Below are 72089 nucleotides of genomic sequence, written 5' to 3'. Positions count from 1 at the left end.
TCCTTTTATGTTCATATACTCGATTGGTAGTCTAACATACAAGATCTAGCTTAAAATTCTCACCGAGAGTAAGACAATAAACTATAAAATAAATTTAGTAATGATCAAATAAAAATAACACTAAACGCTTACATGCTAAAAAGTACCTAATCAAATTTAATGTACACAATTAAATCCATAGTCAATCTATATCTAAATTAAAAGCCCTAGAATTACAAGAAATTAGCCAATCATGGCTTTCATTGACATAACTATAATAGCAATATAGAGATTCAGAGAAAAACTAAAGACAAAGAAAAGGAAAGGAAATGAAGAGTTATCTGTCGATCCACTATGTCTCCAGTATGGTATTGGCCCTTGATCACTTTCTAATCATCTTCAGCTCCAAAACTCTTTGGAATCTGCTTGTATTTCTTTCTCTTGGCCAAAAACAAACCCAAGGACAATTCGCTAATCAAATGACCAAACAAAGCAATATTTAACACTAGAATTGTCGATAATGTTGCAACGTTGCTCATTTGTTCTACCGCATTGTAACGTTGGACCACCTTGATCACTAATTGTCTTTGGAGCGTCGCGATGCCCCTACCTTTGACTGCTCTCGTATTTTGAGCACCGAGTAATGCTCATTAAAGCATTGCAATGCCCCAAGCACACCTTTTTCAGCTCATTTTCTTCTCTCTTCATGCCTTAGGTCCATTTTAACCACATCCTAAGACTATTTTTTCATCAAAATTTTAATTCCCATCCATTTGTTTTATTCCTACAAAACAACAATAAATGGGTATTAAAGCATACATTTAATGTATGGAAAAAAGAAACTCAATTATAAATCTTAGAAAGCACTTTTTGAGTGCTTTTCAAATGTATCCACCATTGAAAGGGGAGTATGAAAGATTTCATCTACAACATACATGAGGGAAGCTTATGTTTGAAAATATTTAGTTGAAACAGGAGTCAATCACCTATTGCGACATGATTTAAGACATGATTTAAGAGAAGTTATCATTACAATAATTTTTACTTGTTCCAATATTTTTTTTGTTGACGTATTCATTTTCGTTGGCATAGGCATATTTATCTCGACGAAAATTTAATGTGTCGACCAAAATAGAGTAACGTACATATTTTTTAAAAAAAATTATGCCGACGAAAATTGAAACTTTTCCCGACAAAAATATGTGTGAGGAACTTCAAAAAACTCATATTCTCTTTTCCCCCAATTTTCCTTTCCCCCCAATTTTTTCCTTTCTTTTTCTTTTTCCTTTCTTTTTCTATTTTTCCCCTTCTCCTTTCTCTTCTCTTTTAATTTTCCGGCCGAACCACACTCATCTTTTCTCTTTTTTTTCCGTCTTTCTTCTCTTTTCTCCCCTCCGGCCGACAACCCACTCCCTTCCTTCTTTCTCTTCTCCTTTTCCGGCCAACCCCAGTCCTCTTTATTTTTTTTCCATTATCCTTCTTTTTTCCCCTCTAGCGACCCCCTCCGCTCTGTCCCTTCCTTTCTTTCCCCTAGTCGAGCCCATTCTCTCTCCGCCCGACCTCCCCTCCCATCCCTTTCTCCCCCAATCGACCCCCTCTCCCCTCTCGTTCCCTAGTTTTCTTTTTCTTTTTTTCTTCGATTTTCAGTCATTTACCCTCCCAAATGCCAACCCATACTATCGCCACCGCACACACTGGTTGGTTCTTTTTCTCTTTGCTTTTTTCTAATAAATATTATTAGTAGATTGTGTCTGTGTTATTATTCTAATAAATGGTTTTGTTTCAGATTCAAAATAGGATATAGATTTGTTTATTTATGAAATTGTTATTCTATTTTTGGTTTGTATATGGATGGATATAATTAAGGATGAATTATTTGTGTATTTTGGTTTTAATTTTGTACATAAGATTCATTTGTTAAGATTGAAGTTTAATCTTTCCTTTTTATGGATATAATATGCTTTAAGTTTTATGAAATTGCTAAGGATGTTTAAAGAAAATTAACTAAATTTCACACGTTTTACTTGCTAGTGTTAAATCATCGATTGACCCAAAAAACTTAAGTTGATAGATAAATGTAAATTTGATATCATATAATTTTAAAAAAACTCTAGTAAATAGTCGTTTTAAAAAAAAAACTCTAGTAAAATTAGAATATGGAAATATTTGACCATTTGTTCTTACTAATGTTCTCGTCACATGCTTGATGCAGACCGACCCTTTTGTAAAGTAAGAAGGAATACTAGAAATGTAGTGATTTCTCTCTTGTTCTCATCATAAAGACCTAAACTTAGAGATGATAGAAAATCTCCTTCATATAGCCAAAATTTAGACATGTTTTATTCATTTGGTTCAACGATGAATAAGGATTGGATTAAGCTTAGAGATAGATTCTCAAGAGAGTACATTGACGGAGTTGCAAAATTCATGGAAGTGGCAAAGTGTCATGTAAATGGAGAGGGGAAAACGAGGTGCCCATGTAAAAATTGTTAGAATTCAATGTCTCAAATATTAGATGGGGTAGAATGACATTTATTTGCTAATTGAATATCTTCTTCATATAGTCAATGGATTTATCATGGAGAACCGGTAAATTTAGCTCAATTTCAAAGAGTCACGACTCCTTTAGCTTCTTCAATAGATGATGGATTAAGGAAAGAATCTACTGCACACAATGATGATGATAAGTTGTTCAATCTTTTAAATGATTTGCAAGGACCGATGAGAGAAGAGGCATATGATGAAGATGTGAAGAAGAATTTGGAGATGAAATGCCTAAGAATATCAACAAAGGGATACTTCAAACATTTTTTAGGAGTTGATGGATGAAGCACGTAACCCGTTGTATCCTAGTTGTACAAAATTTTCCTCATTGAATTTCTTGATGAGATTGATGCATATTAAGGTTCTCAATAATTGGAGTAACAAATCCTTTGATATGTTACAAGATTTGTTGAAAGATGTCTTTCCAATTGGTGCATGCATACCTAGTTCTTTTTATGAAGCCAAGAGGAAATTACATAACCTAGGACTAGGATATGATTCTATTCATGCTTGCAAGTACGATTGCATTTTATTTTGGAAAAGATATTCTAATTATCAAAGTTGTCCAGTGTGCAGTGAGTATCGATACAAAATAAAGGATGGCAAGAATAAAAAGATCCCAAACAAAATTTTACGTCATTTTCCATTAACGTCGAGGTTGAAATGATTGTTTTCATTAAAACACATTTCTTCTGAGATGCGATGGCATAAGGATAAACGAGTTGAAACCGATAGTTTATTGCGACATCCAGCTAATGTTGAAGGGTGAAAATATTTTGATAGAGAGTTTCCTGAATTTGCTTCAGACCCAAGGAATGTTCAGTTAGCCTTAGCTTTCGATGGATTTAATCCATTTGGGAATATAAGTACTACATATTGTTGGATCAATATGGCAACCCTAGGGGGGTGAATAGGGTTTAATTAAACTTGTTTTTTTTTTAATTAACCCAATTAAACTAATTAATACACTTTTTATAAATAATAAGAAAATTTCAATTTATGCAACAAATAAGATGACAAAAATGTGATAATTTAATTCTATCAAATTTTAGCAAATAAATAAGAACAAACTAAAACATACAATAAATTGCTTAAATTAATTGCAAAAATAAAAAGAAAAGAGTTAGACATCGTAATTTTTATAGTGGTTTGGTTAAACTCGACCTACTCCACTCCCCAAGCGCCTCTTGAGAATTTAAATAAAATCTTTCTGACTCTTTCTACGGATTAGAGCCCAATCATTACACCACCGCTTCTTTTACAGGTTCAAGAGCAAACTTGATTCTTTCCACGGTTTAGGATCAAACCGTTACAAATGTTGGAATTTTTTAAGAACACAATACAACTCTCACTAGAGTGGATTTACAAGTTTAAGCACTCAACAAGTTTATCCTCACAATACAATAACACTCTCTCAAGAATAAGATGAAAAGAAAAAAAAAATGGGAACTTAGAGAGAGCAACAATAGAACTTTTGAGTTTTTGAGGATTATGAAATGTAAAATTTGTTTGTTTAAAATTTGGAGAAGAAGATGTTTATATAGGGATGGAAAAATTTTTAGAAACCACAATTAATTTGGACCATTGGATTTTGGAAAAGAAAAATCAATGGTGGAGGTTTTAAACTAAACTAGTCGTTAGAAACAAACAAAATATAATATTAAATTCCTTTTCTTTTGAAATTCATTTTCTTTTTAAAATTAATTCAAAAAATAAAAAAACATACCATGTATCAAAAACTAGCCATTAGACACAAATATAAACTAATTTTAAATTCATTTTCCTTTTAATTCATTTTCTTTTTAAATTCATTCTTTTTAAAGTCAATCCAAATAAAAAACATATCATGTGTAAAAAACTAGTCGTTAGACACAAACATAAAATAATATTAAATTTATTTTCCTTTTAAATTTCTTTTTAATTTCAATTTTTTTATTTTATATCAATCCAAAAATCAAAAGTCCATCATATGTTAATCTCTTAATGATACACCACTCAACCAATATGTTACCACGTGTCTACATGCAAATGGTCTAGTTATGTCACGTCATCCACCACGGTATTTTCTCTATAGACTTGTTTCGGTCATATCGTCTTCGTTTTAGCTCCGATTTGAGTGATTCCAGAGGTGTTGGAATCGTTGTTCCGAGCTCTACGCTTAAAACATTATGATTTTTAGTAATTAAAAATTGAGTTTGTTATCATCAAAATATTGATTAATTAATTAATTAAAATTAATTAATTTGAGATTAAGGGTCAAAAAGCCAACATATATAGCATGTGGCCCGTGATGCTTGTTTCTTATAATTTGCCATCATAGAAGTGCATGAAGGAATCTAATTTTATCATGTCTTTACTTATACCAGGACCAAAGTCTCCTGGAAAAGAAATTGACGTCTATTTACAACCACTGATTGAAGAGTTGAAAGAGTTATGGAACAATGGTGTGCGTACTTACGAATGCATGAGTGGGGTGTATTTTAAGTTACGTGCATGTTTGTTGTGGACCATTAATGAGAAATTGAGAAATCTATTGAGAAAGTTATTGGGTAATAAGTATGAAAAGCTACATCTTCCTCACAAATTGAGAAAGCTATTGGGAATAAGTATGAAAAGCTTGAGGTGGAGGATACAAGTTTAAAGGAGGAAAATGTCATGTTGAAGTCAATAATTTCGGATTTTCAAGATCAATTGACTGAAATCACAAGACAGTTAGGTGCGCAACAAAAGCAAGGAGATGGATCTTCGAACAACTAGGTACGTTATGACAACTTTTAGTTCTTGGTTAGTAGATTTAAAAACTTAATTTGGTTGTTGTGTGGCTATCCTGCGGTTATGGTAGCCACTTCACATACGAGTGTTGTAGTGGATTTAGGAACTTCATTTGTTTGTTTTGTGGCTATCCTGCAGTTATGGTAGCCTAAACTTAGAGATGATGGAATATGTGTGTTTTAGTGTACTTATTGTCACTTTGTGGTTTAACTGACATTTAGGTGGAACTAGGATGCCTTCGTAGCTTGGGAGGAGAGGGATTTATATGTTGTAATTGTTGTTTAGATTATCTAGAAGCCTAATTATGCACTTTAAATGAACTTTATTCTTGGATTTATTTGTAGGGATCCGAGAGTTAAGTTATATGCTTTTAGGACTATCTAATGACGGGTTTAGCCTTGAAAGAAATTTAGGTGGATTTAGAGGGAAAAGATTCACTTCGACGCTTTCTATGTATTTGTTGCTACTTTGTGGTTTAAATGGTGTTTAGGTGGAACTAGAACATGTTCGTAGCTTGGGAGGGGAGAGAGGATGTATATGTTGCTCGTAATGTGGGGAGAGGTTCACGTCTTAATTATAACCATTTTAATCACTTTTTAGATAGTAAAATCGTTGTTTGTGGTGTTCATGTTTTAATTATGAACATTGACAACTTGTTTGTAGCTTGAGAGAGGGATCATTCCTCATAACCATTTTAAACATTTTGTTTGTCCTATTTCAGGAAGATCATTTTTTTGGAGACTGCAAGAAGATTTTGTTATATGACTACTTAGTTTGGTTTAGTATCTCACTTATTTTGGCTTTTGGTATTTTAGCTTAGGGAAGATTAAACTTTTTCTGGTATAAGGGATTTGTAAGAAGTTAGAAAAGCTCAAATATAATTGTATATACAGTTTTTGTTCGTAAAATTTTATAGCTTGTGTATTGAATATTAGTCTTATTTTTAAATACATAAGCTTACTTTTATTATATTCATTCTCATTGATTTGTTTGAAGATTAATTTTTATTTGTGCACGATTAGGTATTAAGGAAATAAAAATTTGGTTATTTAATTGTTACAAAAAATATATAAAATTAGAACAACTTATGCCGACGCAAATAAACGTGGACAGAAATCTACATATTGAATTGAAATTTTGTTGTTTAGGACTATGCTTTTTCTGATGCAAATTGTATTTTGTTGGGAAAAAACATATGCCGATGCAAGCAGTTGTGTTGCCAAAAATGGTATTTATGCCGACAAAATCGTTTTCATCAGGAAGAACTTCTCTCGCTATGGATACGACGACGATTCTACCGACGCAAAAATTTGCGTCACCTATCTTGACTTTTTTTGCATGAAAAAATGTGAAAATTCTTGTAGTGTATTGTAGGAAGTCCAACAATGATGGTAAATTGTAATAACCTTTGATTGATTAGAATTTAACTTAATAAATAAACATTTTACACTCTATCAATAAGTTAAAATGCTTTATATTTTATTCACATCAGTAACATTTTGCATTTTTTTTTTCTTATGTTTCATCGAATTTTTTTTTACAATATAATGAAATTTTCAATTCATAGACATGTAAAAATAACGATAAAAAAGTTGACATGTCAATAAAAATTTAACAAGAGAGAGAGAAAGGCCGAAAAACTTATATTTCAACCTAGTTGAAGGTTTGTCCTCTCAAATTTGTTCAACTTAGAAAAAATACTATAGGACTAAAAAGTTATTTATCTCGTAATTCTTTCAAAATACATTATAGTCTTAACTATATTCCATAGTTACAGCAATAAGGACTTTATTTCTTTTGTTTCTATTTGAAGGGGTAGCTTTCAAACAACATTTTTTTTATGCATTATTGTTGTTTATTATTTTGAAATAGAAGACATGAACTTAAATAGTATAATTGGCTTTATTGAGACATAGTACAAAATAATATATACTAGAAAGCTATATTCTTATATCTTTTCAACCAAAAAACCTAGTTGAAGGCTACCATAACAAAGAGTTATCTAAAACTAGACTCAACTAGTTCAATCAAACAAATGAATCTTCATTGTTTATGATGTAGATTGGTTGGTTGGAATACTCATTTCTTTGCCTAAATTTTCTCATCCAAAACTATGGCTTATAATTGACCTTGAAAAATGTTGATTAATGTTAATTTTATTCATATATATATATTGCCAAATTTGTTTCCTATCTCTTTACATATTTTCAATTCCCCAAGTTGCTTAATCCCAACGTTATTCAACCACCAAATGCCGTCTTCAATGCGTATAAGCATTGAAAAAATGGCCTAATGTCAATTTTTGTGAACTATATATCTCTGTGTGTTGTCTTCATTATATTTTTAAAAGTCAAACATAAGGATATAATTAATGATTGAAGGTTTTAAAAGATATGATTTTTGGTAGAACAAATTTCTGAATCAATAATCTTATTTTAAAATCCACTTGATGTTTGGAATACCATGACTGATTTAAGTGGTTTAAGATCATTATTTTTTTTCCCTTCAAAATATGATTTAATAAGAAATTATTTGTTGTGTGTTGAGATTATTTTGGACCAAATAACATCATCGATATTTGACGAAGTCCAAAAATAATTAGATCAGAAAAGGGTAAAACCCGAGTAAAACAGAAATGCCAATGTATGTCCTAGCATTAGAGCAAACACCCAAATTTTCCCTCACTATAAGAAAATTCACTTTTAGTGATAACTTTTTAGTAACACAACCCCAACATGTTGCAAAATGCTAATCTATAGTAACATATCAGAAAATGTGTCACAAAAAACAACTATTAGTGGCAAAATCTAAATCAATGTACTAAAAATTTCTACGACGAATTCATTACAAAAAATTAGGAAGACACTTGAGTTCAAGTTGGGTGTGGTGATGCTGACGACTTCATTAGAAAAATGCTAGGCGCGGTGAAACTGACGATGGGACTTCAAGAAGTATTTAAGCTAAAAAAGACAATTATTTAGGGTCAACAAGTAAGTTTAAGGTTTTAGAGTCTTGTACTTATTAAAGTTACCAATTTCGTTTATCTTTGTAAGTTGAATATAGCTTTTGGAGAGGGACGAATAACTATATTACTTTTGTTGAAGTGAATTAGTTAATTGTTATGTTTGTTAAAAGTTAAGTTGTATATACAAATATTATATTACTTTTATTATATCCATATAAATATTTGTAGTGCATTCTTCAATGTCGGTTAGTATCCCTATAATGTCGATTTTCAACTGGCATTATAACCTAGTTTTGTACTAGTGATAATAGATTTATATATTAAATTGAATATTGTTTTTTTAATTAATGAAATATTTTTACCGATACTTACATATGTTGTAAAAGATACTTGCAATTATCATTGATCCACATTTAGTAACAATTTTATATGTTGCTAAAACTTAACTTTCAGAGACGAATTTTCAACGTCACTATATTAGATAAATAGTGACAAATAATGTGTTGCTAAAAGTAGTATTTAGTAACACGTATGCATCAATAAAAGTTTTTAGCAGCGCTCGGTAAATACGTCACTAAAACCTTTAGCTACTCGACTACAGTAGTTGCCTTGTTTACCTTTAGTAACGTGTTTTACGCGTCACTAAAAGGTGATTTTCTTATAGTGCCTGTTCGACCTTGGCGAAGGTCAAGGTGAAGGCTTCCTTTCTGGAAAATGGTGAATGTCCTGGCCCAAGTGATTCGACATTCAGTCCAATCCTATTTCGAAACTCTAATATGACTATCTTAGATCAAATTTTTTCTATAAATACATCATTAATTATGACTCTAAAGGAAGTAAGTCAATTCACACTCTCAAACCCTAAAGTTTCCACACTTTTTCATTCTCTCACCTAAGCATCAGTATATGGGGCAAATATCACGCCAGTGTACAAGTTTTCCTTTCATTTTGTAGGTCACATTTTTCCCTCTAAATAAATTTATTGTTGTTGTTAGGTGAATGTCCAAACTCTTTTCCTTATCTAAATTTTTGGCATGAACAAGTTGAGATTTTCTAAAATGAATTTAGTTATAGGAAAGAAATTATATGCAGTGTTTCCTCTTAAAACTTTAGTTAAAGTATATATTTCATATAGGTAAGATGTCTACATATATAGTTAAACTTAAAAAAAAGTTTAAATTACATTCATATAAACTTTGAGTTATAATTAGTATTTTCCAAATGCATATGTGTGTAACCCTCCCATTTTCAATGTTTTGATAAAGGCATAATTAACTAAAATGAACTTAGTTCAATTGAGTTTGTATTATCGTTTTCAAAATTAGAGATTCAATTATCCACTATTTGTAAAATTTAAAATATATATATATATATAGATAGAGTCCATTAATTTGACGATTAGATAGACAACTTAGACACAACATCCCATTTCTTGAAGTTTGAACAATGTATTTTCTTCTCATGTATTGATTAATCAACCGATATATCAACCAAATATAATATCTATCCATTTATTTTTAGTTCGTCCAATTGACTAGCTACCAATTAAATATATGATCTCATCTAAATTTCAAAAAATAGAATAATATCAACTCTATATTTCTTTAATTGATGCTAATGGTAGGAAATCAAAAGTAATAATATTTTTAAAGTCATCAAAGAGAGGACTAAACACAATATAAGCAATTTAACTTAAAATAATTACACATATAATTTATTGGGATTTAGGTTATTTTGGAAAAAGGAATAGAAAATTAGGGTTTTGAATGAAAGTTTCTTGATTTTCTCATTTTGAATGGAAGCTTCTTGATCTTCCCAATGGCTTGAAAATTTTAGTAAAATGTGTGTGCCCATTTGATTTGATCAAAGAGATAATAGAAGGATATGGTTGGGGTGTCTATTTTCAAATTGTCTTTGGTTTTGTTCTCCAAAACTTATAAAATAAAATTAATAAATTAAATAGTTTTTAGAAAAGTTAAGATATGATTAGTCAATTATGAAAATGAGAGTAAAGAAAAGAAAAGAAAATACTAGAGTCGAATCATTTTTTTAAAAAAAAAAATTGTGAAATTTGGGATTGAATATGTGCTATATATATATATATATATATATATATATATATATATAAGAATTTGATAATTGCTAGTCAACTTATGAGACATAAAAAAAAAAAAAAAAAAAAAAAAAAAAAAAAAAAGTTTTCCAGCTTTATTCTGTCACTTTAGGAAATTTCTAAGTAATCATTCAGTTAATTGGCCATTTTCCACCCACACACGAAGAAAAAAAAAAAAAAAAAAAAAAAAAAGGCCAATTCTTTGTTAGGAATAAAACTAGGGTCTAATTTCCCAGTTGAAAATAAAACTATATTTTACTAAAGCAATTAATGTGCAAAAGGGAATAGCAACAACCAAGCGAGAGATTTGAACCACAGATCAGAACATATAGATATCGATTGAGCTAAGTTCTTATTTATCATATTTATAAATAATTAATAAAAAATAGTATGTACTAAAAGATATAATTAAATATAATATACAATGTTTTTGGAAAGGATCATAATTTGTTTAAAGTTTGGTTCAAGTGTTGTTTGATAAAGAATTTATTTTTAAAATAAATAAATATAATACTAAAATGAAATAGGCTAACAAAGAAGAATTCTAATATTAGGTTCTACTTATTAGGAATATTAAAACGATAAAGAATCAGAATAATTCCATTTGAATATAACTATAGAAATGAAATGTTATTATTTTGATGTGTTAGTTGTCTACTAGAATTTGTCTATAATTAAAATAAAAATAATTTTTTAAAAAAACGTATTGATGATATTTATTAGAAACTATTTGGAATGGAATCATGTAAAAAGTACTAAAATTCTTTTTTCATGGGTTTTCTTTTTAAAAAGAAAATACTATTTTCATATTTCTTGTGAATGTTCTATTTTGTGTTTTAAAAAATATAGTGTGGCCTAAATCTCTTCAAAATATATTTATCTTTTCTATATTTTGGAATTTGTATTGATTAAACTTGAATTAACTTCTAGAATTTGTTAATTATTTATAGCTATTTTTGTTAAGTTGCTAAAATAAAAATTATTTCTCTCAAAAAAATCATAGAAAATAAGAAAAAAATGAAAATTTACTTTAAATGACAAAACTGATACAAATATTTTTAAATATAGCAAAATGTCACCGACTATCAATAGACACGTCTATCAGTGTCTATTGGTGATAAATGATAGTAGTTTACAGTGTCTATCACTGATAGAAAGTGATATTTTGCTATATTTGTAAATATTTTAGTTCTACCCGTGTTTATCTGATAGTAATCTATCAGCGTTAATTAGTGGTTATCATTAATAGACAATGATATTTTGCTATATTTGTAAATAGTTTGATTCATTTTTCTATATTTGAAAACAGTCTCATAAATCTTTCCATAAATAAGTAAAGAGAAAAATTGATCAAGAAGAAGACAAGCATATGAATAACAGATTTAATTAAAAACTTCTATTATCTGATTTATTCTTGTATTCCTATTTAATTTATACAAATGTTTGCATTCAAAAAAGTCTTATACACTTATTTTAAAATTAAAGTGTAACAATTAAATTGGTACCGTTTAGAATTTCAATTCATAGAACATAAATTAGAGATGATGGTAAATTTTTTGCTAAATACTAAAATAATAAAGCTATAAAGGAAATATTGTGATAGGGAACATGAACACATGAAGGACAATTTTTATTTATCAATTCTTGTGTTTCATATATAGATATATAGTTAATATATATCTAATAATGGTTTCTTATTCTTGTAATTGAAAAAGAGATAGAAAGTATATACTTAGTAATGATTTAATTTCTTATTTCATATTTTCTTCAATTTTCATTTTTTTTAAAAAAAACTACATTTAATTTTTTTATTTTACATATTATAAAGAAATTGCATTCAAATTTCTTAGACATTTGAAAACCATATACAATAATATGAAAACAAGAAACATGAAGATCAAAGACAACTCAAGCATTCCACTTTATTAATTAATTGTGAGCTATTGTTTTGGATTCATTTAAAAACATTGGACCACTCAAAGAACACAAGAGGTAAAAAGAACACAAGGAAACAAAAATTCATCCCCAATAAAACCCTTTTTTTCTTGGCTGTTCATTAGAGAAATTAAAGAAAGAGAGAGGAAATAGGTCCACATGGCATATGAGTTATGATACCCTTTTTTAATTATTTATGATCCAAAAGGAATATATATATATATATATATACAAATACATGTGATATTATCAAAGAAGAAGAGGCCCATAATAATGTTTACAATTTGGAGTTAATAGTTTCATATATAAATGCAACCAACTTGCCCCATCCCTTTGCATTGTCTATGCAAAATATTGTTATAATATTGTATTCATTACCTTATGCTTTTAACTTTATTGCTTTTCTTTTCTTCTAATTAACTTTTATACATTTATTTTGCAAATTTATTGTCTTATTTTCATCTTCTTAAAGCCTTTGTTGTTTGCTAACTAAAATGCCCTCCAATCAAAACATTTTGTTTTTATTAATATATAGGTTAAAAGTCACTTTTTGACCCTAAATTTTCTTGAAAGTAACAATTTAGTTCTTGAACTTTGGTTTCTAACGATTTAGTCTCTGTACTTTTAATTTTGTAACAATTTAGTCCTCGTTACCTTCAAAATCATAACAATTCTGTTCCTCGCGTAAAAAATTTCATCAAAATCATATGTCAATTTTTAAAATTTTATGATGTAGACTTTAATTTTGCAAAAATATTGAGTCTCTAATTAGTTAGTGGTTTATTTATACATAATTTCTACAATAGAGACTAAATTATTACAAATTTTAAAGTATAAGGATTAGATTATTACATAGTAAAATTCAAGGACTAAATTGGTACAAAATCTAAAATATAGGGACGAAATCGTTATAAATTAAAGTTTAGGAACCAAATCGTTACTTCTACGAGGGTTTAGGGAGTAAAGTGATTTTTAACTTCATATATATTAAATTATATATAACTTGGAAAGAGGGAAATTTGAAGTTGAGGTGTGCATTAATGGTGTATATCAATTCTCACTTTAAGACAAAACTGATTGGAAAAATTTAGAAGGATAGAGAAGAGAGACTTTATAACCCAAAATCAAAATGTATCTCTTTCACTGAAAAAATTGAGTGTGATTGGAGGTTGGGAAAAGCCATTAAATGAATTGAATTTGAGAGAGAGATAGAAAGGGAGAGACAGATCTTGGCATTAATGGAGGAAAGGTTTGAGAATAGTTTAGCTTTAAGAAAAAGGCAAAGGGCAATTCAAAATTTTTATGGTTTAATTTGATGAAAAATAAATAAATAATATAACATATTAAGAATGAGAAAAAGGGAAATTCTTCCAAAAATATTTACACTTTGTAGCAAAAAATTTCAAAAGTGTTTTGTACTTCTGGAATTTTTTTTGTTATAAAGTATAAATATTTTTAAATATTTTTAAATATTTTTTATATTTAAAAGGCCCTAATAAAAATGTTAAAAATCTAACATTTTAAAAAAATAAAAAATAAATAAAAATCAGTTAACATTTTAATCACGATTCTACTAATCTAATTGAGATATTCGGGTGTACTCATGATCCCTCTCGTGTCTAAAAATTTTCAATAAAATGAATGAAAAAAATATTAACTCTTCAAATCAATTATGTGATTTGTGTGTATATATACATCTAAGTCTATGATATGGTTCATTATTTATGTTTAAGACTTTTTATCGGTTATTCTATAATTTTCTTAACATTTTTTAGGGTTAACGGTAGTAATTGAGCCATCGACTTTATAATAGTAATTTACAACTTACCCATTACTCTCGATTTGAATTTAAAAAAAAAAATTAAAAAAAAAAACATTATAGAAAGAAGTATAGGATTTTTTCTGTTGAGAAAAGAATTGATAAAAACTAGGGTTTTCTGTTTCACTTTCTGAAAAGGTGATGCATAATTTGGCCATTTTATAACAATCATATTCCATAATATACCTGATGTCTCTTAAATGAATTTGACATCACACCCATCTGATTTTCAGGATGAAAATAACTAAAGATAGGCATAAGGACAAAGTTATTAGTTCATCCCACATGCAATAATATGCCAAGTTTTTGTTTTTATTTTATTTTTTTTTTAATTTTTCTCTCTCCACTATGATATTGGGTCAATATAATATGTTTTTATGAATGAATAATCAAATATGAAAAGAAGTGGGAAACCCCACTTTGTTTATTATGTTCATAAATTTCTTCCCAAGTGAGGGCATGGGAGTGCCCCACATTTTTAGGTCACTTGTGCCCTTAAATCCTTGAAGTCTTTGATTAGTCCTTATTGGAAAAGTTGCTTTCTTTTCACTTTGGCAGAGATATTCCCATGTGGGGAGTTTGGTGGGAGATGGTGTGGACAAAATCTACCTTATAATAAAAGTATGGCTTTGATTTAAAAAGCTCTCCAAAAAAAAGGAATTTTTCAAGCCTTATTATAATTGTTTATCACAAAAAAACATGTTACTTTCTCTCTCTCTCTCTCTCTCTCTCTCTCCAAAAATCAAATCAAAAAACCCTAAAAACAAGGGCTTTGGACCCCTACAACTTGCACCTTGCTTTGGGACAAAAATTTATTATTTTCCATCACCTTGAAAGTGTCCCATGTTGCTTCTTAACCCACATTTTCTCTTCCCCTCTCATGACATCTAGGGTCCCATCCCAACATCATTCTCTAAGTTTCGTGGACGTATTCTTTACTTTAACAAGATGTAGATTTAACGATATATAAGGTTAATAATATATGGTTCTCTTAAATTATGAAATGGTACTATTAACTTAAATTAGAAAAATGATATTTAATGGATGATAATCGAGTTTGTACTTAATTATGCTATAGGGTATAATGTGGGTCACTTTACAATATAATTTTGTTAGGGAGATTGAAAGATGCTATTCCTTTTAAGACAAGGAGTGGGAGTACTATTTACTTTAGGAAAATTAATGTACATTTAGTGGGAGAAGAAACAAAAGTGTGAAACCAAAGATCAAAGGGAATTTTGTGCAAAAGTGTACAAAGTGTGCATGATTGCACATGCCTATCTAATTACAAACCTCAAACTTAAACTAAGGTTAGTGCCTAGTTATCTACATTTTTTTTTCTAAATATAAAGTGGGTTTTTTTTTTTTTTGGAAAATAAAACACAAAAATTTGAACCCATCATTGGGTGGGATTTTGGAAGTTGATTGCAACCTCAAAGCTAAGTTTAGTGCATACCTAACTCATACCATAGGATTCAATAATTATGTCTCACTCAATTGCAATTTGTACTTAAATTCTAAAAATAATAATAATATTATTATTATTATTATTAAAAAAAATGGAAGAACATCAACAACAACATTACTTCACAACCCAATATGGATGACATTTATGCATAGCTTTCTATGAGAGAGAAAAAGGGATTGTATTTTACTCCAAATATTGGGTTAGTGGTCACCCCATGATATATCTATTATAAAAAAAATGGACCTTCTTCTACCTTTAAGGATAGGATTTGAGGAAGATCCTAGTTGTAAGGCCCTTTTTGTTTGCTAAAAAGATATGTAAAAAAAATGTGAAAATAGCCCTACAATCATTTAAAAATACAATAGGTGAGTTTAAATATGTGGATAAAAGTTTAAGCCTAAGATAAATATTATCATACTATTGGGAGAATAAAGAAGAAAGTCGAATAATATTCTTACATAGTTTTAAAAGTACAACAAATCCTAAATAAATATAACATCTTTGGTAGAATATCACATTTGATCTAAAATCATTAATACTGTTAAATAAAGAAGAGAACTTGTGACGCATTGGCCTAATAAATCTAGGAATTAATTGCCGACCTGATTATTAATCCACCGATTTAAGTATAAATTTTCAACTAAAGGATTAGAAGTTCGAATCGTTAAATTCTATAAAGTTAGAGAAAACTTGAAAGAAAATGGGATATAGTCCTTATTTGAACAAGCACGTTTAAGTGAAAGAGATAGCACTATGAGGGGACTTGATAACCAATAAATGCATACCTAAAAAATGGAGAAAATTGATTGAATCATTAACCAAAACAATGTTCTTGTGACTTATAAAATGATAATGAAACACCACTTTTGTTAGATAATATTATTCCATTCAATAATGCATCACCTTTCTTGCATAAATATTCAATAAGCTACTTCTTCCCCTTTGAATAATTGATAGACCCAACAAGTAATAGCAACAAATCTTGATTGTGATTTTTACTTACCTCTCTTCTTTGATTACAATCTTCTCAAGTTTTCAATTTTTCTTTTTCAAATTAGGCTTGTTTTTATTATTTTATTATTATTATTATTTTTCACCTTTCAATTTTTTAAGCCTAGTTTGATAACAATTTTTTATTTTTAATTTTTAAAAATTTTCCTTTGTTTCTCATTCTAAACATCTTTTTTCAATTAAAGTTTTTATCTTCGTCTTAACTTTGAATGATACAATAACATTATATTTCTTAGTAGTTGTTTTAAATGTTAAAACTATTGAAAATATTTTTTTTAAGTATAGCAGAATGTTACTATCTATCAATGATAGATCGCAATAGACATCTATCAATGAGTGATAGACCGCGATAGATATCTAATAAATAGCGACATTTATCATTTTCTTTTATTTGAAAATAACTTTATATTTTTTGGTGTGAATTTATAGCCACTAAATTGAAAATATGATTTCACATAACTTAAAATAAAAATAATGAATAAAAAAAAAAGTAATCGAATGGTCCAATCCAATCCAACCCTCTTTTGTATATATAATTATTGGACAAGTCAAGTCGCATTGAACTCCTTTTCTTGACTTCACTCCCTTAATTTGAAAGACTTTTCATTGTTATTGGAAAGAGAGCATATTCAATTCGAAACCGTGTGGGCTAAGTTCTTCACATTTGCTTCATTGTCTTTCCAACTTTCATACATTATTATTGGAGTTTGTTGAATTCATTTAAAGTGGATTGGTCAATATATTCATTACATGTGGAAGAAGATTAGTTTGAGATTGCTAAAATGATGACAAGTCTTATGTTGTGACTTTTACTACCACTTCAAAGTCAATGGCCTCCATAGATTTATTTGTGTTATTGGTAAATTTGGACGTGACGAAATAAGTTAAAAGTCGAAAAAGATTAAGAAAAGTAACCCTAAAATAAAGTAGATCTGGTGTCAAATAAGTCCAAGACCAACTAATTGTTCGATTAATTAGTTTTTTAAGATTAGGAAAAATGATATTAGGATGAATCCTAAACTATGAAGCATAGACACAGATATGGATACAATTGGATACGGCGATTTGTCAATTTCTAAAAAAATTAAGATATAGATACGTCTAAGGATACGTCATTTTTTTATATTTTTTTTTAATATATTTATTTCTAAAAAACGAGGATACTGATACTTTGAAGATACATTTTCTTTTTCTTTAAAAAGTCTAAGATATAGATAAATTTAGCATACAAGTTAATAACAATAGAACAAAATAGAATACAAACATTGAAATACAATACAAAAAAAAATAACATCTAAGATGTTAAAATACAATAGTTAATAAAATGCAAAAAAAAAAAAAAAAAAAAAAAAAAAAAAAAAAAACTCATATTGCAAAGAAGAAGAAGAAGAAGATTAGAGGGAGAAGTCTGAAGATAAACGAAGAACTTCTTCATTGAATTGTTGAAGATATCCAAATGGTTTATATTTTGGTAGACTTTGTGGGGACTCGAATATGAAGATGGAGATTAGATGATTCTAGTCTAGAGTTTGGTCCGTTACTTATTTTTGTTTCTCCTTTTAATTTTGGACTTGAGTAGTGAGCATTTTAAATAGGTTGCCTAGTTTTAGATTGAGAAAGATTAGATAAGTTACTTGTTTTTTTCTTTAAAAAAAATACATATAGAAATAGATACGTCAAATCGCATGTTAAGATACGTATCTGAGAAGTATCTGAAAGTATCGATATCTGATACGTGTCTGATACAGATTCTTTGCCTCGCATGAAGTATCTGTGCTTCATAGATCCTAAATCAATTCTCCTATAAATACGTCATTATAACTTCATATAAGGTAACTTCAACTTCTGATTTCTTCTCTATATTCTACAATTCTCTATTTAATGTTGCTGTCATGTGAGACATGTGCATTTTTTTCATGTTAACATAAGCACTGCTCTTCCATTACAGCTTTTTCCTTTTGTTTCTTAGTTTAAGTTCAAAAGTTCAAATCTTCGTCATCTATATTTTTGGTTAAAAAAGGTTAAACTATAAAATAAAAAATACATTTGAATTTTATACTTTTTGTTAAAATGCTTCAGAACGTTCAAAAGTTTCAAAAATATCATTAACCTTTCAAAAAGAGTTCAAAATACTTTTACCATTCGTCTTGGATAGAACCATTAGTACATTGTTTCATAAATATCTCCGAACCGCTTTTAAGAGTTTCAAAAATATCCTTAAACTTAAAGAAAGAAAAAAAATTAAATACCTTTATTGTTAGTTATGATCAAAGAAACCGTTAGTATCTAGTGGCAAAAATACTTCTAAACTTTCAAAACTTATATTAGTGCGGAGCTTTAAAAAAAAGGTTAAAAAAATATATACCATTTACCTACACCTCATCACCTCCCCCTCTCCAATACCCTCTTACTCCTCTCTTTGTTTCCCTTAGTCCTTGATTCTCTTCATGTTATTAATTATGTTGCTTTCATGTTAACGGTTAGTCAAAAAAAAAAAACAAACAAACAAACAACTTTCCTATTCAATTAAGGTATATACACTATAGAAACAAGAAAGTGAACAATGAAACTATCAAGGAATCTTAGGACTTAAATGTTTATAAATTAAAGTTGTATATTAATAATTGAGTACGTTAATTCGCCCTTCAAAGTTTAATACGCAAAAAGATAAACATATTGACAATTAAAAGCACATTGAGATTTAGACCGTAATGTTGAGGACATTCTAGTGGGAGAGAAAAGGAAAAGAAAACATGCATTACCAAATTTGTAATAATAAACACTTTCTTGATCCTTTTGCAATTCAAATTACTCTATTTATTGTGATTAGTTAAGAAGATTTGTCATGATCGAAGATGATATTCCTTTGTCAATCCTTTTTGTATTTTATTATTTATCATTTTGCTTGAGTTTTAAGGAAAAATTTAGATTTTATGAGATTTTGTGTAATTTTATGTTTTAACTTGAAATTTTTATTAAATTGGTGTAAAAATAAGACAAATGAGAGGAAATGAGAGTACATAAATGAAAAAAAGAGTGATGATATCTATCTAAGTTGTTTTAAAATTGGTTTTTTTCTAACTCAAGATAACTTCGACCAAATTTATCACTATATTAATTGTAGGATCATTTTTTTTTTAAGATTAAAAATATTAATACAACTTTTGAAAATTCAAGAATATTTTTTAAAGGAGATATTAATGGTTTCCGTCCATATACATGATAGGGTTTTTTTTAACTTTTTTAAAGTTTAGGGATATTATTAAAAGTTTTAAGACTGAAATTTTTTAAAGTTCAAGAGTATTTTTTTATACAAAGTACAAAGTTCGTAGGTATATAAAATGTGTTTGGAATAACTTTTGAAGAAATTAAACAAGAAAAATACTTCAAAAAAGAACTTGAATGAATTTAGCAATCATTTAAAGAAAATCATCCTCAAAGGACTTTTGATCATCTAAAGTCAATTAAGAAACTATCATGACCTAAGATAGAATATATCAATAATAGATTTTACTACACTTGCAAATCTTTAAAAATGTTAACATACATTTAATTATTAATTCTAAAAATACTACCCATTATAATTACCTAATTTATCCTAGTAATAATTTTTCCAATTGATTTTTGTTTAAAATATAAGTTCTTAGCCAATTATTCCAAACGCACTTTTAGCATGTTTTGACATAATAATGGACTTGATTTGTAGTATTGCCCAATAATACACATATTTCAACGAAATGCTTAGACCTTGAAACCTTCGTCATGGAAAAGAAAAAACAGAGAATCAAGATTCTGATTTTGATTTTGATTTTCCTTTGGAAAAGTCACTATATTTTCAATCCTACAAAATGAACAATATTTTTCGATATGACACCACTTCTGAATCATTCTGTTCAATTTACTACTTCCAATTAATATTGAACTTTTTGCATAAATAACAGGAACCCTCCGCAAGTAGATCCATCAGGCTGAATTGCCATTTTTTCTAGAATAATATAGTCGAGAAAAAAAAAACCCTCAACACTATACGAAGAATGGAAGACTCCCCGCTAAACCCTTTTGCACGATATAATACACCAACACATTTTGACTATGACATATGAGAGGGAGACACCCACAACTCACAATCTCAACCCTTAGCCTTATCAATAAAGATACTTAAGAAATGTCAACCGGTGCATCCTTCCAACACCCAGATTCAACCAAAAGATTCGAAAGATGGAATGAAGAAATACTGTCTAGCCCATTACAGATGGCTATCCATTACATTGAGGATTCATATTCCATCTGCATAAAACTTGCCAAGTGTAAACTAATTCCTAAACAATGATGAATACTACTAAGTAAACTCATGGCCTAACTCAAAACTCCACACACCAAGCCCCACAATTGTCATTGTCAAACAAAGACCATCTCCTTCGCACAAATCTTATTTACATACTTCCCATTCAACATACCATTTCTGATGCGAGTGGAGGAGAATCCAGATCTGACCTTTGACCTGTTAGTTGAGAACATAACTCTAGACCTGTGATGAATATCAAAGACCCTTTAGAGCATACACACTTGCACCTTTTACATTCTCCTCTATGAAGTATAAACAACAAATGGCTCTATCCAAAACACCCACTCACAAAGTAAGTGGAGGAAATAAGTAAGTAATGAATAGCACATTAAAGCAGAACAGCACATTTTTATCACCAATTCAGAAAATCCAACCCTCATGTTGTCTTCTGACAAAAAAAAAAAAGATAACGAATAATATAGGTTATCATTCACACGTAAATTTAGCCTTTTAACAAAACAGATATTCTGCACTTTGTTTAACGTTTACTACATACACAGCCAAATCATGTATATTACTTCTCTCTCTCAAAATATCATCATGCCAAAAGATTTCAGTGTGAGGTTCCTCCTTGAGAAAGTATTCATTTACCACCACAGTTGAACCCACGGCAAACTGACAGGACTATGATAAGGATCAACGCTATCAAAATCCCCAAAACAATCAACTTTATCTTCATGTTTTGAAGCCACATTTTCCTTCGAATTTTTGTTCCACTACTCTTAAAGTCTTGTGCCTGTACAACAAACCAAAAAAACCTTAAAGAGGATAAAAAGAATGCACCTACCTATTGTCATTGGTTATGTGTAATTATAAGATCATAAAGAATGTACCTCGAAGGCTACTAATGGGGGATAGGTTTCCCAAGGAACTTTGTGAATCATTCCTTACTTGGAACCATATTCTCAACAAATTTACATGCTCACACAAAAAACTGAAATATAAATTTGACAACCATCATAGTGATGGTATGCACCTATGCAGCTAGTCATTACAATTCGCTTGATAAATATAGTTGAGAACGATAAAAATTATGTAATTAAGATGTCATCTCAGCTTTGGAACCATTTACTATCACTTCTCAAACTTTCCAACATAACTCGTCAATGAGTTCTGTCACACTTCTGCCAAGTTGCTAACATGCACAAAATTGAATGTGTAACAATATATTTGCAACTATGGACCCATTTGATAATGTTTCCATTTCCTCGTTCTTGTTTTCCGCTTTTTAAGGACTAAAAATAGGAATATATTTGATAACTATTTATGTTTCTTATTTCTTGAGGAAGAAACATAAACAGAAACTTGTTGATAATCATTTCTTGTTTCTCGTTTTTTGTATTTTTTTCTTACATTCTCTTATTTCGTAGTTGAAATATAATTTCATTATATAAAATAAAAAATATATAGCATGCATTAAAATATAAAAATAATTATTTCACATTTACATTATCAAATATACGTAAGTCTCAATGCAAAATTAATAGCGATCATATAATTGCCTTTGTCATTCATACGTTGCTAAAAATCGATTTGCAATATTATTTCTTACTCAAGTCATTTGTCTTAAACAATATCTACCCAAATCTATCTAAATTATATTATTATGTAAATGTCGACATTATGGCGGTAAAATATTAAAGTGAACCTAAATGAATATGTAAGTAAACAAAATTTATATATTGCAAAATTCTATCCTATTTCAAATATACTAAAAATTAAAATTAAAAAATTAAAATAATATATAAACATGCATATTGCAAAATTTAAAATTCAAAATTCAAAATTCAAAATATATTTAATTATACATGTTGAAAATTTGAAATTTGAAAATAAAAATAATATATAAATCTAAATATTGGTTTTTCACCCAGAAAAAAAAACTAAATATTGAAAAGTTTTAAATTTAAAATTAAATTAGCATATAAATATAAAAAAATAATAAATAAAAACAAAAGAAAGAAAGAAAGAAATATAGAAAAAATAATATAGAAAAGAAAGAAATGCAAAAACTGGAAAAAACAAAAAACAAAAATAATAAACAAGATTAAAATAAAAATTTCTAAAACAAGATTAAAGAGTTTGAGGCACATTGCCTACCACCAAACAAACACTGGTATTTAGTTGATTAAAGAAACATGTTCTAATAAAAATAGAATCGACACATGGAGATAATACTTTTTATACTTTCTCAAATCTGACCCCATTATTAGAAACGTTTCTCAAATTTTAGAAACAAGAAACAGAAATCGTTATCAAACAAGTCAGTTGCTTACAAAATGAGAAACAGAAACAAGAAATAGTAAACGAGAACGTTGTCAAACGGGCCCTATATTACAAAAAATCTGGCCGAGTTTCAACATTGTGGACATGGTTCAGCCAACTGAAATGCTTTTGTTTCCAGTCAAGAACAACGTTCATAAATAAATATTGAAATCCAAAGTATCATTTCATTCATGCGGTCATGGAAAAGAGATGACACAAACCTGGTTATGAAGGTTTTCTGTCTTATCCACTAGAAGTTCTATCTTCTCTCCTCTATCAAGAACCTGCATCAATAAGGATCATGAATGAGAATACCCGAAATGCTATTTGACATAATATTACACTTCCTTTGCATATTCAGTTGAAACATAGACTCCACACCCCACCCCCCGACCTTTTTTTAAAAAAAAACGGAAAGGGCATTCCCATGACACAACAGACAAAGTGAGTCCTTTTACCTCTTAAAAAGGGTGAAATAACATCTCTGAAAGATAGCAAGAACAGCAGAAGAATCAAAAGGAAATCAGATTATGCCTCAAGAGGTAGGTCTCGAGGGTGCAAATGTGTGCCAACCAGGACATTGCAACGTAAACACTATGATATACTCATACCCTTTTTTTATCGAAACAACTACTTCCATTGGGAAATATGAAAGAATACAAAGACAACAAAAACCAAACCCACAAAACCCTCTAAAAGAAAGGGTTTCCAACTAAGTAAGATACTACTTAGAAGATAATTACAAAAAGTCTTCAAACCCGAACTCCAAGAGAAACATTAAACCTCACCATGATCCTTCCCCAAACACTATGTTGATCCTCTCCCCCAAATATTCCACAAAATAGCACACATCCCAACAGACCATAAAAACCAATCTCTCTTTGAAAAGTAGATGGAGAAGGAACTCCTCGATCATATCCCGAAACCTCTCTCTGGTGAGCTAACTCGTGACCGAACTCTTGTAAGAAAGAGTTCCACATAGATCTCACAAACTAACTCCTCCAGAGAAGGTGATCCAGGTTTTCCTCTGAAGATGAATACAACAAAAAGGCCCGATCAGTGTAGACTTCTTCCTTAAAAGCCTATATATACCCATACCTTCTTTGTGTTTTTTTTTTTTTTTTTTACAGAACCAACATTTCCATTAAAATAAAGTCTAAAATACAAAAGATGGGGGATACTGTCTTCTGGTTGGATTGATGATCGGTTGATTGGAATGCTCAATGGTTCGAAGCCGAAAGGGGAAGCTAAAATCCTTCAAGAGTTCGTGTCTGAGAGCTTTCCTTTGGGCCTACTGGTTAGAGAGAAACAAGAGGATTTTTTAAGGTAAGTTGTCCAACTTTAATACTTTTTGTGGCTTCGTATAGCAATTCTCGGTGGTATCATAGCAACAAAAGGTTCTTTTGTAATTATCCATTGATCGTCAACAATTGGAGGAATTATTTGTAACTAGTTTCCTTTAGAAGGGAGATGTCCTTCCCCCTCCCCTAAGCTGTATCGTCTTCTTTCTCTTTTTAATACATCCAAGTTTCTCATGAAATAAATAAATAAAAATATAAAAAAGACAGAAAAGGAACCACCCTAAGCTAAAGAAAAATTACAAAGAAGGTCCCAACTTGCATAAACTGGGAGAGATTATAATTAAATAATGGGTAAAATACACAATTGGTCCCTTGTTTGAACATTTAGTTAAGTAATCAAAACTAGCACTTTCGATTCTTGAGATTTGAGTATAGTTTTTATTCCGTCCGAAAGGCTTCAGAAGTGATGTGATTGGTCCCCAAATTTGAAACTTTTGGTCCCTGGGTTTTTAACACATGTTTAATTTGGTTGAGTTGTCAAAACTAATACTTTTGGTTCTTGAGATTTGTGTTTATTTAATTTGGTTTGAGAGATTTCAAAAGTGACATATTTCGTCCCCAAATTTTAAATTTGATTTCTAATTGGTCTCTAAAGTTTGATTTCTAATAGGTTCCCAAGTAAAAAATTAAATAAATTTCCAACTCACTTGAACAATGTATATTAGCTTTGCAAATACGAGGATTTTACTGCCGCATTATCATCAACTAATGGCTGACACTACTTGAATCATTTAGAAACTCATTTCAAACTTCAAGGACCAATTAAAACCAAATTCATGCATCGGAGACCAAACATGCACTTTAGAAATTTGGATGACCAAAAAGAAACTATATTCAAATTTCAAGGACCCAAAGTGTTAGTTTTAAAAGCCTAGGGACGAAAGTGAAACTAAGCTCAATCGAAGGAACTAAAAGTGCATTTTACCCCTAAAATAATGCTTGGGCTTTTGTGCACCATAAACAGGAAAATCTTCATCCAACAATATCCCAAGAGCATCCACAGTAAAGAGAATCGTGGAAGATCCTTTAAATCTTTCTCAAAGCATAATCTCCACAAAAAGGTGCCCGAAGTACCATAAATGCCAAATATAGAAAACTCCAATTACTGCCAGTAAAATAAAAGCGGGGAAAGGGTCACTATGATCTTCATGAACTAAACAACAGGATGAGAATTGCCTTTAGGGAAAAGAACCATGCTTTTTGCAACTGTTAAGTCATCTTGGGGAAGACATCCAGAGGACTTTACCCTTTTCACGCAATTTGCTTCCACACCATATAAATCTATCAACTGACCAAGATTTTATCAAATAAAATAAAAGAAAAGAAAGAAAAATAAAGCAATTGGCCAAGATAGAGTCAGTTTCCAAAAGAGCACGAAAAAAAACTAGGCAGAATAGCTTCCAGAACCATCAAGATTCCTAAACCTGTCATTGGGAGATTGGCCAAGGATAACTCCATGTAGACAACTGAAGAGTCATCCCGTTTGATACACTCTGTCATTTTGTTGCCTCCTAAAGGTAAGGTTCATTCCTACTGTCCTCAAAACAATAACTAATCACAATGCTCAAATGAGTCTGTTAAATGATAGTCAAGGGAATTGCTTGATAAAGGCCTCTCATCAAAGGTAAAGAAACTTTGGACGAGAACATTGTCTCTCCTATCAAACTTTAACTCATACCATCAGTGAGCAGTGCGCAGCATCTGGAAATGCGGCTCAAAGGATTTCTACCACTAGAAGCAATGTTTATCAGCCAGCACATAGAGCTAGAAAAGTACTTGTCGATTATCTTTCAGTAAAGGCCTCCCTAATCAGCAGGTCTAACCTTCCAATTGTCAAGATCACAACCTCCTGAGTTCCTATCGCCCCTCTTCCACGAGAAGTCCTCTCCCCCCGCGGTAGGCATTACATTTCTCCAATTACTCAGTTTGCTGAGGATTAATTTCTTCCACTAACTTCCGAAACTTCAAAAAAAAACAAAAAAACAATTCCATCCAGAAGCCACTTCAAGATACATCAAAGACAGGCCATGATCTCTAACAAGTTCCTTCACATAAGTCATTGATATCTACACCGGCTATGACAGATCTAAACCAGTTAAATTTCAAGCTGAAAATGATTTCAAGAAGGGAAATCACTTAAGAAAGATTGTTGAGCATGTGGATCCTTACATTACAAGAGTAGAGGACATTTTCGGTAGCAAATTGCAAGTTAGTAGTAGAGGACATTTTCATTAGCAAATTCCAAGTGATTAATGCACACCATATCCTTTCTGAAAAAACCTTCAAGGACAGCTAAATACATCAGCTGATCCAAAAGACTGCTTAATACAACAGCTGATCAGCTAAAATCACAAGGACAAACAAAAAGGAAGAGGTGAAGAGAATTGCTTGCCTAAGACAAAAGACTTCTAACTACAATCAGCTTATTTGCTTCCTCCTTGTTATAAGTGGATCGTTTTTTAATAAGAAATGATTTTATTGGTGAATGAAATTTATAAAAGGAGAGGCAAAGAAAAGGCCCCGGACCAATGGGTTACAAAAGGCATCTCAGTTGGGTAAAAGAAGGAAAGACTACAGGAGAAGAAAAGAGAAATCAATTTACAAGAGAGGGCTAAGAGGAAATTAAGTGGAAGTTAAGCCCCCAAAAGTGGGAAACGGTGAAACGGTGCCTTTTTTTTAGAAAGGGCAGGACAACCAGAATCAAGGCTGCCATATAGAGTACCCCAATATATTTTCTTTCTAATTTCAAAATGCCTGCTGCTGATGTGGTGAAAGAAGTTATAATAAATTCCTTTCAGCAAGGAGCCGACAAGGAAGTTGCTTGCATCTAGTAATTGAAATGTGGTCTTAATGCCTATGAAGGCAGGAAACCTGGAAAAGGGGATGTAGAAGAGGAATGGCTTGATCTTGCAAAATATTGGTTTAATTCCTTTCAGCAAGGAGCTGACAAGTTGCTTGCATCTAGTAAATTGAAATGTGGTCTGCCTATGAAGGCAGGAAACCTGGAAAGGGGGATGTGCAGAAGAGGAATGACTTGACCTTGCAAAATATTGGTGGAGATCTCCCACCAAAGGCATTTTTTATGGCAAAATATCATCACATATATGGGAGTGGTAATATGGGAAGGACTACCAATAGGTGTCATTCCAACATTTCAAATAGTCGAGGCCCTTTGGGTTATCATTATCCTTCTTGATAAATCTTGTGTGCATTCAAACAAAAGTTGCTCGTATGTCTGGGTTTCAAATGGGTGTTGAAACACATAAAAACTCTCCAGTTCCTTAAGAAATGGTAGGACCTTTGACAAAAGAAGATAACTTGATTTTGATTTCCCTTTTTCTTTTAATAACACCAAGCCAGGTTCTTTACCAACCCATACAATGGTTTTCATTAATACTCAGAAGTGGTACACAGATTGAGGGCAGAGGATAAGACATCACATAACCTCAGTAGGAAACGCAAAATAGCCCTACACTTTCATTTCAAATGTAGAAATCTCAAGACAGGTCCAATTGGTGGATGACAACATCATCTTTTTGGAGGATGCTAGGCATAATAGAAAACTGTTAAACATGTTTCCAACATGTTATCACTTCAGAATCAGGATACACATCAACCTAAAGTTCCTCGAGTTTTGATAATGATTCCTTGAGTTTTAAAAGAAATACAAATGCTAGAGAGGTAGTGTACTCCGCCAAGATGCAATGATAGAATTAGTGGCAAGTTTCAATTGCTATCAAAGTTGCTCTCAGATACAGTTTCCTGAAAATTCAAGAATTTTCCAACAAATATCATAATTTTTAGGCTAACAATGAAAATCAAGTAATTGTAATTCCAAAGGCTATCTTCAAAGTTTTGTAAAGTGCTAAATGTCCAAAGAAGAGAAGTATTTTTCTGGTTTTTCTTAAGAATGGTATGAACACTTGTGATAAGTCCAAATCCATGCATGATTTATCGTCAGCTCAATGTATCATATGTAAGAAAAACTTACTGATCATTTGAACCCTTCGGCTCTTACTCAAAAACTCCGATTGAACCAGATAACAAAGAACTCTTGCCTGTGATCTGATCAAGTCATATTAGAGAATCTCTTCCAGTTGTTCATGGCTCTCATCCCTTTAAGAACTTGGCATTCCTTTCCATCCACAATATCAAAGCTTCCATTTCAATTTTGGTTTGAAGGAAACAGAATAAATTATGGGGCGTATATTGTAGATTCACAGTAATACAGTATACTGTTTCCTTAGCCTCTAACTTGGACATTCTTTTTAATGTTTTTGGCCATTACTCTCAATGGAGAGTTTTTCGAAGATTTCCCTTTAATTTAGCCAGATGGATGCCTTTTCCTACTCTCATATTCTTTCATAAATAAAAAAATAAAAAATAATCAGCCTACGTTTACTATAGTTGGGGTGCAATCAGACCGATACTCTTCCTGTAGTTGAGACATTCGAGTTTGGAAAGACAGTTGGCTAATTTAAGTGTGTGCAGACTCCATTTCCAAGATAACGTAGAATGGGGAGTCTACCTTTGAGACAAATCTTGTCCTACAAAGGTCTTTGCCTGACAAGAAAACTACTGAATGGGCTTCTTTAACCTGATCAGCGGCAAGACTCCATAATCTGGAAAGTAGAAAAGTCAGGGGAATCAGAATCACCCTGCTAGTCTCTGTTTAATTATAAATTAGCTGACTTGTTTCCTTCCTGATGAGTTTTCTTTGGCAGGAAATTTAGGATTCCTAAAACAAGTGAAGTTACCAATCCCCCTCTCTTGACAAAATCCCATAAACCTAAACCTTGTTTTGATATCCCACTGATGCATCCTGAATTATCACCTAAGTCAAAAGTAGAAGTGAAAACCAAGAGCATTTATCACCTAAGTCAAAAGTAGAAGTGAAAACCAAGAGCATTTATTCTTAAACTATCACTTTTCTAGCTATATTTCTTGGTCTACTCTCGACATCTTTTATTTTTTATGGTTTAACCCTCGTAATAATAAAAAGTTCCTTGTTTGACTACTTTCAGAACAAAGCTGCACGTCCTTATTCATACCCATTGAAGAGCCTTTTCATTGTTTCCAATCGCTTTGACTTGTGTCTGAGAATATCTTTACCTGCACAATTGCTTCCCTGTACAGATCTCTTTTTATAACTCAATCGTTTCCTAAAGAGTAATTGGAAATAACTAGGGCTCCATTTTAATCTGAATAAATGAGGTTGCTTTCATTATGTTTGTTTGGTCACTATCTACAAATCCAAACTATTGATTCATGAGAATTGCAATTTAATTTACTGTTTTTGTACATTTTTACAGTAGAAGATCAGGTTTCATTCAGAAGATGAAAGAACAAAATACAAGTACAGACCCATAAAAGAAGAGCCCTATCAGATTAGGGGAAACAACTACAACACGTTACATGAATGGCTGACAACTTTTGATAGCCATTTTGTACATATTGTCACTAATGAGATTCAGTTTCTTTTCTTATTAGAAAATCAAAAAATATACATAGATCAAGTGATCGACATTTAGGTCAAGACATTCTCATGCCACTTTGCAATCATCATGAACAAACCATCAAAGAGTACATTCAAATGAACAAATAATAAACTTCTAGGTAATTTAAATCTTGGATGTTATAGATAACTGCAACGTATAAAAATAGACATTCATTTACAGACTGATGCTACATCTGAACAAAATTGAAGGTTGGAAATAGCAACTAGTACAATTTATAAGACGCCATCTAATCAACATTGAACTATGCTTGGCAATATGAGCAGCATAAGAAACATCTTCATTCAAACTCTCTTTTGTTATTTAAGTTACAGTAGATTGACATTTTTTTCCCACAAGTTGCTCTCACCAAGCCCAAGGTAATTCAAACATAAATTTCAAGCAGAAAACAGTGTTCAAATGTGCTAAAATGTGTTGAAAGTTTTAACAATAAGGATAGAAAAGAGTTCGGTTTTCATTTGAAGAGGGAATAGGTGCGAGACAAGGCTAGAGAAAGAAGTCGTGATGCTAGTACTTTTAAAAATGTTCAAGAAATGGATCTAGAATTTGCATCTAATAGATCTAGAGAAAGCTACCAAGAATGTGCAAGATAAAATTGAATGCTTACCTTTTCAATATTTTCCATCATAACACCTTTCACTTCTGAAACCTGAGCTTTCACCTTTGCAAGCTTGCTAACCTCTTCAGGATGATCAACACAGTACTGCATATGTTCCTTCAATTTTGACCTGTGTATAAAATTATACTTCATCAATACTGAATACTCTATACACCATTCACAGCAAGTACTTTAATCAAATACCCAAATTCCTTGTTAAGACTATTGGCAGGAGCCATGGAAGCCTTTCCCCCTCCATATTTCGACACAAAATCATCCTTAATACGCTCCAAAAATGCAATGGGCACTTGTCTTCCTGCTGATTCAGTTGCAACTACGCAGTATGCTGCAATTTTCAAGGACGAGAAAAGCAAGGATGACTTCTTGGTTAAAGTTCAGTAATTAATAAAATACTACGCCACAGTACAGCCAAATATTTCATCTGGAAAGAAAACAGAAAAAGGGAGGGAAACCTTATTTTTCAAGGACTCAAAGTAAAGTGTGAGAAGAAAAAGAAAATTTCCGGTAAGGTTTTAGCATCCAGCCACAAGAAAGGTCATACTCAGAGTCGAACCACTATTTTTATCAAGAAAATAACAAGGCAAATTAAGAACTAAAAAATAAAAAGAGTAAAAAAAAACCTGCTGAGGGGAAAAAGAGAAAAAATTTCTCAGGAAGTATAACTGTATAAGCCAAGGGGAAACTTCAAAAGAAAGGACAGCAGCATTCACGAACTATCAGGAATAGCAATATATTGTTTCAGTTTAGATGGTTGACACTGGGTATTTATTCTTCCTTGTCAACCATCTAAATGGAAACAGTATATTGTTATTCCTGGGTACTTCATTATCAACCACATAAATGGAAACAAGACAGAATTTGAATCGTCTCAAGTTGAAGCCGATAAATCCCAAGTCATGAGCTAAGAAGCACAGACACTTTAGTTTGGTTAGCGTGTCCATGGCCGACACGTGTCAGACAATTGGACACTTGGACACTTGTTGGACACATATCGGACACTTGTTAGTGTAACACGTGTTAAACATGCATAGAACACTTGTTGAGTAGACTAAAAGGATACATATATGACAGTAATAATAACTTCTAGTGTGAAATACATCAAGATAGGTTTTTTAAGCATATAAATGCATCGACCCATTTACTTTGGATTTTTTTTTTTGTATAAAAATTATATATATATATTTTTAAAAATGTATATTTTGATAAACGTGTCCTTGCCGTGTCGTGTCCTAGATATTTAAAATATGGCATGTCGCCATGTCCTATCGTTTTTGTGCTTCTTAGGGCATGATCATACTATTCACATCAAATCATTTATAAGTGAAGCCAAGTGACTCGTTTATAGTTTTTCTTTATAGGTATCTTAGTTTTGTTCCATCACAAGTTGAGATGGGTATGACTCATCCAAGTGGTATCGAGCTCAGTTTAGATTTTTAACCATTTTATAAGCACAGCACAGTTTGCTGTCCCAGGTGGAGGGTTTTTTTTAAAGCCTTGACATTAGTTCTGTCACTTGTTTATTTCTTCAACTAAATGTATAGTTCGTCTTTAATTTACATGTCTTTTTTCCTTCACAAAATCTAGCTTTTATTGAGATAAATGTACATATCATTTTTCAATTTAATCCCTATCCCTAACATTTAAAAGTTTCCATTGTATCCTTTATATTAAGTTTTTTTAATCAATGATTTACAGTAAATAGACATTAAAATATGATTATGTAGAAATCTTCTTGTGAGAGATTATGTAGAAATTTAAATTTTGTATTTTTAAACATGCAAGTCTAGAGGTTAGCATAGGAATCTCCATATTGGTTCCATTTTCTCTGTCTACAACCAAGTTGCAAGTTAGGAAAATTATTAACAATAAAATCATGAGAAGCAAGTACTCCTCAAAGTTATGTGTGGGCATCTCCATATCATTAAAGTGAACTATGGAATAGTTCCAACTCAATTACTAAATTGGATTTTTGTCATATAATTACTTTCCTAATTAATTTTAGCGTCAATGTCATGAAATACTTGATTGAGAAATCTACCAAATGAAGAGTGAAACTGGAAAAAAAAACAAAAACAAAACAAAACAAAACAAAACAAAAAAAAAAACAAACAAACAAACAAACAAAAACAAAAAAAAAAAACACATAATAACGAAATTAATAGTAACAAAAACATTACGGAAAAATTATGTAGAAGAACAAAGATTGGATGAGAAATTTGATTATAAATTTTAAATGAGCAAAATAACTAGATTAAACTAGGCTATATTTCAGAATTACATCTTGTGCACTAAGCTTTAGGAATCACTAGATCGTAACAAATAAGCTAGCTCCCATAAGAAAAGAACCCTTGATGACTCAAGATAGAAACAACTCTAATTCTTAGAGTTAAACCCATTGACGAGATAAGAATAATCATAATAATTCTCACAGATATTTTCATTTTCTAGCCAAATAGTTCCCATCTTTAAGATCCTCTATTCTATATAGTAACCTAATTGAGAACAACGGAAAGCAAGGTCCATAATTGGGACAGTGAAGAAAAATTAAATCATATATGCTATAAATAAACCTCGAGTCTATCTTATCCTTTTACGTGATTCTTCAAAAACATCGAAGGATTTTCATATTAACTTCCAATGGTAATAAATTAATACAGGAGATAGAAGCAACGATCTAAAAAGAAAAGGAAGCTTTAACAATTAAACTCGCATAAATTCTCCAATTTCTCAGTATACAAACAAAAGTGCAAACAGGGTACTATTGAGGGATCGGGATTCTTCAGAATTACTCAATCAAAAACTTCCCAACTAGCATCATCTCTCAACATATCACATCCAGAAACAAAACATGATGAAAAATAATTGCAATAACGACAGCAGATGAATTATTTAAAAAGAATCTCAAAATTGAGGAGGGAGGAGAAAAGGGGGAAGGGAGTAGGACTTACTGTAACCGTTGTCAACGAGATAATTGAAGGTGTGGCCATCGCAATTGTAGGTGAATTTGTTATTAGCAGTGGGCAATTTCTGGAGGCATTGAAAAGCAATGGAATTGAAATTGCCACTGTACTCGGTGTACTCGGCGAGAATCACGGTTCCACGAGCGACAAAAGCGTAGATCAAAGACTTCTGAGCCATGTGAAAGAATGGAGCAAAAATCTAGGGCTTGGAGTGAAATAAATGAGCAGAAGGGTGGAAAGGGGAGTTTGAAGAGGTAAAGAAGAAAACCCAGATGGGGAAAATGAAATCCCAGCTCTTTGAACTCCGAATTTGGGGATGTAAAACGGAAGAAGAGAGAAAGGGAAGGAGGAATGGAAGAGGAAATGAGGGGTTTTATGATGAAGGTTAAAGAGCAAAAGAGAAACTGGCAAAAGAAGAGAGAGAGAGAGTAGGGAAGAAGAAAAGGAATATAATTATGGCTTAAAACGAGAGAAAGAGAGAGAGAGTTGAAGTGTTGAAAGAAGCATTTTTTCTGAAGGGTTTGAAAACTGACCTACGAACGAAAGTGCAAAGGAGAATCCTTTGTCTCCACTCATCCTTTTCATTCCATTATATGAATTAGGATTCATCTGTATATTATTATTATTATTATGAGTGTGTGTATGTATGCATATTCTAATACTAAACTCTACGGAGTTGGTTTCAATTATACTTTGATTTTTATAGTTAAATTTATAGATGAAAAATTTTGTATTTGTTTATGTTACTTAAGTGAAATACATACGAGAAATAAATTTCAGAGTTAAGGCTATGAAAAATATCCCCAATGAAATAATAGAAAATTGAAAGTATGGGGTTGAAATGAAGAAGACGACATCGGATATGGTTCACATATGTGTCATGTATCTTTTTTTGTTTATGTATTTGATGTGATCATATAAGTAAATAGGATTTTTTTTTCCAAGAATTTAATGGCAAAAGTTTGCAGGAATTGTTTTGAAACAAACTTGAAACTTCAAGGATTAAAATAAAACTTGTATAAGGGGTTGTTTGAATTGACTTAGTGAAAAATATTTTTCAAAAAATTATTTTCATTTAAACACTTTTGATTTAAAAAATACTTAATAAAAACAGTGATGAGTTTGCTCAAAAGTGTTCTTATATGACAAGTTTGTTTAGTTTATTATATGCTAAAAGTATTTTTATTAATGTCATATTACTTTGAAGAGCGGCTATAAAATACGATGAATTAATAATTTAAAATAATGGTTGTGAGAGTTGGTCGTCTAGGGTGGTAGCAACATGGGTTAGTGGTGATAGTTGTCAGAGGTGGTGACCGAAGTTGGGTAGCAGTAGTGGTCCCCGAAGTTGACTAGAGACAGTAATGACCAGAGATGGTGAGTCCAGAGGTGGTTGTCGAAGTTGGTCGTTGTCGGTGGTGGACCCTAAAGGTGGCCAGAAAAGGGCGAGGCATGGCAAATTGGCAACATAGTGGAAGTGAGGTAGATGACTATCGAGGGCTTTTAGATAAATTTTTCAGAACAATACAATTAGAGAGATATCAACCATTAAATACTCAAAAATTATTTTTCTAAAAGTTGATCGCAAGTGTTTCTCCTAAACCAACTTATTTCATAAATCTTTTATTTTTCAAAAGTTATTGTGAGTGATTATTAAATGCTCCAACTTTTTTCAAAATTATTTATTTTCAAAATTAAATACTTTAAAAGTTAAACCAAACATATCAAAGTTATAATTAAAACTAACTTCATAATTTAAGGAACAAAAATTATAATTTAATCCAAATTCATTTATGTATAAATTTCAAATCAATTTTTTAAGGATTCGGTAGGCACTTTAGATTTTTTATATATTTTTAGTGACAAATTTGTTTTGTAAAACTATCTTAAAAATCTTAAGACTTGTTTGGTAAATAATTTTGTTTTATGTTCTCAAATTAATGGAATACACATTTGATAACCCATAGAATATTCATTGGATAGTCTGTCTAAATTAACCGTTTTTGGATTTCGTGATCAAACAAAACAAATTTTAAAAATAATATTTTTATATTTTTAGGATTAAAAAACCATTAACAAATATAGTGTTTCATATCATGAACTCAATAATTTTGTCGAAATAAAATATTTAATATATTATATATTAAATGATATTACAAAATAATATTTATACAGTTTTTTAACATTAAAAGTAAGCTACGCACCTTGCTCTTCTCTTATAAGCAAGTAGCTTTGATTTGGAAATAAGCTGAAAGTCAAATAGTATGAGTTGAAGTGAAGGGCGCTAGTAAGTAATAATAAGTAGAGTGGAATACTGTTGGTTGAACAAAAGACGTATGACTTGAGAAAGTCAGATCGAAGATCTGTTGTCGAGAAAAGGGACCTAGCGTCATTTTCAAGCCACCTGCAATGGCCTCAAATGGTTCTCACAAAAGCCAAATGTATGAGGAAGTCCAATTCATTTGTTTATTTTTTTTAAGAAAAAAAGACTCGCACTAGTCGTAACAGCAACTGGTTTTAGCATTCTCATATGCTTCCTAGCCAGAAAAGAAGGACTTATAGGTAAGTAACCCGTGTGACATACCCAATAGCTCATTTCATTGATTCTTTTGCTTTTTTATTTCAATTTTCTGAGTTCTTTATTCAATATATCGATTACAACATTTAAAAAAAATTATAAAAAAAAAGAGTGAAATTTTTTAAAGAGGTTGACCTCCTTTCTTTTCTCATTTTATAATCCTCCTCCCGTCGAGCCCCCTTTCTCCTCGATCCACAGAGACAAAAGAAATTCAGTTTTTTTTTTTTCACGAGGTAGAACTAAAAAATCTTATTTATTACTGAATCGACCATAGACAAATTCCCCCTCACATGCGAAATTATAGAAAATCTCCTAGCCATCCATTAGAAGGGATTGTTAAAAGATCATCAATTCCCAGTGAAATGGATGTAGCAGTGGCCTGCTGCTCCCTTAGCAAAACTAAGATAAAGTACCGAAATGGGTTCCTTACAAGAAAGAATTACTTCTACCAAGGAAGGGTCCAAAGGTTTAGAAGACCCCTGTCCTATCCATTAGACAATGGACGCTTTTCATTCCAATTTTCTTTTTTCGTATTTTCACCTCTCTTGTTCGTAAAAAATGTGTGAGAATTCCGGAAATTGGTTATTCCTAAACGAGTCATGAAGGGTATAACGAATAGGATCAGAGGGATCAAAAACTACTAATTCGTAAAGTTCATAAATTAATTAATAATAGTATATATTCAACTTAATATTTAGTGAGTAACTATTATTATTCTAATGGTTTATAAGTAAATTATCAAAAACTTTTTGAAAATTTATTTAAATTAGAATTCTAATCTACTATCAAATACATATCTGAAAACATGAAATATAATTTTGCTTTCAAAATTTTGTTTTTTGTCTATCAAATCGGCCCTTAGTTTTTTTAATGTATCGTTAATTTGAAATTTGCTACAAACTTACATTAATAACAAAAAAAACTCTTTGAATATACGTATGATAATTGTTGTCATGTACTTCTAGTTAAAGATTCAAATATTCATTCTCCTACTAATTATATTAAAAAAAAAAAGAAAAAGAAAAAAAAGAAAGAAAGAAAGAAAGAAGAAGAAGAAGAAAATTACATGGATGGATATATAGTATTCCATATTATAAATGCATATTATTTTTGTTAAAATAAAAATTGTTATTATAATTTAAAAGACATTGTAAAAGAAAAAGCATACAAATTTTGTAACATAAACATGTTTATAAATATATTAATAATAGGTGCAATTCAACTTAATATTGGGTTGGTAATTACTATGATGTTTATGATATATAAATATATTATTAAATATATTTTGGACAATTATTTAAATTAAAATTTAATTTTATAATTTTGCTATCAAACATGCATCTAAAAATATTAAACGTGACATTATTTTTTTTTTCCAAAGAATTCTTTAGTTGCAAATATATGTTCCAAACATATTTCTTTAAAAGTTTCAAACACATTACCTTATAAAATTTCAAACCCGTGTTGGACACGGATTTCACTCACATTCACAATAAATATATTGCAATCTAATTTAGGAGTTGTTTTCAAATGATGACAAATAAACCAATTTATTTATAAATATAGTAAAATATCAATGATGACTTATAGATATCTATCACGGTCTATCGTCCATTGATAGTTAACTATCATGATCTATCACTCACTAATAGATGTCTATCGAAGTCTATTACTGATAGATAATGATATTTTATAATATTTATAAACAAGTTTCTTCATTTTTTATAAAATCTTTTAACCTTGCCTTTAATGCTCATAACTCTTGTGACTAAGTAGATTAAATTGAACTTGTGAATTTATTGAAAAAAATTAGTAGTTTATTAATTTAAGTGAACTGAAAATTAACAAGAGAATAGTTGTGTATTCAAGGGGTGGAATGAAGCCAAAGACAATTAATTTTACAATTAATTGGAGTTACAAAAATGTAAGTCATAATTAGTTTTGAACATTCCAATGAATAAGCCAAATTTCTTATTTCAGCTATCTCAAATCTTCTATTATCAATCTTTTTCCAAGGCATAGAGATTGCCAAATTTAGTGTAATATTACCATTATAGTTTTTTCAATGTCATTTGGATTATTCTCCTTACACATATTCCATCATTTTATTTCCTAAAATTTGGAAGTTGAAAAATCAAATAGAAAACATGAATATTTAGAATTAAAAAAAATAATCAAGAAAGTATCAAAATTGGATCAAAAGTCACGTGTATTATAAATATTATGACAATAGATGTCCATTAAATGCTCATGCTTAGTAACTATTGACCATGTGTCATGCTTTCATTTTCCAAAGTGTGGTCTACCTCTCATGTAATCCACTCCTTACCTTCCAAATTGCCTAAAACTAACGGCATTTGGTGGATATTGAAAGACATACATTGGGCAAAATTCAAGAAAATTGGGGAAAATGAAGATTTTAGATAAATTCCTTATTTCATATTTTGTTAATTTAATTTATATATATTATGTTTTATTTATTTCAATATATATTTATTTTATTGAATATTATTATTATATTATATTTTCTCCATATTCATGTTTCGTCGTGCGTCGTTGTGTTCCTCAAATTTACAAGATGTTATCAGCACGAGCTCCTATCATTTTCCTCGCTAAAGGTAGGTCCTAAAAATATGTCGTTTTTCTCTCTTCGTTATAATTAATAAATTAAACGTTGTTTTACATATTTGATATATATTAAATTTCTAATATAAATATAATATTTTGTAATTATGTTACTACGAAAATATTATAAAATTAGAATTTGTAGCTTTTGATATTAATGGTAATATTATTTGTGATTAATGTTTAATGTCAAAATACACTTGGATGTTATAAAAATGTGATCATTGGAAAACAATTTTTCTTCCTAAAGCTCATCGTAAATTGATGCACTTGAGGTTCCAAAATTTTAAATCAATATGTTAGAGAAGACATTTTTCTATATTTCGAACACGTTCCAGTAGCAATATCAAGAGAAAGGTTTTAAACAGTATTCTGAATTAATTTCATGTCTTCTCATGACCGAACAAAATAACGAATTATTAATGAAAAATCATAAATCTCGACCAACTGGAACAACACCATTCCCTTACGTGAATGTTGTGAATGTTAATAATCGTGGTCGAGGTCGTGATCGTGGTAAAGGAATAAATAATTATTATTTTCATGGTGGTCATTCTAATCATTCAAAATTCAAGAAAACCACACAAGATGACGATCATAAAGGAAAAGCTCTACAAGATAAGAGTTCAAAAAGTGTTGAAAATAAATGCTTCCCATGCGGAATGATTGGGCATTGGTCACGTATCTATCGTACGTCAAAGCAGTTAGTTGATCTCTATCAAGCCTCCCGGAAGGAAAAAAAAAGGAAAATGTGAAATTTTGCATACCAGGATAATGACATATTTGACTCATCCCATATGACAAATTTGGATATGGCAGACTTATTTGAATCTCACGAAGAGAAAATCAGCATAATTGATGGAACATCAAATGTTTCCTTTGATTTTGAAAATATCTAAATTCAATGTTTTTTTTTATTATTATTATTTATCTCCATGTTTTTTCTTCTCTTAGTAGACTTTAACCTTTATATATTATAAATGTTGTTTTTCTTATTGTAATTATTTTCTTTTAATGAAGAAACTTGAATCATTTTCATATGTTGGGTGACTCAAAAAAGAGTAAAGAAGATCTATATCTGACAAACAGTGCAACTACACATACAATACTTACAAGTAGAAAATATTTTTCAAAATTGACAATGTTGGAAACAAAAGTCAATACGACATCAAGTTCTGCAAACGTAATTGAAGACTTTGGAAACGCAATATTGTTTTGTGTATATAAACAAAATTTATAATTGACAATGCATTGTTTTCTAGTCAATCAAAGAGAAATCTACTTAGTTTTAAAGATATACGTTGCAATGGTTATCATATTGAAATTGATAAAAAGAATAATATGAAGTATCTTTATATCATATCTACTGTCTCATATAAAAAACTTATACTGAAAGAGTTGTCTGCTTTATCGTCTGGATTATATCAGACTCGTGTACGAGTAATTGAAACATGTGCAACAATGAACCTGAAGTTCATGAATCCAGACATATTTACAATTTGGCACGACAGATTAGGTCATTCAAGGTCTATAATGATGAGAATAATTATTAAGAATTCAAATGAATACCCATTGAAGAGTCAGGAGATTATTCAATTTAATGAATTATCATGTGATGCTTGCTCTCAAGGAAATTTGATAATTAGACCATCACCAACTAAAGTGGGGATTGAATCACTTGCATTTTTAGAACAAATTCAGGGTGATATATGTGGACCTATTAACCCAACAAGTGGATCATTTAGATATTTTATGGTATTAATAGACACGTCCAGCAGATGGTTACACGTTTGCTTATTATCAAATCAAAATCTTGCTTTGATACTATAATTGATAAATGAATAGTTTAGTAATGCTCGTGTTGGCAATATAATAATCTTGATATTGGTTGCTTCTATATAGATACATGAGGTATATATGAGTTTTATTGCTAGCCAGGGGGTGAGGGGGCACAATTCAAATCGACTATATTTATATGTTTATTCGATCTTTATAGAGTAATTGTAATAGAATAGGCAGCACTTTTCTAATAATTAAGTGTATGACAAAATGTTTAAAGAATTGAAAATATAACAAAGTCTATCCATGATAAACTCCAAAAGTTAAATCTAAAATTTTGTATTTCTACAAAATCTTTTGTACTAATGTTTAGGTCTGAGTGTTATATTTGAAACTGCTCATCTTTATATCAAAAAGGGTTTCGACATAGAAGACCTTAAAATATGGGCTACATTACATTAATATCTTGAACATTTCATTTATATATATATATATATATATATATTTAAAAGGCTTATTAGATTTTTTTTTTTTTCACTAATACCAGTGGCCATTTACAATTTAGCTCTTGGTCCCACACAAATATATATATATATATAATTGTGATTCTCTCTCATGCATAGGCTTATGACTTCACACCCATTGATGTTTTTTTTTTTTTAAAAAAAAAATCATTGATTCCTTCATTTCCCTTTTCTTCCTTCTCCCTTCATTTTCTCTTTCCGATGATTTCACACTTGCTGTTCGACCGTCGGATTCGGCTGACTGCTGTCGTTGCCGTTCACCAATCCACCGTTCGTCCGTCGGATTCGACCACCGACCACCGTTCTCTAGTCCGCCGCACCCCATTTGTCCTCATTCATCAGTCATTCGCCCATCGAAAATCAGTCGTTCGTACTCGTCCATCAACCGTTTTCCATCATCATCGACTTCTGAACGCTGAACGCGGGTCATCGAGGTAAGCCACTAGTTGTCTTCTTGTTGATTCTTTTTCTCATTCACTGTTTACTCTCTTCGTTTGTGTCGCGAACCAAGATCCAATCACCTATACAAAATTGTGGCAGCCATGGCTGAATAAGAATAAGAGATGAAGATGGAAGGTTATGTGTTATAAACCTCATATGAAGATGGAAAGATGAATTTGACTTTGTTCGTGCTGCATATACAGATCCGTTGCACCAAGACTGAGGAAAACTTTGTTTTTTTTTTTTTTCTTTTTCTAACCCTAAATATATATGTTATAAACCCCAAGGGAATATGCATTCCTTCCGTTGATATATGTGAATTATGCATTATTGTAAATACCATTGTTTATTTGATACATACTGTGATTTATGTTGATATTAAGTCAATATGTGATTTATATGTGATGACCGATAAAAAAATTCGATTAAACAATATATACTCTTAATTTTGTATATTGTAATATCTGCTTGTCTTGATTTTACATATGTTCCAAGGTATATTGACAATATTTCAAGGTATTTGTTAGAATATAAAAATTAATTGAGAGTTTTTTTTTTTAATTTAGATTTTATATGTATTGTGATATATACAAATTTTGATGTGTTGGGATTTCTGATTACTTAAATGTGTGTGTATATATATATATATATATCTTGTAAATAAAATTTGTGATTTATACTGCGATTTATGTTAAATATCAAGCCAATATTATTTATATATCATGATATATTTCATATATTAAATTATATGGTGATTTTTTTCAAGCATTGAATCAATCTCTAATTTATATATTGTGGTATATTTCATATATTAGTTAAAATATTTTTAAATACCTAACAAAATGTTTTGAGATATATTTTAAATAACCATGAATGCGCAAAAGTGAAACTAACAAAAACAAAAAATAAAATTTCATTAAATGCATTTTCACTCTCCAATTAAATTAAATAAAGAAAAAATCTCAACAGTAAATGCATTTTTTCTCATCATTTGAAAATATGAAAAAATCATATTAAATATATATTCTTTATACATAATAAATGCAGTTTCTCTCTTTATTATTAAGAAAGTTTTGAAAATAGGAAAATCTATATAAAAATCGAGAATAAAAATAATAAAAAATGTGGAAAAATAATATTACAAGTTTTTTTTTTTTTTTTTTTTTTTTTTTTTTTTTTTAAAAAAAAGAAAGTCAAATTTAAAACATTTTTTAAATATATGACCTCTGGTTAATGTAAAAATCACTAAAAAAAAAATAACATTGGCCCCGTGGTTTGTTGGGTAGGGAAAAATGGAACCGTGCCCCTATCTAAAGTTCAATTCTTTCTTTGCGTTAACATAAGTATGTGTTGTTTGTTTCAATTTGCAACTTAACGCATTTCTTTCAAATATATTTATATATTATTTACTTATTTATTTATTTGTAATTAATATTCTTTAATTTAAATCTTCCACAAACCTATTATAACAGTTAAATTACAAGTTAAATTATAACAGTTAAATTACAAGTTAAATCTCTAGATTTTCAAAATTGTATTTAATAAATCTAATTTTTTTTAATTCGTATCTAATAAATCATAAATGTCTAACATACTCATAAATTTTTAATTTTGTATTCAATAGATTTTAGATATATTCAAAAAAATTTTAAATTAATTATTTTATTGAACATAATTATTGTTTTTTTCTCATTGAGCTTTATAATTTTATTTTAGTCAACAATAGATAGTACATTGTTTTTTTTTTAAAAAAAAATGAAATTTGACGTATTAGACACAAAGTAAAGATTTATATATGATATTACAATTAATTTTTAACGTTTTTTAAACTATATAAGCAAGAGACCTATTGGATATAAATTTGAAAATATAGGAATCTATCAAACAGAAAATAAAAAACTCGAGGACCTTATACACAATTTTTAAATTTTAGGGATTATATTTATAGATACAAGTTTAAAAGTACATGGGCTAAACTTATAGGGGTTGTTTGAGGGCCCAACATGAGATGGTATATCATCTCAGTGTTTGGAGGTCTATTATCCTATCTCACCGATCTTAATTGTTTGTGGGCCTATTTTTGGAATGTGTTTCATATCTCACCGTCATTTTCCTTTCTTGTATTGTATATCATCTCAGTACTTGAACATACTCGATCATGCTTGAACATACTTGATCATACTCGCGTATTTTGCACGTTTTCAATATTATGCATTATTAGTTATCTCATTTATTAAACTGCCTACCAACTTTAGTAATGACTGTTCCGATTGTTTGCTGATTTTATTTCACTTGCGTATTCCCACTATCCATTCAACCACTTCATTAATGACTCAACCAATTTATTAATTGGATTTGAGTTCATTCATGTCTTCATGATGTAAACTTAATATTCTAAGGTTGGTCACACTTTTTTTTTTTTTTAATATTTGTTGGAGCTGTTATTAATGTTCAACAACCTCCCCTCTCTCTTCACTTTTCCTAAATAACAATATTGGTCATTCTCTATTTGCTGAGAGCCTTCACTGTCCAATATTTATTTTGTCGATCCGGTGAGTTGTTTAACTTCGGTTTTTCCTTCTTTATTTTTTAATGTTTGGTTAAATTATTTTCATATTATTAAATTTCTAACTTTTGATTGTTTGGTGGGTGGTAGGATGCCTCATTGTGTTTTGATCTGGTAACCCGTGGACTCCATCCATATCGTATTTCATAGAAGTAACATAGGTATTTCTCTATTCGAACTAGTTATTTTCCTACTTTATAAGTATTTCTAGATTTTTTCTAACTTTTTTTTTTATTGTTTTGTTATGCAGCCCAAACTAATACGGAATATTCAATTAGTTTAAAGTTGATGTGTTACTTTTTTTTTTTTAATTCCATTTCAATTGTATTTTTTGGTGTTATTAATTTTGATGTGTTACTATATAATGGATATATTACATGAATTGTTTGACATTTTTTGGTGTTATAAATTTTTTTTATGAGTATTTGCATTGTCTTCATTTATTTTTATTGTTTACATGCTTCTTCATATTGAAGTTACCTAAGTTACCTTGCAAAAGTGTGAGATTTTTATTTTTGAAAGATTGAACAATAAAAATACAGTTTACTTAATTAATAAATATAAATATATTACTTATACTTAATAAATTTCAATAATTAATATAATCATTTTTAATTATTTTAATATAAATTATCAATGTAATCATTTTTTTTAATTATTTTAATATAAAATTAAATTGTATACCATATCTTAAGATTGGAAAGAATAAAAAAAAAATGCAATCAATGTCTTACTCCAAATAGGATGGATACAATAACTGGATTATAAGATTTAAAAAAAAAATAGTGTTCATATTGGCAAATTATTATAGAGTATAAAAACTGAACCAGATAGCACTCACATAACAACTTTGCACACCTAAACACAGACATATGTACTCATACATAACAACTCTACACATCCAAATACAAACATATGAACTTAGACATAACAATTATGCGCACCCAAACACAGACATATCAACTCTGCACACCCAAACCCAAACACAGACATCAGAACTCCTCAGACATTAGAACTCCCCACATCCTATATCATCTCAGCGTCCAAATAGCCAATCTTATATGAAATTGTACCCTCCGAAGTTGTAGATTCGGTACATATGGATATAATGCACAAAATTTGAATATAATAACAGTAGAGTGGATTACAGTGGCAGATTTGGAAAGTTTATTGACGGAGGTTTTATATAATTTAGTAAAAATAAATATAACGAGTGAAACGTGAATATGAATTTACAGGAAATTAGAAGGTAAATCTACTATCGGATTAACTAGCAGTTTTAATACTATGCCAATATATATATATATATATCATATAAAGGGCAAAAAGTTGAGGAGATTTCAACCCGACCCTTACTAAATTCGCCCCGGTGGATTGAAGGGGATGTTTTCAGGAACCCGGAGATGCAAACTTCTTGGCGAGATGCCTTATTTGAAGTAGCTCAATGTCAAATATCAAAGTTCCAAGGCTTGAACCTTCACCATTTGCTAGACGTGTTGGATTAAAAATGGTGGTAAATAGCCTCTGCCTGTCAAAGTACTGCATCCAAAAACACCTGATCAAATCAAGCATTGAAAAATTATATTTAACTTTTATTTTTGTTTTCTAAACAAGGACAGTAGGTGGCCAATCAATTTCCTTTCACCCTGGTCCTAGCTTATTTTAGAAGATGAGCTCTTATAAACGATGATTACTTAATTTTTTGTTTTTGATTTTAAAAATTAAGCTTACAACTACCACTTCTATCTATTTATTGATTTCTTATTTTGTTATCTACTTTTTATAAGTGTTTTCAAAAATCAAGGCAAGCTTTGGAAACAAAATAAAAAGTTTTAAAAAGTAGTTCTTATTTTTAGATTTTGGTTAAGAATTTAAGTATTCAAGGTGGCTTAAGTAAGTTTATAGTTTCCACTTTAATCACTAAGGTGATTTAAATATAAGTGTGTTTATTACTTAAATTTGAACTATACCAAAAAAAAAAAAAAAAAAAAAGAGAAAAGGGGCTATAAATAGTTTAAATTATAAATTTAGTCCCTATGAGTTATGTCTATTTAACCACTCAACGTTAAAAGAGGTTATTGTCTTAAACTCTCGATTTTAATTTTAATGTGTCCTAGCTAACATGATTTTTTCACTAATAATATAATACATTGGTTAAACTAATAAGTGATTATTTGAATAACATGAGATGCTACAACCAGAGATTTCAAGATAATTAAGAGCTATGTCAGAATTTAAATTTCTTTTTTCTTATTATTTTTCTAACTATGATGTCAAGAAGATTCCACTTTGCATTATGCACATAGTCCACTCCGATCAAAGTCGTCTATCCAACACGGCTCTAGAGATGAAAGGTTTTTAGTCAATAATTTTAGTTAAAGAGATATGGATACAGAATATTTGAATGGTATCATCTTCAAACACCCTAACTTATACCACTACGTCAGAATCGAAATTGGTTATTTTTATGCATACGCAACTGATTAAAGTTAAACCTAGATACAATACAACAGTTAAACCTAGATACAATACAACACACAAATAGCACAAGGCAACTTGGTTAAAGAAGACAGTATGCATGAACCAAATAAAGAAAGGGTAACAGGAATGCGTACATTGGGTGGAATGGGTTCTTGAGATGTATTCTGATATCCTTGGGATGGTGGAATGATGACTCTACGGATGCCGCCAACTTTCATGGATTTCACAGCTGCTTCCATTCCCGCAATAACCTTCCAATTAATTCAACTTCGGAAATAAATTCTTTTTAAATCCAATATCCATGGTACCAATGTAAATCTTGAACTTTCGTGAGTATATTAATAACGAAATATCGTGTGAAACTTGAGTCGATTAAATTCCTAAATTTTCATAAAACAATCAATTTAGACCATTCATTACGATTACTTTTACTTTTGATAATCATATATCCATTAATTTTCACATGTATGTCGGTTACACAAAATGAATTATTAGAGTAAAAGTATGAATAATTCTCAAAGGAAATCCTGATTAAGATTCTAAATCGATTCATTTATAAAAGTTTAGGAGTTTAATTGATATAATTATAAGTTTTATACAAGGAATTCTCAAATGGAACATAATGGAGGGTGTAAATTGATACTAGTTCAATAGTTTAAACTGATACAACCCCTTAAGTTTAGGGGTATAAATTGATATTTTTTCCATCTTTTTATTTCTAAATGTTTCGTTGTAATTTCTTTAAAATACATACTATGCATGACAAAACAGAGGAATTGGGAGTGAACATTTCTTTTCCCTTAAAAATGGAACATATATGTTATTATCGACGTTGTCCAAAATTGAGAGTCAATTGCTTTGCAACTAAAAGCAGATTCAATTAGGTAGAATGGTAGGATATCAACAACAAATGACTTACTTTCCCAGAGCCAAGAACAAATGTGAAAGGAAGGGGCTCCCCATTTTCATCTTTGTGATCATATGTTGTGTCAAAGCGCCATCCCTGCTTTGCTGCCAACCTTCCATAGTAATGAACTGCAACCTTCACGTTAATACTCCATATTAAGAATATGATCTGGATTTCATACCCGAGTAATAAAATTTACCCCCATGCAATCTTTACAAGCATGTTGTTAGTCCAAAAATAATCACAATAGAGGGATGGAGAAAAGACTAAAAATTGCTCACAGGGCATGCCAGAACTTTTTCAAAGTGGGGCAAAACTTTACCCTCCAATTTTGTATACAAATAATTATTCAATTGCATAAAGTCTAAGGGAAAATTAGAAGAAAACTTTAAAATCATAATTATTTGATATATATAAAGTCTTAAGACGAACAGGAAAAGATAAATTGCCCCTTATTCCTTCTTCCTTTTAGTTCCAAGTATTTCTGACTTGTAAGAGTTATCAAAGAAAGTAAGTAGGCCACCAAATTGTTAATCAAAAACCGCCTAGGAAAGAATTAGAAGATTAAATGACTCTTCACTAGTACACGCAGTGGTTACATTATTCATCATTAGACGAGCGAACGATCGAGAAATTTGTGGGCCTAAAAGTCAGCTTTCTCACTCGGCAATGATAAAGAGATGAAAAAGGGGTGTCCATTGTCTGTAACCCACAAGACAAAAAAGGGAGTTGAAGAGTTCAACTCACACTGGTGTCTTGTCAGTTAAGTCTACTTTGAGGCTCAAATCAAGAGGTTGTGGGCATGAAAAAGTTGGTAAATCGGCCAAGTAGCAGCAAGCTAATACTATGCTATCCTATCCCTAGCCTCCTTTTCAGTGGTTACTTACAAATTTGGGGCTAGAGCCAATTTGAGAAGCTTTTCCATGATTGTACTTCCATTAAATTCCTTGAGCTTCTCCTAATATCTCATAATAGAATCGAAACAATATCTGAATTTTAGGTCATTATGGAGGAGTAGCCATGGTGGAGAAGGATGGTACTTCATTCTGTCAGAAGCTCAAGAAAATGAAGTCAAATCTTTAAAATTGGAACAGAAGCTCTTTTGGGGACAAAAAAGAAGTCAAAAGAAATTCTATTACCGACAAAATAAGAGGACTAGATGTAGAAAAGGAAGGTGGTAACATCATTGAGGAAAAGAAAGGCCAGAGGCAAAAGTAAACCTTGTATTGTAGGATTTGAACTCCAGAGAAGTCAGAAGGAGACTAAAAAATCCGAGAATGATTGGCTTAACGAAGGTGATAAAAACACAAGATTCCTCCATAAAATTACGTCCTATAGGAGAGGAAAAACAGAGTCAACAACATTAATACCTTAGAAGGGCGGGTCTCAGTCAGAGAGAAGGAGATTGAAGATGAAATCAACGGATTTTTGAGAAAGCTTTACAGTAAAGAACTAGGTAGCAGATGGTTACTAATTAGTTTATATTGAAATCCTATTGGAACGACCTTTTCAAGAAAAGATAGCAGTTACTATCAAGTTTTTGGGGAATGATTAATCACCCAAGTCTGATCGATATTTCAGAGGATTACACCAATAACAAATGCACCAAAGAAGATATCATATCCTCTAGACATTTTAAGAGTCATTTAAGAATGGTATATCCTCGACAATAACAAATGCATCAGAGAAACCTAAAAATTTGTTATCCCCATTAGACTTAGAAGTCCATTGCTAACGAACCGATTGATTAGAACTAAGCTAATAAGCAGAAGAACAACGACAAAAAATGCCAATCCAATTGCATCCCCGATGAATTTCGAAATCAATTCACCTGGTCTCCGTCAAGGGGGGTTTCCCCTGAGCCAATGCGAAGCTCCAGCGCCTTGACCCGGCCGAGTCCGGGAGCTCGAAGAAGTCCGGCGCGGCGGATTTGGAAGGAGCGGCGAGAGAGGAGGAGGGCAAGGTCGAAATGGCGGTGGAGATAAATGCAGAAAGAGAGAACGCTCTTCTAGTGGGTGGAGAAATTGCAGGAAGGAGAAGATAATGGGAATTGAAAGAGACGAAATGGAAGGTGGAATGGAGAGAAATGCATGGGCAGCGGATCGAAGGTGGCGATTGAATTGTCATCTTCCTTATCTGAAGCAGTTCACCATAGCCTTGTTCTTCCTTCTCTACTTCTCCTTCGCAAACAGAAAAACAAATAAAAGGCGCGCACGCGTTGATGAATCTTAATCGAGGGCATAACAGTAAAGATAAATTAGGCTTTGGATTAAGGGCTCTTTTATCCTTTGGGATTTATGGTGCCATTGTAATTAAAGTTGACACGTAATTGTAATAATCATCTTCGCTAGTGTTTTCTATAATTTTTTTTTTCTCGATTATCCCATTTACAAGTACCTTTATGATTAATGATCCGTCCCTCACGAATATATTTAACTTAACCTTCTGCTTACATCAGAGCGCGTTAACACATTTTATAATGTATGGTGTTAGGATGGTCATGTCTATCGAAACTCTAACGTGATGGTCATTTCTATTGTGATAAAATTTTTCTGTTGTGTTTTCTCAATTTTTTCACAACTTGTTGTGTTTTCTGGTGAGAAACAATTTATTGCAATAGAGATGATCATCACATTAGAGCTACACATGATCATCCATAAAGTGATACATTATAAATGCGTACAATTTGTTAAAGAGAAAAATTTTATCACGACAAATATGGTCATCGCGTTATAAAATGCGGTATTGTATTATGACGTAAGCAGAATGTTAGATTTCATATGTTCGTGAGGGGCAGGTTATTCATACAAAAAACTTTATTTTCTAACTTGTAGTTATAATTGGTTGAATCGTAATTGGATTACATGTTTACTAACGCGTGCAGTGGTTAATAAAAAAGAGTGTATGTTAACTATAATACCCTCAGATATTTTTTAAGAAAAAGATTATATAAAAGTCAAAAAATCAAAAATTTTCCTCTTCTTTCATTGTTTGTCGACCTTACCTTTCATCTCGTTCTTGCATTCTCCTACTGCTTTCTTGCCTTGTTGGAACGTTATTAGTGATTTCGAAATTTAACCCTCGTTCTTTGTCACATTCGTTTTGTCAACTATGGGTTTCTCAATTTTGCATAGGCGAAAAGCAAATCGAGTTTGGATATCTCCATATTTTGTTCCATTTTTTCTGGTGAGTTGCTTAGGTTGATTGTTCTTTCAATTTCATGAACTATGAGATTTTGCATGTGCAATTGTTATCAATTCTTTGTGGCCCAGTTTTGATTTTCCCGTGTTGTGTTGTTTGGTTTATTTAATCGAATATTAGGGTTGTCTTCACTGATGTTTTAATTTGTCTTTGTGATTGTTTATTGAATGTTAGTGAAAATTTAATTTTCTTTGTGTCGATCCAGTATTTTGTATGTACGTTGAAATGAGATACAGTGGCGACGAGAATGCGATTTGTATTGAGAGTGAAAATTTGCATAATGAGCGAGAGTGACAGTTTAATAAGAAATGAGAGCAAAAGTTGGTACACAAAATGAGACCCAAAAAACCATGTATCATGAGAATACACATGAATATGACAATATCCTCCTTTTTATGACTATAGCATGTGTTAGGTGATAGTTTAGGTATGTTATATGATAGTATCGTGCTTTTTATGGCTATTGCATGCTTAAGGAATGGTTTAGGTATATTGTACGTTTAAAATTTTCAGACCTAACCATATTATTTTTGTATGTAGTATTGAAATAGAATGTGTTTTAAAGGTACTTGTCAGTGATCGGTTTCTTGGACAAGTCAATAGTCTATCACATGTTTGTACTGCAAACAAAATTCAAAAGAAAAATCTTACAGCCAACCAACTTGATATGTTAAAGAGAACTATATTAAGATGATTTGTTGACGTGGACTTGGTGTTCAATAGTACACTGCTTCATCAACTATTGATGAAGGAGTTCGTCGATGAGATGGATGATGTGCTGAGTTTCAACGTGGGGGGTATGATCATCGCATTCTCGAAAGAATAATTTTTATTGGTGATTAGATTGTGGCAATCCTTAAAGATAATGATTGAAAATCAAGTACGGTCTGTTGGGAATGTCCTAAACTCGTAGTTCGTAAATATTGTTAACATATTCTATATATCAATAAATGTGTCATTGAGTATCTTATTTAATAAATTGTTATTGATATTGCATTCTATTATAATCCAATTAACAAATCCATGGATATAATATGAATACTTTAACTTTATGTGGCGACATAAAAGAGGATCTAGTTTTAGTATATAACCAAAAAGGTCTATAAGGATATGGATGAGATTTGGTACCTCATCCTCGTGACACTATTGGATGCGGCCCAATTTGTAACTGATACAAATAATGTGATCCAAAAATCATTTATGTAGAGTCATGTGAGTGGAGGCATCCTATGCAATGAGTTTGCGTAAGACCGGACCACGAAATAGTCACTTTTCTTTATAACGACCGTTTACTGTTAAAACTGACTATTTCAAATTTCAATGACCTAGGGTAACTCGATCTTAATTCTGAGCTAACTATGAACTCCTGTTTATTAAGAATGATCATTTGATCTACATAGGTGAGAATAGTCCAACAACACTACTTAATAAGCCTCCCATTTTGAGGATAAAACAGGATAGATAGCTGGGGACATAACTCTGCAAGATGAAATTCACTCCTACCCGACTTAGGGTTAGCAGATAGATTGTTCTCTTAAGTGTTGAATCTTGTCTTCAATAAAGAGGCTCCACCCTCTCTTGATCAAGAGGGTCATGGTTTACGAGTCGGACTATGAACCAATTATTCAATGGAGGATCAGTGGGAGCTTAAGGAGCAATATGTATTTATAGGGGTAAAACGGTACTTTTGACCTAACTGAAATACGAGCGACCTGTGTGATGGATCGACACCATCACGCAGCGAAAGAAATCAGGATCCATAAGCACTCTAATTGATTAATTTTGGTTGAAAAAAACATGCTAAAATAGAGTATAATGGGTTTCAAGAACATACCTTGGCCGAACCAACGAAATCTCCATTTCCAGCTGCAAAATCCTTCAAATCCTTGTGTAAACCACCATAAGATCTTCCCTACTATCCTTTTGGTGCTCTAGATTGAGTTGTGAGACTCAAAATAAGTTGGAATCAAAGGGAATATGGAGAAATCTCACTGAACCAACCCATTGAAGACTATCCCTAAAGCGGGTATGAGTGAATTCCCTTTTGCACCCTATGTCCCCAGCTATCTATCTAGTCTTACCCTTGAAATGGCAGTCATATTGAGCCAGCGTTGTTGAGCCAACCCTCACCTATTCAAATCTAAGGGCAATCCCAGATAAACAAAAGTTCATAGTTAGCTCAGGATTAAGGTCAAGTTACCTAGGTCATCGCTTTGAAATAGTTAGTCTTAAACAGTAAACAACGTTATAAAGTAAGACTGACACATTTCGTGGTTGTTCGATATTGTATAAACTCTTTTGTACAAGGACACCCCACTTCTCATGTCCAACGTGAACGAACTAGGATAACTTCGTTTGTAGCACTTTACAACTCCTTGTAACAACTACAAAGCAGGTCGTATCCAATAATATTACCAGAATAAGGTACCCAACCTTATCCATATACTATAGATCATTTTGACTATTTACTCAAACCTGATCCACCTTTATGTCTCCACATAAAGTTCAAGTACTTATCCAATAGTCAAGGGACTTTTAGGTTTATTGGATTTCTACTCAAGCAATAGATCTATTCAATAACACCTTTATTGAATTTTCAAAATAAGCTTAATTGTTTACATACCACGAGTTTTAGGACATAAAACCCAACAAACTCCCACTTGGACTAAAACTCCAACGGTAACTTATACATCTGATATATAAGACTGAGTTTCTGAGTTTTATAGAGAAATACAATAAACTAGGGCATCCCATACCCATCTTTTACCATTCGATATCCCTATACCTGATATTTCTCCTACTTGCCCTAGGTGGTATCTTAGACCTACTAGGTAATTCTCAAACACTTTAGCCGAGAGAATTATTGTAAACATTTTAGTATACAATAGGCTTTAGATAAAACTATAAGGGGATTGCATCTTAATCTCAATAATGATCAGGAAACACACTTTCTTCCTACTACATCGAGGCACTCTCAACTCTTTGAGCAAGATACATCTGATCTGTCTCAACAACTCTTTGTTAACAGTCAGATCTAGAAATTTTTAAACTTTCTATACTTTGATCTAGCCATTTAGATATCTGAATATCCACAAATAGCTTTTAACAATTTGATTCTCAACAGAGGTTGCTAGAACAAACATAATTTTTTGAAAATGAACATTTCATTTATCCCAAAAATATATACAATTTGTTCTATACAAGATTTAACAATTAAAAACAAGTAGTAAATTCTCCCACTAGATGAGTTGAGAAAATGGTCCCAGGGTCAAGTTAGCCTGGCTACCTTTTCTCTGCTCTCTTCTCGACAAAATGTTGAGGGCAGTGTCTCCTCCAGTGCCCTTCATCATTACAGTGGATGCAGCGCTATCCTTGCCTTTCAATCCAGTAGGCTTCTTCTTCCCTTTCCCTTTGCCTTTCTTCACAAGAATACTCTTACTCTTCGAAAGGAGGCAACTTCAGGCTTGGAGGACATTCCTCTCTTCTTGGCAGTAGTAACATTTACTTCTGGCATCAGACCCTTTGTTCTCAACATTATCTAGTAAGCCTGTAGCTCATTGAGTAGAGTAGTCAAATTTTATTCATTAATGCATTCAGAATTGCAGAAAAATCTTCAAAAGAGATTCTAGAATAAAACCTACTTGACTTCTTTTGTTCATGACAACACCGTTTACTTCTGCCATATGAAAGTGGACTATCATGTCTAGGATATGTTCGCAAACATTGGTCCCCACTTTGATGCGACTGTTGTAAACGTACTTAATGGCATCCCTCGCAGAGATTCCATAATCTCTTTGGCAGTACTCATATCCTTATGCTTCTTTTGTCAACACATCAGATAAGCTGGTGAGGATATAAGCACAAGCTATATCATTAGCCTTGACCCATCTATCATATACATCGTTCGGTTTGTGTTAGAGCTAGGAATGGGAGGAAAGTCCTCAGTTAAGACAAATCACAAATCGTTTATCACAAGTATCATGTTCAAATTTGATTTCTAATTCACATAATTATCCCTAATAAATTTATCTGACGTCAACACTTGTATTATTAAACTTGTCATTCTAAAATTTTATATCCAATCAAATTTTAGCAATTTTAATAATTTACCCAAAATTATTTTTTTGCTACGATACTACATCAAGACATTATTGACTAAATACTACCTCCAGAATAACTCATATTCCGATAGTCATTTAGGTATCACTTTTGGTTAGATATTATTAACACTTAATAATTATGTAAGTGTAGACCTGCCATTTTCGGATCTTATAGAACGATATGAGTATCGCTCTGAAATGGAAAACAATACCCAAGACGGAACTATAAAATCCTATTCATTTTACTGAAGCTTGGGTTGTTCCGAATCCTATGTTATAACCCTCCGTAGGGATAGCCGTTGTTAAACGACTAGCAAAAGGCCGTTTAAAGCTAACTAGCAGGTGCAATATAGGAATCTCACGGTTCAGACTAATGGAGGAGACCGCAGAATATGTTGACACATTTCCTTCACCCATTTACTATGAATTACTTCCTCTGTTCACCTTGATATTGACTCATATAAAACACTTTCCGAAGGGAGGTCACTTCTAGGGTGACACGAAGCATCATATGAATCTCACAGTGTAAACTATATGGAGACATGGCAGTTGAAATCATACCCTTGATCTTTGATCGAACAACTTCCCCTCATTCACCCCAATCTAAATTTAAGCTAAAAAATACTTTCCGAAGAGAGGTCACTTCTAGGGTGACACGAAGTACCGCTTAAATCCAGACTGTGAACTCTTAGGGACACGAGAGCTAAAAATAACATACCGTGTAGGTTATTAATCTTCCGCTGAAGTTTTCTAATAACTTTACCATATATAAGTTATTCACTACCACTGAAGTGTTCTAATGTTTTGGTAACCTTATACTTAGGTTCTTTTTCGGCTAAATAAAAATAACCCTAAGTCTATGTGGTTTATCCATGTATAACTCTTATAAATGGACTTAAACCTACAATGTCTAGGTGATAAACTCTTTTATTACCTCATATCGCTCACGAATACTCATAAAACTGGTTACAAACGCTCAATTATTTGGCCATAATCCCTAGGTAGGAGGTGTTCCATAGACCGTCAACTTAAATACCCAAAACCTTCGACAAGATTATATACCGGTTGAGTTTGCAACCCTAGTTTTACAAGTTTAATGACCTATTTTAACTAATTAAAACAAGTGGTTAACCTACATGAGCATGCAACTGTTCTTCGTTATGGATTTTAAATGTCTAACCCAATTTTATAACAGCTTATAAAACTTTAGACATGCTAAATATCCACAACATACAGGCATTCGATATCTAATATAACACTTATATTAAATACAAGAAACCCTAACATGCATACTATATATTAAAACAAATTATAACATACTTTCAAAGCATGTTGCATGCTTCCTATGGTGAGATTTTAAATTTAAATGGCATACTATATGTACATACAAGATTTATTTAATTATAACATACATCTAATGCATAAATAATTAAACACATACTGATATGGTTTTAGTTTTCGCAAAAACAAGCAAACAAAAGCCTAACTATTACAAAAACAGCTTCAACACCGCACGAACCGCTCCAAAATCGCTTGAACCAGATTCGAACCGTCTGAACCGAACCAACCACAAACCATTTGAAGCCGAACCGGACCAAACCTCAAGAGAACCGGACAAACCGGCTTCTCTTGCTCTCGCCCAAAATCTCACTAAGTCAGATTGTTTAGCATTGACGACCATCATCATGGGTTTGACTTGATCGTTTAGCAACCAACGCCTATCGCTTATCAAAACTACACGATCGTATAGTATTTGCCTTCTATCGTATAATATCATCATCTAATACTGGGGGAAGCTACACAATCGCTTAGTGTCAAACACTATCGCATAGCTCCATCGTTTAGCATGAACAATTTACTATACGATCGTTTAGCTCCAATTGTTTATCACCGCATCTTGATCGTTTAGCGCGCGCCCGAGGTAAGAAATCGCCTAATGCTATTGCATAGCAATCGACACATCACCCAGCTGCCACTTATAGGTAAACGATCGTGTAAACGATCGCTCAGTGCCATCGCATAGCTCTTTGCCGCATCACTTAGCTCCCGATCAAAGGTTAACAATCGTGTAAGCTATCGCTCAACGCCATTGCATAGCTCTTCGCCGTATCACTTAGCTCCCATCCGAAGCTATACGATCGTGCAGTGCCATCATATAGCAATACAACGCATCGCTTAGCTACCGAGATAGACGATCGTCTAGCGCACAACACTTAAACGATTAACACCCGAAGCTACACGATCGTTTAGCTTTTCTTTCATATCGTATAACGCATAAAGCTAAACGATCGTTTAGCTAATGAAGCTCAACAATGATATGAATAGAGGCTGATCATCTAGAATTTGCAACTCGGCCCCTTCACTTGTTTCTTCGAATTATAGCTTAATTTCAACTCTAATGACTCCAAATAAATTACAGACTCTTGGGAAGACATTAAAGCTCATCAAGGAAGAGCCAATTACAAATTTAAATGGGAAATCAAAGAGAAATTAAAGGCCAAAACAAAAATCATATCATTACAGCAGTTTCATATTTTCATACAAAACACCCACCAAACCAGAATTAATTCGAATTGAATGCTTATAAGATGCTCTGATACCAATTGTTGGATTGACAACATCATGCAGCGGAAGAAATCAGGATCCATAAGCACTCTAATTGATTAATTTTGGTTGAAAAGAAACATGCTAAAACAGAGTATAATGGGTTTCAAGAACATATCTTGGCTGAACCAATGAAATCTCCATTTCCAGCTGCAAAATGCTCTGAATCCTTGTGTAGACCACCACAAGATCTTCCCTATTATCCTCTTGGTGCTCTAGATTGAGTTGTGGGACTCAAAATAAGTTAGAATCAAAGGGAATATGAAGAAAGCTCACTGAACCAACCCATTGAAGAATACCTTATTCATCTGCCCTCCCTCGGCCTCGCCCAGTCGCCCTCACATCACGAAAAAAAATTGAAAACCCTCCTCTCAGTCTCACTCAGTTGCTTCGTTCACCCTCGTCTCAGTCCAAACTCCAAAAACATAACCCTCCTTTCACTGCTCTCAGTTTCAGTCGCTCGATCCGGCCCACGCCTCACGTTTCCAGTCCGGTCTCCCCTCAGTCCCCTCGCTTCCACTAACTTATGCTTTTGGTACATTTTTTTTTTTATTTTGGGTACTTTTGCTTCTTTATTTAATTTTGGGGGTTTTATTTGGGATTTGGGATTCTATTTCTTCCAATGAAGTATGCATTTCTTGTGTTTTTTTAGATATTTGTACAGATTATTGTGTTGTCCACAAAATGTTAAGAGTTTTGAATTATAAATTATTAGAGGTTTCATTTGTTTTGTTGTCTAAGTTTTTTTTTTTTTTTTAAATTTTTTTAATTAAGGTGTTATAAAGTTTGTTTGAACATGCTTCATGTTTGATGGTATTACTAAGGGACTAACATTTTGCACATGTTAACATTTTAGCAGTTTGCCTTAATCAAACAAACCACTATTCTATTCAAACGTAGATTGATTAATAAATTAATTTTTGTTCAACCTCGCAGTGTCTCGGGAATAGTTAGATTCTTCAAAGTCGTCACAATGGACACAGAATCAGACACTGCTGAATCACCATTTTCAAACTTTACCGTGAGTAAAATAGTTTAATTTTTATTGTGTACATATACTGTTTATGTGTAATTGATGATTGATCTTTATACATGAGTTGTTATGAGTTAATTGAGAAGCTAGTGTTTGTTTGTTTTTTTAATTGTATAGGTAGGTGTAATTAGTTGTTTACTAGTTTCATTTATTTTTGTAGATGGACAGTAGTAGTGGTAATGCAAGTGGAATCGGTAATAATGAAATGCCTCCTCCTCCTCCCCCCCCCCCCTCCTAATGTTAGCCAAACTCCTAAAAATATACCATCCTACCTCCTAATTCCAATCGAAATAGACCTAATAAACCAACTTCGTCTGTGTGAGATCATTTCACAAAAATGGAAGTGAGTGCTAATGATGAAGCTAGGTGCAAGTGTAACTATTGTGGTTTAGATTACACATGTGATAGTAATACTTGTGAAACTAGTACTTTATGGAAGCACTTAATAAATCAATGTAAAAAGTACCCATATAAAGAAGAAGAAAAATGGCAAACCACCCTAACTCTCGTACATTCAAATGATGGAAAAGGAGTCAATGTTAGTAATTTTGTGACGACATTGTTGCCAACAAGCGTGTAGACTAGCATGCACTAAGATGATAATTATGAATGAGTTTTCATTCAAATTTTTTGAGACAAACGGTTTTAGACACTCTTGTAGTGTTCGTGTCCTAAGTTTGATATTCCATCGAGAGTCACAATCGTTAGAGATATATATCAACTTTATCTTGAGGAGAAAAAAAAAGTTGAAATCATTTCTAGTTAAAAGCTCTCAAAGACTATTGACACATGGACTTCACTACAAAATGTGAACTACATAGTCATCACTGTACATTTTATTGATTCTGAATGGGTTTTGCATAAGAAGATTTTGAGTTTTTGTCAAGTTGCTAATCATAAGGGGGAGACTATTGGGAAGATGATTGAGAGTTGTTTGTTGGAATGGGGGATTGAAAATTTTTCTTTCCATCACCATTAATAATGCAAGTTCTAATGATGTGGCTATTTCTTATGTTAAGAGATTACTTAAAGGTTGGAAATCAGTTATTTTAGATGGAGAACTATTACACGTGAGGTGTTGTGTCCACATTATTAATCTTATTGTGAATGATGGACTGAAAGATATGCATGATTCTATTGTTAGTGTTCGTAATGCTATGAGATATGTTCAATCATCACCTAAGATAATGGAAAAATTTAAAGCTTGTGTGAAACAAGAAAAAATTTAGTGTAAGGAGGAGGAAGATGACTCAGAATTTGTTGATTACTTTGAGGAAGATGACCGTGGAAATAAAAGATTGGGCCCCCAAGTACATTTGATTGGTTGACTGTAGGTGTGTTTATTAAGTTTTTAAAAAGGTTTTATGAAACCGCCACAACGATCTTCATATGTGACTTCTAATGTTGGTTATAAGGAAATTAATAAAATTCAATTTGCTTTAAACAAATTGAGCAACAATACCAATTCTGTTCTAAGTATGATGGCTATGAATATAAAGATAAAGTTTGATAAGTATTGGGGTTCACTTGAAAAAATGAACAAATTGATGTTTATGTCTATGGTGATTGATCCTCGATACAAGTTAAAGTACTTGAATTATTGTCTTTCCAATGTTTATGACAGTGATGTGGTTAAGGATATGATTAAGAGTGTGAAATTATATTTATATCGTTTATATGACTTTTACAAATCACATAACATTTCTCCTCGAGATAGTCATAGTACCAATGATTCTCACAATCAAAGATTGTCACTATAAATGAAGATGATCATGGGGTGGACGAAGAAATAGATGATTTGTGGATGACTTTTAAGAGATCGAGAGAAGAAGAAAGTTCATTGGAAGTGGAGAATAATTTGACTTCTTATTTGTCTGACAAGGTTATAGAAGATAAAGATGATTTTGAGATGTACTGGTGGAAAATGAATGGCTACAAATATCCCATTTTATAAAAAATTGTTTTTGGCAGTTTCGATATCTACAGTTGCTTCTGAATCTGCGTTTAGTACAAAAGGGAGAATTCTTGATTCCTTTCGAAGTTCTTTGACTCCAAAAACAATGGAGGCCTTGATATGTACACAAAATTGGATTTGTGGCGGCTTAGTGTTACTAGATCTCCATCCACAACTTGAAGAGTTAAAGACCTGTGAAAATATTGAGTTAGGTAATTAAATAAATTTTTTATTGTACATATCTAACCTATTTATTGTACATATCTAACATGTATTATGTTCAAATAATTAATATATTTAATTTTGCATGATTTGTTTTGTAGAAAATTCATCATCCTCTTGTTGTTTTGAAATAAGGAATTGGATTTGGAGCATAATGATGATTTTAATGGTAATTTTTACTACCATAAGATCAAATATTATTACTACCTATAAATGATCCTCATGGTTTAATGTATTTGTAATTTTTTCAGGCATTGAGAAGTGAAAAGACCAAAGATGAAGAAGAAAACTCACTTAAGTCATTACTCATGGTGCTTTTGAATGTTATTATTGAACTTGGGATTTTATGTAATAGGCTAATAGTTATTACTAAACTTGGACTTTTTGTTTCTATTTTGAAGGTAGATTTTGAATATTTTGAGTAGAGACTTTGAACTTGAACATAATTGAATTATTTGAGGAAGTTTCTTTTGAAGTTTATATTAAATTTATGGTGGCTGTATTTTAATGTAAATGCTAAAATTTCGCATAGATTACATGTTTTTTTTTATTAAATTTTTATTAATTGATGTAATATATTTAGAATTAGTTTATTTTTGTAAATATTAAGGTTTATTGACCCACAAAAATCAATTTTTTCAATAGAAAATTAAGTAATAAAAAAAAAAAAGTCAAAATTCAATATTAAAAAAAAAAAAAACAGAACCAGTGACTCAAACTAAACCCGAAAATTATGGGTTGGGTTGGGTTAACCCTTAAAAAATGAACCGATAGGGTTCGTTATTAGCCAACCCGATTATTTCGGTTGGTCCACAAAATTCTTCCAACCTAGCCCAACCCGGACCATGTACACCCCTAAGTGCAACCATCGAGTTATAGTGGTGTGTCTTGGTAGTTAACGAATGATATTAATTCGGTTTAAAGAGTTTAACCAATTAATTGCAAATCGTTAGAGCTCATGATCTGTAGGTCCATAAGGTCCCTCTACTAGCTCGTAAATTATCATAGATTAGTGAATTGAGTAAAGTTGACCTAATGAGATTTGAAATTAGGGTTTTGAATTTGAAATGTTTAAGTTCAACATCGTTTCTATTAATTGTATTTGATACAATTGAAATATTTAATTTTTGTCAAAATTGAACAAAATTGAAGAGTTTAAAATATTTAAATAATGATTTAAATATTTGATGAGGTGTAATATAATATTTTAATTTAATTAATTAAAATTAGTTTAATTAATTACCTAATTTTTTAAATTGTTCAAAATTAGTAATTTGATTAATTAAAATTTGAATTTATTGAAATTCAATATAATAAAAATAAAATTGAATTTTTTAAATCAATTTTTAATTAAAATTAGATCAATCAAATTAAGAAATAATTTTTTTAAAAGAAAACTGAAAGTGGGAAAATCCAATCTTAGATTTTTTCACTCAATTTTACACCTCATGCCATAAGTGGCATCAGGCATGCTAAGTACTTTACATGATCTTCATGCATAAATTGAGATTTTGAACTTCAATTATAGATTCATGTAACCCAATTCATAACTGAAACTCTGCAGAAGTTAAAAACCTATCCAAACTCCTTCAATCTCACTAAAATCCCGCTCAATTCAGTGTTTCCACCACACAATCAAAGCTAGAGAATAGTAGAAAAGGTCCCTGTGGTGGTTTATTGAAAGATTGAAGCATCAATTCGTAGAGCTCAACTGCTATTGAAGTGTTTTCATCAAAGTTATTGTGTTCTAAAAACCCTCTTCATAAATTATGTTTCGATGCATGTTTTAAACTTATATTAAATGTAATTAGAGTGCTTATTAATTCTGTTTTTTTTCCGCTGCATTTTAATTTACTCTATCACTGTCTATACTTCAAGCAAAGTACTTTGATATGTATGTAAGCCTACATCTTATCCAATTCGAGGATGAGTACCATAAATTGAACTTTGAGAATGACAATGATGCTTTAAAGGTTTCATTCATCTACTACTAAGTCTCTGATGATGGAAAAAGATAAAGGAAAGTAAATAGTTGATAAAAGATTGTTTACTATGGTGGATGCCTCTAGGGACTTTGACTATTTTAATAATCTTGATTGGGGGACAAATGATGGAATGTATGCTCTAAAGCATTGTAGTTAATAAGTTACTTGGAATAATGGTTAATTATTTTATATGTGCAATTATTTATTAAGGAATGATCCAAGTTTTTTTTATGTAATTTAAAAGTATGTGGCAGACATATAAGTGGATCATGTTCAAGTAATAACCTAAATGGTCTGTAGTATATGTGGTGACACTACCAATACGACCTACTTTATAAATGTTACAAAAATTATAAGTGTTACAAACGATTTGAACCAAATCGTTCATGTGGAGATATGTGAAGTTATCCTATACAAATAGTTTGTATAAGATTGGATCTCAAATCACTAATCTCTCTTTATAACACTAATGCTTGAAGAAATTAACATTTCATGGGACGACCATAGGTAACTTGACCTCAATCCTAAGTGTGTTATGATTTTTTGGATATGAGGACAGTCCTTTGATTTGTATGGGTGAAATTGGCCCGCTCGTTGATTCAATAAGCCTACCATTTTGGGGATTTGTCTGAGTAAGAAGTTGGGAACATAGCTTCACAATATGAAATTTACTCATTCTTGTCTCTAGGGTAAGTAGATGAATTGCTCTCTTGAGTGTTGACTCTGGTTCTTGAACAATGAGGTCCTTCCCTCTCATTGGCTTGAGAGGGTTTTGTTTATGGTAAGACCATAAACAAGTTGTTCATTAAAGGATCATTGGCCCGAGAGGGTTGTTCATCACAGGGGTAAAACGGTAATTTGACTCAGTTGTAAATATGAGTAATTCGTGAAGGGTTGACTTATTGGTGATTGATTATATCCATGGACACATAAATATATCTACAGTGCGAAGAGTGCAATTGTGGGTCTTTGGTGGAGCAACTCACAGTTAATGAATGTTGATTAATTTAATTAAAGAGTTTAATTAATTAATCTTATATCATAAGAGCATATAATCTGTAGGTCCATTAGGTTCCTCTATTAAATCACTAAGGATAAAACAAGAAATATTTAGTTTTGGAAGAATTTGAATTGTTCAAATTATAAGTGAATTTAAGTTAACTGTATATGATACAATTAATATAATGAATATAGATACATTATATAAGTTAAATTTGAATGAGGTTCAAAATTAAACTATATAATATGAGAGAATAATGTATTTGAATAAGATTCAAATATTAGATTTTATTGAAAGTAGGGTTTAAGCCTTATGGGTATTTTTATCATGGGTATTTTTATCATTTCACTATACTATAGGGTTTCCCAATTTTCTATTTAAATGTATAGCCTCTATTTATCCAGTATATCGATCTTATAAGAAAAATCCATATCGTGGTTTTTTCTCCCTGTATTAGGGTTTTCCACATATACTTATGTGTGCCCTATTTTTCCTTCTCTCTCTACTTTTTCATCATGGTATCAGAGCAAGGAGATGAAACCTTAGCCACCATTGAGGAAAATCAAACAGGAGAATCACAAATGCCATCTGGCACCACAACCACGGATATTGTCATTGTCGTACAGACCGCTATAGAACGGTCCTACCTCATATTCATCAACCGATTGGAGCAACCCAACCCGGAGGACAGGTAGCCGACTGGATCAGAAACCAACAGACCCAGCCGGTCATTTGGATCAGCCACCAGACGGTGGCTACAGAAGCCATGACGCGCAAGTGATTGGGAGCCACAACCTGCCTCAAACGATCGAAAGCTAAGGGGTGGGTGGATCACAGCTTTACGCCGACCCATCCACGAGCAGACACCAACCGATCAAAGAAAGCAAACCAATTGAAGAAATACGCAACCCGTCCGACGTCCACCTAGTCGGAGCCTTCTGAACCAGCTCCAATCGCGCGCAGACGTCTGATCAACCCTAGTCGGTCGGTTCCAGTGCTGCGATCCCAGCCAGTCGTGAACCATCTAACCTGAGCCTTGGCTCTTGCCCAGCTGCACCTGTGGTTTTTTCCTATTCCAGTCATGATGCCTTCATTCTAGCCGAGTGTGGGTAGCGGTTTCAGTCAAGGAATTTCCATGGGTGGAAAATTGTAGATGGGTGAATCATCTTCATCATATCTAGAACAGAAACTTGACTATATCCAAGAACAATTCATTCAACTTCAACTCCAGATTAAATAGCAAAATGAGTCAGTTCAGCAACAAATGGCTACCATCAGAGAAGTTCTTGAAGTACCTCTAATGTTTGATCAGAACTCCCCTCCAGTCTACTAGTTTGCTCAGGAAGTCCAGTAACCTATTTCCCTGCCTTATCTATAGTAATTTTATTTTCTGGGGCAAAAGGAAATTCTACTAGCTTTATTGTAGAAGTGAAATTAAATAATCATAATTACTTTTCTTGGTCTCAATCCATAAAAATGACCCTCGAGGGTCAACATAAATTCAGATATCTAACAGGCGTGATACCAAAACCAAGACTAGGTGACCCTTAAGAACGTATATGGGAGTGAGAAGACTCTTTACTTCATTCTATTTTAGTAGAGAGTATGGAGCCTCAAATTGGCAAACCCCTATTATATGCTGCCACTGCATGAGACATTTGGGAAGCTGTCCAGAAGCGGTACTCTAAATGATAGGAACTCTTTACTTCGTTCTATTTTAGTAGGGAGTATGGAGCCTCAAATTGGCAAACCCCTACTATGTATTGCCACTGTATGAGACATTTGGGAAGCTATCCAGAAGCGGTACTCAAAATGACTCTATACTTTACGTAAACAAGTCCATGAATGCAAGCAGGGGACGATAGACGTTACAACGTACTTCAACAAGCTGTCTCTTGTCTGGAAAGAAATGAACCTATGTCGTGAGATAGTCTAGAATTGTCCATGTGGGGGAGTCTTACATTACCAGTCTGAGGAGACCGATCGAGTTTATGACTTTCTAGCGGGATTGAATTCTAAGTTTGACACGATACGGAGTCGAATACTGGGAACTCGTCCGATACCATCCCTGATGGAAGTTTGCTCTAAAATTTGCCTCGAGGAAGGCATGTTTAGTGCTATAAATAATACACTGATTTTGCCAACTGACTCTACTACATTTAAAACGTCAGGTCCTGTTCGTGATAAATAGAACAACAAGCCAACTCCAGTATGTGAACACTGCAAAAAACTCTAGCATACCAAAGACCAATGCTGGAAGCTGCATGGTCATCCACCTAATGGTAAATAGAGCCAGTCTGGATCTGGATAAGCACTGGCAAGTGAATCAGCAACCAGAGGTCCTCAACCTTAGATTTAGGAAATCAATTAGAGTAACTCTAGTATAGTAGGTGTGAGTGCAATCGCCCAATCAGGTACTCTTTAATCTTTTGGTCTTAGTATAACTGGTAGCAAGTCGTGGATTTTAGATTCAGGGGCTACAAACCACTTAACTGGCTTCTCTGACCAGTTTCTTTCGTAAAATCCAAGTGCTGGGAATGAAAAAATCAGAATTGATGATGGGTCCTTTGCTCCTGTGGCTGGGAAAAGTTATCTGTCACCTTTTGAGGGTTTGGTTCTTCAAGATATGTTGCATGTTCCTAAATTTTCTTATAATCTATCATTTGTTAGCAAGATTACAAGAGATTTGAGATGTCGAGTTACTTTCTCACTTGATGTTGTTGTTTTTCAGAATCTGAACTCGTGGACGACGATTGGCACTGCTCGACATGATGGGGCTCTATTTCCTTTCTGAGGATGCTTCTTTTAGGATATGTGATTGGACTAGTTTACTTTCATCATGTCTTTCTACCTTTGAAACTGGTTATATGTTATGGAACTATCGTCTTGGACATCCTAGTTTTCATTATATGAAATATTTGTTTCCTCATCTGTTTCATAATGTTAATCTTTCTAACTTGAATTGTGATGTGTGTATCCAAGCTAAACAACCTTGTGTCTCGCTAAAACCTTAACCTTATAAGCCTTCCAAACCATTCAGCCTCTTCCATAACGATGTTTGGGGTCCGTCACCTGTTACTATCACATTGATTTTCAAATAGTTCTACAATTCTATAGAAACCAAATTCAACGCAAAGATCATTATCCTTCGAAGTGACAATGGTCGACAGTTTTTGAATAATTATTTTAGGGAATTCCTAGTTTCTAAAGAAATTGTCCATCAGAGTTCATGTGCGTATACTCCTCAATAAAAATGAAGTAGTCGAACGAAAAAATGTCACCTTATCGAAGTTGCTCGGTCCCTTATGTTGTCAACCTCACTTCCATCCTATTTATGGGTAGATAATGTTCTAATAGCAGCTCATTTGATCAACCGAATGCCTTCATGGGTTTTCAAGTTCCAAACCCTCTTACACTGTTTCAAGGAGTCCTATCTTGATAATCGGCTTATCCCTAATGTTCCACTTCGGGTGTTTGGGTGTGTTGTGTTCATCCGTACCCATGTGTTGGAGATGTCCTAAAACTCGCAGTTCGTAATTCATGTTAAACATTCTATTTATCAATAAAATATTATTGAATATTTTATTCAATAAAGTTGTTGATATTGCATTCTATTTTGTAAATTCAATAAACAAATCCATAGCTATAGTATGAATACTTTAACTTTATGTAGTGACGTAAATAGGATCAAGTTATAGTATATAGCCTACTAGTCTATAAGTATATGAATGAAATTGGGTATCTCATCCTGGTAACACTATTGGATGCGGCTCATTTTGTATGCTGATACAAATGATGTGATCCATAGATCATTCATGTAGAGATATGTGAGTGGGGACATCCTATTTAATGAGTTTGCATAAGACTGGACCTCGAAATAGTCACTTTTCTTTATACGACTGTTTACTGTTAAAACTGACTATTTCATACTAAAATAACCTAGGATAACTCGATTTTAATCCTGAGCTAACTACGAACTCCTGTTTATTCGGGATTATCCTTTGATTTTTATAGGTGAGAGTAGTCCAATAACACTGCTTAATAAGCCTCCCATTTTGGGGATAAGACCGGATATATAGTTGGGGACATAGCTTTAGAAGATGGAATTCACTTCTACCCGTCTTAGGGTTAGCAGATAGGATGTTCTCTTAAGTGTTGATTTTGGGTCTTGAATAACGAGGCCCCACCCTCTCTTGATAGAGAGGGACATGATTCATAAGTGGTATTGTGAATTAGTTATTCAATAGAGAGTCAGTGGGAGCTTAAGGTGCAAGATGCATTTACATGGGTAAAATGATATTTTTGACCCAACTGTAAATACGAACGACCCATGAAGGATTGACTTACCGATTATGGTTAAAATGGACAGAAATATATCTATAGTGAGGAGAGTGCAACTATCGAGCTATAGTGATAGGCCTTGATAGTTAATGAATAGTGATTAATTCGATTTTAAAGAGTTTAACCAATTAATTACAAATCGTTGGAGCTCATGATCTGTAGGTCCATTAGGTCCCTCTAGCTCATAAATTGGATTAATAAATTGAGTATTTTTGGATTAAATTAAGGTTATGAATTTGAAACGTTCAAATTCAATTTTTAGGGTTTCGATTTATTGTATACGATATAATTAATACGTTTAATTTTATCGAAAATTAAATGAAATTGAAGAATCAATTAATATATAAATTATGATTTAAATATTAATAATGTGAAATTGAATCATATTGGTGGAATTGGTGTTTTGTTAATTTAATTTAATTAAAAATTGAATTTAGATTTATTTAAATTAGTTATTTTGAATTAATTTTATAAAACTAATTTATTTAAATAAAATCATTTTATTTAAATAAAGAAAATCAATTTTACAAAAAAAATGATTAATTGAGTTAGTGGATTTTTCCAAAAATTTGGAAAAATCCACTAAACTCAATTTGGGTGATTTATCACCCAATTCCACTTACCTCTTCAAGTAAAACCCCAAATAGGAGTTGTTCTACATGTAGGAATCCTCCGTGCATGAAATTGGTCTATATATTGAACTTTCATGCCAAGAATTGAGAGAGATCTCTGAGTTTTCTAAACTGAAAGGTTGCTAGTTTGAAAACCCTCAAAACCCACCAAAGTTCATCCAAAATTTAACTTAATTTGAGTGTTTCCACCACACATTCCTTATTGAGTTTAATAGAGAAGATCTTGATGGTGGTCTACTTGAAGATTCAAGCTCAAATTCGTGGAGATCCAGCTAAATTCGTGGAGAGTTCTTCAAAGGTATTGTATAGCATAAACCCTCTTATGAACTTTACTTGTGTAACATGTTTGAAACTCAAATTAAGTTTAATTAGAGTGCAAAATTAATTTTTAATTTTTCCGTTGCATGTTATATTACTCCTTCACCATGGTCCTAGTCGAACCAAGTTTACCCCTCGTCCTCAGAAATGTGTCTTTGTGGGATATCCTCTTCATCAACGTGGGTACAAATATTACCACCCTTCCTCAAGGAAATATTTTTTCTAAATGGACATTACCTTTCTCAAAGATCATCCCTTCTTTCCCATTAGTCCTCTTCAGGGGGAAAGTACTAGTGAAAAGACTAATTGGGTTCCAATCTATCAGTTTTACCTAAACATATTCCTGACATAAGTATCGACGAACCCATTCTGCCTACCAAAGAAGTCCCATGGATCACGTACTATAGGAGGAATCTCAGGAAGGAAATAGCACCGCCTGTTACTTCTCCGGCTCCAGTCCATGAGTTAGAACGGGTGTCAGTTCCAAGTACTAGTAATCCTATCCCTGATAATAGTAACATTTGTGTTGAAAATGATGCTTATGTTGAAGATGATGTAAGTAAAGACAGAGAAAATGGTGACAACACTAATGACTATACTGAGAATATGGTTGATACAAGTGATGGTAGTGGTCAGAGGAACATTGTTGAAGGTGAAAGAGATCCCTTAGAAGATAAGACGCATGAGCAGAAGGCTGAATGCAGTAGGGAGTCAGAGGAAAAGAAAGACCATGATGCCTCTTTTGACCTTCCTATTTCCTTAAGAAAAGGTACAAGATTTTGCACTAAGTATCCATTGTAGAGTTACTTGTCTTACAAAAACTTGTCTCCTATGTTCATAGCCCTCACTACGAGCCTAGACACAGATACAATACCGAGCAGTATACATGCAACGATGGAGATTTTTGAGTGGAGCATTGCAGTCATGGAGGAAATGAGAGCGCTTGAGAAAGGCAACACTTGGGACCAGGTTACCTTTCCAAAAAGGAACACAAGATAGTTGAGTGCAAGTGGGTGTTCACTGTTAAATATAAGCCTGATGGAACGATTGACAGGTACAAGGCCAGATTAGTTGCCAGAGGCTTCACTTAGACCTTCAGAATAGATTACTTCGAGAATTTCTCCCCAGTAGTAAAGTTAAACATTGTTCCTGTTCTTCTCTCAATTGTGATTAACAAAGAATGGCCTCTTCACCAGTTTGATGTGAAGAATACCTTTCTTAATAGAGAATTAGAAGAAGAAGTTTACATGAGTCCTCCCCTAGGGTTCGAGAAACAGTTTAATCATCGAGTATGGTATGGGTTGAAACAGTCTCCGAGAGCCTAGTTTAGCAAATTCACTACCTTTGTGAAATCACAAGGGTACAATCATGGGCACTCAAACACACCCTCTTTACGAAATCAGTATCAGGGAAATTTGCAGTTTTGATTGTGTATGTAGATGACATTGTCATTTCAAGTGATGATGATTCATAAACTGATAGATTGAAGAGTAAAATTGTTGAGGAATTTGAAATTAAGGATCTTAAATTGAGGTACTTTCTCATAATGGAAGTGGTTTGGTCGAAAGAAGGGATTTCAGTTTCTCAATGAAAATATACTTGGGATTTACTTAAGGACACAAGTATGACAAGCTGTAAACTATTGGATACTCTTGTGGAAGTTAATGCTAAACTCAGTAACTTGAGTAACAATGTTCCGATTAACAAGGAGAGATATCAACGGCTTGTTAGGAAACTAATCTATCTCTCTCATACCAGACCAGACATTTCATATGTAGTTAGTGTAGTTAGTCAGTTTATGCGTTTCCTTACGAAGAACATATGAGAGTAGTGGAGTGCATCTTGAGGTATTTAAAAACCTCTCCAGGCACAGGATTGATGTTAAGGAAGTCTACAAACGATGCATTGAGGCATACACAGATGCTGATTGAGCATGCTCTATGGTAGACAGAAAATCGACATCTGAATATTGTACCTTCATGTGGGGTAACCTTGTTATATGGAGGAGAAAGAAACAGGGTGTTGTTGCTAGAAGATGTGCTGAGGTTGAATACAGGGCCATGAATCTGGGGATATGTGAGGAAATTTGGCTGAAAAAGGTCCTAAGTGATCTTGATCAAGATAATGACGGTCTGATGAAACTCTACTATGATAATAAAGCCACAATAAGTATCGCAAACAACCCAGTGCAACATGACAAAACGAAGCATGTGGAAATTGATAGGCACTTTATCAATGAGAGACTTGACAGTGCCAACATTTGTATTCCCTATATTCCTTCCAGTCAATAGATAACAGATGTTCTTACAAAAGGGCTTCCTAGACAGACGGTTGACTCATGTATTAGCAAGTTGGGCCTCATTGATATCTACGCCCCAACTTAAGGGGAGTGTTGAAAGTAGGGTTTAAGCCCTAGGGGTATTTTTGTCATTTCACCGTACTCTAGAGTTTCCCAATTTTCTATTTAAACGTATAGCCTCTATGTATCCAGTGTATCGATCTTAATAAGAAAAACTTTATATCGTGGTTTTTTCTCCCTGTATTAGGATTTTCCACATATCCCTGTGTGTGCCTTATTTTCCTTCTCTCTCTACTTTTTCATCAGATTTAATATGAATGAGATTCATATTATAACCATAGGTTAAATTTAATATGAATGAGATTCGTATTTAAACTATAGATTAAATTTAATATGAATAAGATTCATATTAAAACTATAATATATGAGAGGAAAATACATTTGAATCAGTTAAATATAAAACATTTAATTAATTAGATTAATTAATATTTATTCAATTTAATTAAATTAAATATGATTTTATTTATTTAAAAACTAACTCATCTACAATTATATGGGAGTTAACATGAGTTACAATGAGGGTTAGGAGAGTTATCTTCCATATTCCCTCTAACACATGTTGTATAAGAGTTCTATAAAAACTTGAACAATTACAGAGAAGAAGTGGTTCTTCTTTGGACAATCTCAACACTCACAAATAATAATAATAATAATAGTCCCCTCTCAATTTTGACCATCTCTCATCACTCAAACCCACAGAGAAAAGGTTTCTCTGTAGTTTGATTTAAAAGTTTCTTTGTAATTTGATTCTTCCCTTAATCTTCCAA

General features: G+C 31.8%; 2 protein-coding genes and 1 long non-coding RNA gene across 3 annotated transcripts in view; 1 reads left to right on the top strand and 2 right to left on the bottom strand.

Annotated features, from left to right (window-relative positions):
* Positions 1-6229, top strand: part of LOC150034498 (uncharacterized) — a 7251-nt gene extending 1022 nt beyond the window's left edge. The window contains exons 2-3 of the long non-coding RNA XR_016531549.1: positions 4890-5280; positions 6017-6229. This is a non-coding gene — a long non-coding RNA (uncharacterized LOC150034498). The remainder of the gene's footprint in view (positions 1-4889; positions 5281-6016) is intronic.
* A 15050-nt stretch (positions 6230-21279) lies between these two features.
* Positions 21280-34344, bottom strand: LOC120082821 (vesicle-associated membrane protein 722-like). The gene is made up of 5 exons (XM_039038149.2): positions 33661-34344; positions 30896-31037; positions 30701-30821; positions 23438-23500; positions 21280-21687 (listed from the first exon to the last, which is right to left on the bottom strand). The coding sequence occupies exons 1-5, from the start codon at positions 33848-33850 to the stop codon at positions 21535-21537; spliced, it is 669 nt and encodes a 222-aa protein (XP_038894077.1). The 5' UTR covers positions 33851-34344; the 3' UTR covers positions 21280-21534.
* Positions 34345-45287: 10943 nt separating this feature from the next.
* Positions 45288-49813, bottom strand: LOC120082815 (FKBP-like peptidyl-prolyl cis-trans isomerase family protein). Its single transcript, XM_039038140.2, is given in 5 exon segments — positions 45288-45724; positions 46801-46917; positions 47586-47708; positions 49405-49460; positions 49463-49813. Coding segments are annotated over 5 exon segments (684 nt in total). The 5' UTR covers positions 49701-49813; the 3' UTR covers positions 45288-45574.
* Between the last annotated feature and the right edge of the window lie 22276 nt (positions 49814-72089).

The sequence above is a fragment of the Benincasa hispida genome, chromosome 8 (assembly GCF_027475165.1).
Source record: "Benincasa hispida cultivar pf3 chromosome 8, pf3_genome.v1.1, whole genome shotgun sequence".
NCBI lineage: Eukaryota > Viridiplantae > Streptophyta > Magnoliopsida > Cucurbitales > Cucurbitaceae > Benincasa > Benincasa hispida.
This window is presented reverse-complemented; position numbering and strand designations above follow the sequence as displayed.

Coding starts and splice junctions, on each gene's coding strand:
- LOC120082821 (XM_039038149.2), bottom strand. CDS start 33,850: ATGGCTCAGAAGTCTTTGATCTACGCTTTTGTCGCTCGTGGAACCGTG. Junction 23,501..30,700: donor TGATGGAAAATATTGAAAAG/GTAAGCATTCAA, acceptor TTATTGATGCAG/GTTCTTGATAGAGGAGAGAA. Junction 21,688..23,437: donor CAGAAAACCTTCATAACCAG/GTTTGTGTCATC, acceptor TTTGTTGTACAG/GCACAAGACTTTAAGAGTAG.